The sequence below is a fragment of the Tubulanus polymorphus genome, chromosome 7, assembly GCF_964204645.1.
Source record: "Tubulanus polymorphus chromosome 7, tnTubPoly1.2, whole genome shotgun sequence".
Lineage (NCBI taxonomy): Eukaryota > Metazoa > Nemertea > Palaeonemertea > Tubulaniformes > Tubulanidae > Tubulanus > Tubulanus polymorphus.
In genome coordinates this window covers 14,104,042-14,176,130 of record NC_134031.1, presented here as the reverse complement: position 1 = coordinate 14,176,130, position 72,089 = coordinate 14,104,042, and the positions used below count along the sequence as shown (strand labels likewise).

At 37.7% G+C, this 72,089-nt stretch overlaps 5 protein-coding genes and 1 long non-coding RNA gene across 8 annotated transcripts; 2 read left to right on the top strand and 4 right to left on the bottom strand.

Moving 5' to 3' along the window:
• Window positions 1-17,823: 17,823 nt before the first annotated feature.
• On the bottom strand, window positions 17,824-21,663 carry LOC141909069 (uncharacterized). Of its 3 annotated transcripts, none has more exons than XR_012619670.1 (2): window positions 21,580-21,663; window positions 17,824-18,011 (listed from the first exon to the last, which is right to left on the bottom strand). XR_012619670.1 is itself a non-coding variant. In XM_074799409.1 (2 exons), the coding sequence occupies exons 1-2, from the start codon at window positions 21,319-21,321 to the stop codon at window positions 17,874-17,876; spliced, it is 480 nt and encodes a 159-aa protein (XP_074655510.1). In that variant the 5' UTR covers window positions 21,322-21,428; the 3' UTR covers window positions 17,824-17,873. The 3 variants fall into 3 exon arrangements, 1 of the variants encoding a protein (XP_074655510.1); XR_012619669.1 differs by lacking the exon at window positions 21,580-21,663 and adding an exon at window positions 21,079-21,428; XM_074799409.1 differs by lacking the exon at window positions 21,580-21,663 and adding an exon at window positions 20,980-21,428.
• A 5,757-nt stretch (window positions 21,664-27,420) lies between these two features.
• Window positions 27,421-28,697, top strand: LOC141908296 (P2X purinoceptor 7-like). The gene is made up of 2 exons (XM_074798280.1): window positions 27,421-27,781; window positions 28,039-28,697. Exons 1-2 carry the CDS (start codon window positions 27,516-27,518, stop codon window positions 28,463-28,465), a joined length of 693 nt encoding a protein of 230 aa, XP_074654381.1. The 5' UTR covers window positions 27,421-27,515; the 3' UTR covers window positions 28,466-28,697.
• Window positions 28,698-28,702: 5 nt separating this feature from the next.
• On the bottom strand, window positions 28,703-35,413 carry LOC141909174 (uncharacterized). The gene is made up of 14 exons (XM_074799560.1): window positions 35,113-35,413; window positions 34,386-34,702; window positions 34,160-34,285; window positions 33,841-34,039; window positions 33,478-33,765; window positions 33,153-33,393; window positions 32,890-33,067; window positions 32,574-32,696; window positions 32,320-32,491; window positions 32,082-32,227; window positions 31,245-31,543; window positions 29,138-29,311; window positions 28,932-29,026; window positions 28,703-28,844 (listed from the first exon to the last, which is right to left on the bottom strand). Exons 1-11 carry the CDS (start codon window positions 35,313-35,315, stop codon window positions 31,533-31,535), a joined length of 2,004 nt encoding a protein of 667 aa, XP_074655661.1. The 5' UTR covers window positions 35,316-35,413; the 3' UTR covers window positions 28,703-28,844; window positions 28,932-29,026; window positions 29,138-29,311; window positions 31,245-31,532.
• A 9,758-nt stretch (window positions 35,414-45,171) lies between these two features.
• Window positions 45,172-46,488, bottom strand: LOC141909335 (uncharacterized). Its single transcript, XR_012619691.1, has 4 exons — window positions 46,166-46,488; window positions 45,784-45,985; window positions 45,444-45,603; window positions 45,172-45,342 (listed from the first exon to the last, which is right to left on the bottom strand). It is a non-coding gene; the product is annotated as an uncharacterized LOC141909335 (long non-coding RNA).
• Window positions 46,489-53,015: 6,527 nt separating this feature from the next.
• On the top strand, window positions 53,016-54,247 carry LOC141908945 (uncharacterized). The gene is made up of 2 exons (XM_074799248.1): window positions 53,016-53,377; window positions 53,780-54,247. The coding sequence occupies exons 1-2, from the start codon at window positions 53,100-53,102 to the stop codon at window positions 54,198-54,200; spliced, it is 699 nt and encodes a 232-aa protein (XP_074655349.1). The 5' UTR covers window positions 53,016-53,099; the 3' UTR covers window positions 54,201-54,247.
• A 63-nt stretch (window positions 54,248-54,310) lies between these two features.
• On the bottom strand, window positions 54,311-57,705 carry LOC141909173 (uncharacterized). Its single transcript, XM_074799558.1, has 10 exons — window positions 57,560-57,705; window positions 56,935-57,227; window positions 56,511-56,772; window positions 56,367-56,435; window positions 55,814-55,985; window positions 55,553-55,730; window positions 55,188-55,415; window positions 55,070-55,088; window positions 54,655-54,800; window positions 54,311-54,534 (listed from the first exon to the last, which is right to left on the bottom strand). The coding sequence occupies exons 1-10, from the start codon at window positions 57,583-57,585 to the stop codon at window positions 54,311-54,313; spliced, it is 1,617 nt and encodes a 538-aa protein (XP_074655659.1). The 5' UTR covers window positions 57,586-57,705.
• Between the last annotated feature and the right edge of the window lie 14,384 nt (window positions 57,706-72,089).

Below are 72,089 nucleotides of genomic sequence, written 5' to 3'. Positions count from 1 at the left end.
CGTCATTCACTGGTATTGGAACTGCACGCTTCCTTTTTGCAGGTGGCGACTTCAGAGTTGCGAGTGATGGCCGTCCAACACGGGCGATTTTACCAGCTTTTATGAGGGCTGCAGCAACATCAGCTTGAAACACTTTCAGTGGAATAGTCTTTTTCACATTTAGTAGCCTGCAGTCTCTCCGATAGAGTAGCCATGAATTGACCATAGCCATTGTAAGGGTGTGGTAATATATGTAAAGATACCACCGTTTGCTTCGATTAAGCTATTTATACAATGTACATAACATATCAAGCAAGTCCAATCCGCCCATGTTTTCATTATAGACTTGGACAATGGCTGGATGTTTCACATCAATTTTGGTTTTTGTCGACTTGTCGTAACGATTCACAGTGTCTGTAGGTTCGACACCTACATATGTTGAGAGCAGTGTGACACATTTATTGTCCATCCACCTCACAAGCACAAGCTGTCAGTCTTTGTCATAAACTGAACTAACTGAACCGCAGGGAAGCTTCGCCATTTGCTTGTCAGTTTTTAATGGAGCTTTATGTGTTCTGTTTGCCTGGATGGTTCCTAGAAACTGTCCAATACGCCGCTCTCTGACTTGAACAGCAACTTCAAAATTTGTAAAATAATTATCGCTAAATATCTTGTACTGGTGACCTAGGGGTAGACCCGCGCACAACTGCAGGACTACACTGCCCCCTAAACCACAGCCAGGAGCTAGTTCATTATCAATGCCAGTGCCTTTTCCTTGGTAGACTTCAAAATCCTGACATATACCAGAGACACCACAGCGGCCCCACAGTTTAAATCGCCACTTTTTCGGTTTTTTCTGCATGTATTGTCGCAGAAGGTTATGGCCCTTAAATGCAACCATAATTTCATCAATGCTTTGATATTCTTCGCTAGAAATATCTCGAAAGTTAGAGCGTAACGCTTTTATCCAAGGTCTCTATTTCCAAACATGATCATCATTCTTTTCATCGTCGGTTATTTTATTGTTGTCGACAAAATGCAACCTCGATGCAATCTTTGTAAATCGATTTTCGCCCCATTTCATCAGAAATATTGGGATACTTGGTCCCACCTTCCCAATAGGATGTCACTGCTGGCATTTTCACCAATCCCATGTAGAAATAGATACCGATGTATGTCTCCAGTTCATGGACTGTTATTTTCATAGACTGTCCATCTTTCTCAACCGAGTATTTGTTGGTTTCTGAAACAATGTTTTGTAGCATTTCATCAGTAACTAAGGATTTGAAACGTTCATAGGGAGTCATCTCTATATCTGGTGGCGGAGTTATTGGAACTGGTTTGAACGCAGTATATATAGGAGGCACAAATGGTCTGCGTTCTTCAAAATTAAAATGTTCTTTTTGTTTACCGACAGTCATATATTTTGGCGAATATTAGAACTTGACGCATTTGAAGACAATAATTCATCGTCAGAAGAACTCCATGTTTCATCATCATCATCAGATTCTACAGAAACAGCGTCATGATCATCTGGCCAGGCATCATCTTCATCATTCTCTTCATCTGACAGGCCTTCAAATTCACTGTCTGAGGCCAGTACAGCTTCTAAGATATCATTCACCTGTAGTCTTTTCTTTCTTTCCATCTGTAAAAAAAAATTGCATAGTAGTCGCTGCAAAATTCGACAAGACTTGTGGGCGCCGACTTGTGTGTCACTGACACTCGACACACCTTTGATGCACTGGTGGATCAGTTAAATAATCCAAGTTATTAAAAAGTGACTTTTGCTTATATATAACTCTTAAGTCATTCTATATATACTATAGTAGTTATATTTTTATTATAACTTGGTTTCAGTGGCTTACTTACCTTTATGTAGGTATATTGGGGTCTGATTGAACAGCAATTTTCATGAAACAAAAGCTTCCATGGAGGCTGCCATCTTTGTTCGGTGAGAACTGAACAGTGTCGTATGGTGCTGCCATCTGTGCACAGCTAGAGGAACTACAAGTGATTCTCAGATGAATCAACGGTATGAAGAGGATATTTTAGTTACTCTCATGTGACCTATGAACCCCCAAATTTAGTGATGCACCGGTGCATCATATGTACGCACAGGGTTAGAGACATTTGCCAGTAAGCTGAAAATCTATATGCCGAGTCGATAATTTGCTACATAGTACTTTTTCACCATTACTTAAGCATCCTTCATAAGGTGGCAACATCCCATATGGTATATGGTTTTTCCTAAATCATCTTTTGAAGCTTCACCGGTTACTATTCGGTACGCTCTCTGCAGGTGATCTGCAACATCTTGAGAATTAATCATTTTCGACCAGGCTAACAAAAATGTTGCGCTTCTATCAGCTGAAATAATGCATGGCGATATCGTATTTTTGTACCCGTAAATTCGTTTTTCAGCGTGCTGGATGTTTGCCAACAATGATATAATTGTTGGTGCATTTTGGCTTCGGGTTATCATCTCAGCTATTGCTAAAGGAGTGCTTGGTTTGACGTTTGGATTATGAATAACTAATGCATGATAGTAGTAATCTGGTCCATCTTTTTGCTTCCTTTTAATTGACCCCGTTAAATCATAATATATGGGAAAGTTTGTTGCAAGGTCGTGATATGCTTTAATTCCTGCGTGGGAATAGAGATGTATGGTGGCCGGATCTATTACAATATGATGTATATATCCTGGTAAGTCCTCATCATCGAGTCCATCTTCAATTTTGAAGACTCTTCCACACATCATCATTCATTTGAAGTCCTCTTCTGCCTTCATGTTGTATACTTCTATAAACATCACTGGATACAGTTGCACCTGACCAATTGCCGGAAGCTAGCTGTGTTTTTGTAAGTTGACTGGTATGTCTATCTTGTAATTTACTGGGGTGCTTTTCATCCAGTAATTGTGCTTTCATCTCATCTCCTCATTTGCTCTGAAATATCTACGGCTATAGCAACCTTTCTCGTGTACCTGTGTATGTAACTATGTAATTTAATTGAACATTCATCACCAGTTTTATAGAACAAGGACACTCCCTCACATATTCTTCGTTCTTTCCAATGCTGCAATAACCCGTTGCTGTAAATAAGGGAGCATTTCTTTTTCTTGATTTTGCTGCTCGTACTCGGTGACCCTTGAATTGTATGGTACAATGTGGATTGCTTTCTTTTATATACTCATAAAAAATGTTTAACCAACTAGGTGGTAGATATCTTTGTCTTTGAGCTGGCTTTTTCTTTGATGTTATAACAGTTGCATTTTTTATGAGTTCATTCCATTCGTCAACCTTTAACTGAAATAGTGCCGGTTCGGGTCTCGGAGCTTCATATGCATCAATTTCTACTATTGTATTTGAAAGCGCCTCCAATGTCCTGTGACTCGGAATGTCATCGTCTGTCATCGTTACGCTACTTACCGTTTTATCTTCGAACGATGGACTTTTGTATTCATGAATCGTTTCAGGAGAATTTGGTGACCGGCACTTCCGTGGTGAAATAGATAGGTTTTCCATTTGTTTACCTTCTTTCAAATATTCGGCCTGTGTTTTTGGTATCCCGTCACAGTGGATGTTATCTATTGTATATATGAACATTTGTCCATTGATAGTGATATCCACATTCGCTAATTGTGGGTGAACAATTTTGACCGCGCTGTCACCGAATAAAGTTATGGTACCATCGCGGTTGAATCGATAGGTTACATAATGACCACTATCTGCTGCGAAACCTCGATGCACAATAACTGCGGACAACCAGTAACACCGAGGTGCATACTGCGGTGCGTCAGCACCCATGAATGATGTCATATCTAATATCGACGACGGCTTCATCGGGTCCATGTTCTTAAAAAGTGATCCGTCCTCATAGTTAATCCTGCAACGGGCCATACTTACGATCAGCGTTTTTGGCAGATTAATTATCTTTTGTACATATCTGACTTCTGTTTCACGCTGACTCAGTGGTTCACAATGTTGACATGGGCATCGACAGTCTCTGTGTTCTTCTTCAAAGTTTTTCCTTGCGATCGAACATCACAAGCAGTTTTGTCAATATTTGGCGTACAAAATCGTCACAATCAAACATGATAGCGTTAGTTACTCCAGGAAGGAGTTCATTAACACTTTCAATCAAGGTGTCCATAAATTCTCTTCCCACATACGGTTCATCAAACGTATCAGTACAAACCATTTGTATAATGCATGACAGTTGATCTTTTATCCGAAGGATTTTCCTTTGAACAACATCAGTTACCCGTTGCACAGGTTGCTCGACATCCATTGTCCGCAGAAATCCGGCATAACTTGTTGACAAAAATGCCTGTATTGCCGATATTAGCCAACATGTGTTTTTTATGTTCTCGATGCCCCGTTTGCTAGAACCACGAATGAAAGTAGAGGTGCATCTGGAACAGCAGAATACGGCTGTTTCATCTGTAAAATTTTGCGTGTCAATGTCTGAAAACAGACATCGATAGTGATACCATTTGCAACAATAATCGCACTCCACCATAGGATCCCCATCGTTCGGTTCCTGGCAGTAGCAGTATTTAATATTCCCACTGTCTAAGCGATGGAAGACCGTTGGACGATAAAAGTCGGTATAACGTTCACGTTTATGCCGTGGTGGATTCCGTTTAAATTCTATGTTTTTTGTATTGATTGGTTCAACGTCATGTTCGTCAATTGTTGTCATCCGATTAGGTCCGTTTATTTTTTCTTCATGGCGGACATACGCCTGTTGGTTTCGCATAACTTTGTCCTACGATGGGGGTTTTACAGTTCTTTGTTGCTCCGCATATTGAGGTGGTGTCCTTACTTCCGGTGCTACTGTTATTTCAGGTGTAGATTCCCGTTCGGATTCTTTTTTAGTCTCGCCGCTTGATTGTGGATTTGTTCTCAATATGTCGGAATGGCGATATGGCGAAAGTGATGAAATATCATTCAACGACTCTATATCGTTTCGCACTGCTGATTCATTTGAGCGTTCCATAGGCTCAATTTCCGATTCATCCAGCGAGCTATGTGTAGAAAAATCATTAGAGGGTGATTTCACTCGCTGGTTGTGTGCATTATTTCACTATTCCTTTGATCAACACATACAGGTAGTGTTTCACTACTGAATCGGCTTTATTCTTACTTTCTGGCACAGCTCTAGATTCCATTTCCGGTTGACTTTTAGACCCACTGCTTGATTGTGGTTTAGCCTTCAATATGTCAGCATACGTTGGGGACATCAATGAGGATTTTGACCATAACGATGTTGCTGCATTCGATGTCAGCCGAATATATTTGGCCTTATTTTTTTAAATGCATCTTTATCAATTTCCTTGTCAATGCTGCTACTGCTGCTGTTGTTTTTGATGGGTTTCGTCGTCAGACGAACCCATCTATGGCATCGTCGTCATGTCTGTCTGTCTGTCTGTCTGTCTGTCTGTCCGTCTGTGGATGTTTCTTTATGACACGATATAAGCTGTTTGTGTGGACCGACAATTCTGTAATTTCACACAGGTATTCTCTACTTGATGTAGATGGTGCAGCTTGGTTTATATTTGATTCCGATGGTTATAAGTGCTCTATTTTGGTTAAAAGATAATTAACGTTACTCGCTAGTTCAAGCCGCTGTATAGCGCGTTGCTACGACGACGCTCGATCAACATACTGGTACTCGCTGTGTAATACTGAACACGTATATACCTGTAGATATTGATCGTACTAGCACCGGTTTTAGATAGCGCGCGCGCTGATCGGTCTTAACACTTCTCGGAACTGCTGTGCTAAATGCTGAGAGGCCGAATCTATGCGCAATCATTTATTGGGCTCGTCACATTTGATAGTGAATGGATAAATAACCGGTGTCAATGACGGTCGCTACTCCCCATCAGTATAACTCATCAGTATAAGAATTAATTCTTTCGAGTTTTTTTTTTCAATCCCCGAAGTTGTTGTTACTATGTTGACCTCGCCGTTTTATAAGCTTACCGATGATTCTTCTAGTATTTTCAGGGTCACAAGACATGACGAAGTCGCAAAGTTTTGTACAAATTTCACGAACCAAACAATTATTTAGGCGGCACCTGATCTATTGATTAATTATGATAAATAATGTTTATTTCATTAAAAATTTGTTTTATTCAATCACTACTTTCATCGCACATAGCGTGATCGGTAGGCCCTACTATTCTATGGTAGGCCATGGACTCTGTCATGTGGTAGGCCTATTACATATGATGCAATCCGCGTGTCCGTGAATAAGTGACACGTGGTGGGGCGGGTTGTGAGGAGCATCGAAACTAATCCGTCACAAATAATAGATAGAAAACAATACCTCAAGAGGTTAACTTTTATTAACATCATTACCAAATCAAAACCTGCACATCCTATCATAAATAGAAATTCTAAGAATTTATTTCAAAGAATAATAGATTACGTCTTAATATTGGGATTCGAACTCGTAGCATCGATTCAGGTGCCTTTCCCAAAGCGGGTATCCCGCGGGGAAAACCCATTACTATTTATATCGAGAATCGCCTTTTTGACAGCGAGTTCGGTGAATGAAACAGAAACAATTACACAGAAACCCATCATGGAAAGTTTCTTTCTGGTCTTCAGAAGCGACTAACAAAGAGGTTTGCATGACTTTAACAATATCAGCATATGTTATCAGTGAGGATATGGTCGATTCTATGCAACTCGAATTCGATGAGCTAGTCAAATCAACTTCATTTTGAATGTTATTGCAGGATTCCTACAAATAAATATAACTATCAGTCACGGTGCAAAATTGCAGATCAGTTCGAAAAATACTTCTTTTTTGATAGATGGCGTATTGCTGCACATTACCGAACTGTGATTGTGTACGGGGACACTGGTAAAACAATTCGAAACCTTTCGAAACCTATATATAAGGCCAAAAATGATACCTTGTTTCTCATCTATAGAGAAAAACTGTATGCCCATAAGTGACCAGGCAGGCAGCATTTTATTTTTATCCATAAAAAAGTATGAAACTTGACATATTTCCATCAGGCCGGCCTTTTACAGTTTCCACTGAAATTTTTAAGATAAAAAAGATGTACAGGATATGGTTTTTAGAAGTTCTTACTGTTTGTCAAATACCATTATAGTATACCTGTAGGTCTAGTTTGATTTCCAGATGTTGGATCATTCCTATCTTCGAGGGTACGTTAACTAATCAACTATTTTTCTAAATAGCCAGAATGGAAACAATAAGCAAGAGACTCTGCCTAGTTTAGCAGCCAGACCATTCCCAACTACCGTGATTTTTTCTCCCGTGGCCACAAAGCGTTCTATAGAATAAGCTTTAGTAAATATCGAAGAAATGCAATTAGTATGGGAAGTTGCCGTGATTCAATCGGGCGAAAATACTAATCAAATGCTATGAATAAAAAATGAAATTATAAAAATCTCCAAATCCCAGACAAGAATCATTATCATTAGCATGAACCAAATATAAATTACCTTATATTTCCAATTTGAATCTGATTTTAAATTTCAACTTCAAAAACATTTTTATTAAATTTCTTTATGAAACTAGAGTTTCGAAAGTCAAAATGATTGAGTGACAAAGTCAAAATGATTGAGTGTATTTCTGGTAGCAAAGGTGTCAAGACTAATCCAGAAGTCTGGACACCAGTCGACGTTACGGGTTCTGGAACATCGGCGATACTAAACCAGGAGTGTTGTCATAGGTTCGAGTCCCGACCTCACACTATTCGGCATCTGATTTCAAACAAGTAAAATCGTTACATACAGTGATGCTAGTTTTCCGGAAAAATCCGGAATTCCGGAAATTTAGGATCGCCGATGTCAATTCCGGAAATTGGGTGAGAATTCTTCGCGGCGACCAGTAATGGCACGGACCGTAAAAGCGTTCGTTTGCTTGTACTCGTCGTCGCTTCTGTGTTATTTTATCTTGGTCTCTGTTTCCGAGGACGTTCTGCTACAATGTATATATGTGTGCTTGTTGTGGTATCTGTGCGTGCGTAGGCGGAGCGCCACTGTTGTGACGCCATTTCCAATTAAAAGTCAATTATCTTTACGCGCCGTTGTACATCGTCCCGCTGACAGCCAACAATGTGAAGATGCACGTGGTACTAATTAAGATGATATCTAATAAATATCATCTTAATTATTACCACGTGCGTGCTATGTCCTGAGGCACGCAGCTTTGAAACTTTCTTTTTGCCTGCAGCTGTCAAGCGGGACGGTCTGCAAAATGAGCCCGCATGGAAAGATTGTCAGTCGGGAGTCGGCCGATATAAAGGCAATTGACAGCGGTGTAAAAAATATATTTAACTGGCACTGGCTAGAGTGTAAGGACAGTAATGGGGACTACTTATCGAACTACATTCGTAAGTTAGACTTAGCTGGCGTGGCGTACTGCGTCGTTTGTAAAGACCAGGTCAAATTCGGTAGTGGCGGGAAAAAAGATATTCTTCGTCACCCGGATAGCGCGCGGCATAAGCAGCGAGGGATGTGAAGCACAACGAATGCCTGCCGTTGTATTTTCAGATCGCTCTAGAACGCATTTCCGGCGAAGGAAAAACGCAAAAAGACCCCCGTTCTAAATTCCGGAATTTTGGTACTTTGGCTCTAGACTCTCTGTACATACTACTTATATTGACCCACCCGGCCGGTTTTTATCTGCATCATAAAAATAAGAAGGTAATAGGCCCGGTCGGCAGCATTTATTTTTTGGATTTTTGCCGTTAATTTATGTGACTCGGTCGGAGAATGGGTAACAAGGTATCATTTTTTTGCCTAAAACTGAGAAACTGAAACAATCAATAAATGATAAAATGCGGAAACAACAGCAAAATACGCCAAGTTGAGTTTTATACCAAACATTATTTAATTTACGGGTGGACAATGGTAATAACTTGCTTTCTTCAAGCATCAGAGAGGGGGATTTAAAATCAGTGGTGATTTGAAGAGGGGATTATTTCTTAGCCTAAACACCAGTAGCAGAATTTTCAGCCCTCGCACAAGAGCGCATTTTGCTGTCATCACTTTTGGAGTAATTACGCATGGGCATTGACTACGAATGCTGCGCAAAGGCTTAATTAATTACTTGTCATCGGCTTCTGCTAATTTATTGCGTACACCTTGCTATGATCACCTACAGGCCCACAAGTACTTGCTGTTACCAGTAAGTGGTTCTAATGGAGATATCGTTTATTTTTGCACCAGGTATCTATGTGAACTGCTGGTGCAACGGCTATTCCGGTTAGCCCTAAAATATCACGGGACTATAACAATCAAAAATGTCCTGAACGTTATAGATGACACTTAAAATTTAAGTGTCATCTTGAGTAATAAACATGATGCCTCTCCTTGCATGTTTTAGTTTGTATAGCCACAACATAAACACAGACGGAGGGATACTCGATTATAGGAGTGGATCTAGGATTTTAAAATACTTAAACTTTCTTTACCGATATATCGCTATTTTATTTTACTTTCTATAACGTTGGACTGTCTCCTTTGACATTCTTTACACGACTGACGTAATTTTACATACTTTTTTAGCTATTCTAGTTCTGGCGACAGGATGTCAATGTTTTTTTCGAAGGGTCGAGCTTAATAAAAAATAAAAAATAAATTCTCGCATGCTCGAATTTATTTTTTATTTTTTTCTCACTCGCCCCTTCAACATTTGATATGAAACAACTCATTCCCTATTACTCTAATAATATTCAAATTTATGAATATTATATTAAATGAAATCAATTTAATGAAAAATATGTTATTAAAATGGAGAGTAAACAAATACACAGTGAATTCTTAAATAGAATCAAAGATACTACAAATGTCAAATCTGTAGATTATAAATTCAAAAAAATTTACAGAATTAACATTACATAAGAAATATTTAATTACAAATATTGAAACAATTACTAACAAATATGGAGTTAAATTAGTTATTCACTTAGAATATGAAGGATTAAAAGGAAATAAATATAAATTCAGAACATATTTACTGGATAGATTTCATAGATTATCTAGTGAAGATTTATGTTCTGGTGATTTCTATTTTATATATAAAGATAAGAATGAAAAAGGACACCATGATATAGATTTTGAATAATATTAAATCAATTTTAATAGAAAATTTGATATTAAAATTGAAGCAAATACGAAGTACTACTGTCCACCATGTAAAATCAATATAGATAAATCTCAAAAGCAAGACATAATAAAACTAAATCTCATTTAGAAGATTAATTGAAATTAGAATATGAAGATGACATATTAGAAACTAAATTAGATGAATTAAAGAATGAAAAAGAAATATATAAATGTGATACGTGTAATCAATCATTCATTAACAAAAGATATTATCAAGAACATTTAAAATCTAAAAATCATATTAGAAAAAGGAATTATGATAACTTATTTTCATCATTTAACATTAAAAGTTATATTTCAGCAACAAATTTAGTGTATGGAAGACAAATCGATAATACTACTATAATCAATCAATCAATCAAATGAAGCATATGTAATTATTGAACTAATAGATAATCGAATCAAAAATCCTAACATATTTAATACAGTTTTAAATCATAAAGGAACTTTAGATGAAAAGTATTCTTGAAACTCCTTTCAATGAAAGAAATGATGGTATCTTAATTGATTTGAATGTATAAGAAGTCTGTTTACATGGACATGCAACACACGAAATCACTATTTTTTTTAGCAAAACCTTATCTACAACGTCAACCCAACTATCAACTTTCGCACAACAATCATGGCAGCTAGCAATATTTATCACAATGTTTGTTAAAATTGATACATCAATGAACATAAAGCCTTCTTTAACTTGTTTTAAGTTGTTATCAGTAGGAAAGTTCACATAATTATCACTTACAGAACCAATTTTTTCTTCACAACTACTCAACTTATGGGTGCTACTCATATTATGGGCACAGCTCCTCATATTATGGGCACATTCTACACATTAAAATGTATCTAAATGAGCTATCTCGATTTTGAAAATTCTTTAAAAATTGCTGAATTTCTGGCATAGTACCACCTTAAATGCCTTTCTGTAATTTTCATGCTCATTCAATACACGAGACTGGCTAGTATTATGGACGATAACATCGTGACTTGGATTTACATTTTCATCGGTCATCACGAACACTCTTTGCTCCTTGAAATATTCACTTTGCCACCATCACTTATTGCAAAGGTCCACGGAAAACACATCCATATCAAGAAACTTTCTGGTGGCGAGGGCATGGCGACAAGGAAGACGCATACAAGTCATAAAACCACATTCACAATTAACGTCGCTAACAGTCAAGTTATCTGTCAATGACACAGAATCAATTTTGGCAACGTTATCCGCTATCTTTTCTAGCATTTTTACATTAGTCATTCGATCTAATTGCCGCTGAACATAACTGGACGCATATGGTGTCAGTAGTTTTGAATATCTATCTTACACAGAGCCTTGTGGAAATGCCGAGTTTTTCCGTTTAAAGGTTTAACACCAGACCATTTAATACTTTTGGTGTTCGGGTAATGACCTAGTCTTTAGAGCCTGTCTCACACACGCTCTCAGCTCGTATTAGATTTCATTATCATTTTATCGTAGACTGTGAGTAGTAATTTTTTGTAGAAGAAACTAAATACACTAAGTGGAATAACTCCAACTAAATATATGTTTGAATAAAATAACCTACTTTTGGTTCGGTCGCTTCGACGTTGACTTAGCCTGCCTCCCTCCATGAATTACATGCATATGTCACTTCAGAAAATACCAAGGCGTCAGAAAAGTGACGTTTTGGGGCACTCTTCCTTGCCGATTTTATGAAATAAACGTTTCTTTTGTGCCGTGGCTTGGGATTAACTACTCCGTGCGCTAGCATAATTCTCCAGGATTTGAACCTGCGGCGCTGAACCAGCGGGCGTTGTTTGTTATTTTGCTAAGGGGATTTCAGCTCTTTTCAACTCGTTCCATCAACGTGGTTCATTGTTAAACTATTCAACAACCCAATCTTGTTCTAACTATCACAAAATGAATAAATTCTGAAATCAACCTATCCAAAAGTTGCCAGATTTTAGTTATTTTGCTGCCGGATTTTGTGACGTAATTCTACTTCCAATATCCCCATGAGATTCAAACCGGAGGTCAAGTGACGTCATTTTTCTGACTTTGTCAGCTAGTCAGAATCGGTTAAGAAGACACTTCGTAGTATCTACATATACGGGTTTACTAAAGGGACATCCTCCGGGCGCCTGCGGCACCCCGCGTCCATCTTATAAATGAAATCTGAGTGGTGGACGCCACAGGCCAGCAAAAAAAAAAACAGACTATATATGTACCCTAAAACCTTAACCGAAGAAAAACCTTGATCTCAAAATAGAAGTTGAATTGGTATTAGAAATAGTGACATTGTGTTGTGTTATCACAAAATGAATAAATTCTGAAATCAACCTATCCAAAAGTTGCCAGATTTTAGTTATTTTGCTGCCGGATTTTAGGGTGACGTAATTCTACTTCCAATATCCCCATGAGATTCAAACCGGACGTCAAGTGACGTCATTTTTCTGACTTTGTCAGCTAGTCAGAATCGGTTAAGAAGACACTTCGTAGTATCTACATATACGGGTTTACTAAAGGGACATCCTCCGGGCGCCTGCGGCACCCCGCGTCCATCTTATAAATGAAATCTGAGTGGTGGACGCCACAGGCCAGCAAAAAAAAAAAACAGACTATATATGTACCCTAAAACCTTAACCGAAGAAAAACCTTGATCTCAAAATAGAAGTTGAATTGGTATTAGAAATAGTGACATTGTGTTGTGTTATTTACATGCCGATATAGCTGAGATCCTAATACATCCATTTTCCGGGGGTCTATTTAGATATTGGCATTGCTACTAAAACGACAGAATTGCTTTATGATGACAGCTATCGGGAGATAAAGCTAGTCAGCAGCCATAATATATCAAGTCAATTTAAATAGCGCGGGGCCTGACAAGTTCGCCAAGTCAGCCAATCACTGGTCGCTGTACTATTCAAAGCACAAATTTCATTAATAAGTTCATAGATTGACCATCACTGACCACCACTGACCAATTACATTTCTCGAATATGAGAACGATAAACCGTGTTAGTGTCATACTAAAAAGGATTCACCAGTGCAAATATATAAATTGACCATCACTGAACACCACTGGCCAATTCAAACTTCTCGAACATGAGAACGATATACCGCATTTAGTGTCAGACTAAAAAGGATTAACCATTGCAAATTTATAAATTGACCACCACTGACCAATTCAAACTTCTCGAATATGAGAAAGATTTGATTTCGGCTAAAAAGATTCATCATTGCAACTTCAAAAGTTGACCACCACTGATGACCACAAATGACCAATTCCCAAACCTTTTGTCAGACTAGTTTTCATTGTGCCTTCCATATTAGCATTAATCTTTAAAATAAAAAAGTCATGTATCTTTTTAATCTAAAAATGATTAACTATCAATTACCTGTAGACTCTCCATTGCATGTGATGCGAATATCCACCTTTTTCAAATTCAACAACTTTCCATACCCGTTTGCCATTAACGAATCTTTTTGGGTTGACGTTGGTGAATACCTTCAGGATATTATTGGCAAACAAACGATTTTCCATTTGACTGTCACAACTGCATTTATTATGATATTGATTATAATACAGTCAACTTTTGAATATCTGGGCCACCCTCAGAACATCATAAATACATCGGCTTTTTCTATACTTACAACTGATAGAAGTGGAAGGTTGCCTATCTACTACACTTCACTAAGATGGACGATAACTCCAAAGGCCCTCGAGCTGGAACTTTAATTCCTGTAGAAACAGGGTGTACAGAATAATCGCACCCCGCACTGTGCATGTCGCATTCGAGCCAGGTGCACTGACATTTTCCGTGTATTTTTTTAAAGTGCCTTGTCTTCTGGCGGCAAGTAAATGACTTCTCACACCACAGCGATTTTTCTTCGGGTTTTTGGGAATTTCGACAGTTTAATCAGTAAGGATTCTGCGTTTGCACGGTAAATTTATTATAGGCACATTCGTAGTCTTCCTTTTCATTTGTGCTGGTGTCGCAGTTTTCTTCGGTCTAGGGATGATGCTTTTCTTAATAGCTGTATTTCCCACATATCACTTAGTACAGCTTTGTCATCCATGTTAAGGGGGTACTCTGATATTATACTTCATCTGAAAGAACACCTGGAATTTCTCGGATCTTATTCTTAGCATTACCTAATAGATTATTGCTAGTTTTTCTGATGTTTTTTGGGCTAAGAAGAACCCGGAAGTAAAAACGACAGGTCTTCCTTACCGATCAATTAAATCTTTTTTCTTGCCCGAAACTTTTAATTTTTGGTTCCGCAGGATTACTTTCAATTCTGTCAGTGATTTATCACAGTATCTACTCTCAACATCTGCGTGATCCATTTCAACGATGTGAAAAAAGATACCACGCCGTATTATTCTTAGCGAACGATGTTGTACTTAACAGCAGTGCCATCTGGACGTGGGTTCCCCATTGTCTATATCAGGGCCATACGTTTCTCCCTCCTTTTTGTAATTTTTATCACTATCTTTCACTTAACTGATTTTGCGGACCTTTCGCTGTCTCTTTATTTCCGGTCGAGCTTTTGTAGCAGACTGACGAAGACGAAAGTCATCCCGGCGTTGAAGGGAAACTGCAGTTGACATACTATGAGGCAGCCCTAGAAGAAACATTTGTTCGACAACTGCTGTTCCACCTCTACAAAACTCAGATACAGCTAATATTGCTCCGATATTTATTTGTACAGCCGATACAAACTTTGCTTTCGGAACTTTCTTCCAAAGCACTGCTTGTAGGCTTTCATTTGGGTTGGGATGTTTTGCCACTCAAGTATCGACGCAGAAGCTCTTTATCCGAAAGCCTCCTCCAAACAACCAAAATTTTCTCTGCGACATCTCTCGGGAGTGCATTACTATGTCACTTGGCGATTGAAGAAGCACCAGGATTCTTCACCAGTTCGACAATGTTTGTGATGTGGATCATCATCGGTGGACATTGAATGAAAGAATGTTGCCCACACCCGGAATGCATTGCTTCTAAATTTCCAGGATTATTCTTTATGGCATTACCATAAATTCTGAAGTTTTTTTGTACGAGCTTGGATGAGTCGTGACCGTCCACCCAAGCGTTTGCCTCGAGCATTGTAGTCTTTTACTAAATTCATCAGGGCTGTGTACATTCGTTTTGACACATGGTTGACACAATCTTCTTTTACTATCTCCATACCATTATAAAGATTATGGTCATTTAGGCATTTGTGAGTCTTTGTGTCACCATCACAGATCAAATTTCGATAACGGAAGTTAGGAAGTCGAAGTGACCGAGACCAAATTGTTTTTCCTATTTCCTGTTCCATCGCATTGGAACTCCCCTTGTATTTTTGAAGGCAAACTGGTTGGTGCTTCAATAACCATGCCCTGTATTCTTCAGGTTTTTCTTTAGATGGAGAATATTCACAGCCCTTACAATATTTAGAAACTATATGGTAGTCTAGAATGAGTCCAGTGTTCACTTCAATGATAAAACCACAACCATAATTTGAACAGTGCCCACAACGGTGCCAGGTTACGTCGAGTGATACAGTGAGATCAATTGGATCAGCAGCGTTGTGGTCCTCATTCTCTGGGAAATATAGTTCTCGTACTATTCTCGTATTTTCTTCTAATACAGCGTCCTTTAGTTGATTGAGATTTGCCATGAGATCCTTCAGTGTATTTTCGTATGATGTATGATGCATTGGCGATGGCATGTTCAAATAAAATATGTGCATGACAGATCTGCATAATCGCATCCAATTGATCTCATGGCTTACGTCATTCTGTGGTTGATATCAAATGGTAATTTGGAGCTGTCATTATATATACTTTCGCCATCTTCACGGTGTTCAATTACCTTCTGTGACGAAAACATATTCTTCGAATAATCACATTGTGAACGCACATGAGCCTCATGTTGACTGCCATGCCCCGAGATTGATCCACATTGCAATCTTCAATTTGTATTGTACAGATGTATTTTGACACAGTGGACGCAATAAATCTGAAATAAGCATATTTATCTGTTTTGTGTCTATGATGCTGTATTTCGGTACTGGAATGTTTTCCCCAAGACCTCCTACTCCCGATGCTTCATCTGTCACACGATTCAAAAAATTCAATTTGGTTGCAGAGGCGTGCTTTAACTGGAGGTTTATATCTATTTCAGCTAAATTGATCATTTCTGGCGATTCAGTATCCTGTGCGTTACCTGTGACACATTAACTTTCGATTTCATTCTGAGAGCTTTCTCCACCAGAACCGGCATCATTGTCGCCGTCAGGCAACTCGCGACATTTTGCGTACCCAACCTTGACTCTTTTCCTAGTGGCTTTTGTATTTCTTTTCGCAATTGGCATGCTGATCAAATAATATTTCGCTTCTCAACTAAAGAATTGTTGCTTTTGTGATGTAAATTTACCTTTATCGCAACGATTTTAAACCCGGAAGCGAAGACCGGATATAGCGTGAATACGGGATATCGACAAATTCAAGTTCATGAATTACTTGTTTGATGGCGCTAGTCAGAACCGGAAATTGGAACCTAAATCCGCCATGTTCTAGTTCATTTGCGACAAAAGTATCTCGCTTCAAGCTTTTAGTCAGCGATATTTTACTTACTATACATAGGCACGCATAATCCTTTAAGTATGATACCCTGACAATGTGTTGAATTCGATAAAACCTCACTTTGAACGCTAAAGATCACTAGAAATGTAAAAAACTACCAAAAATCACAAATTTAGCGATGACGCTCGAAGCAGCTAACGGAAGTAATGACTGGTGCCGGGTGGCATTACTTTGTTGTTGAGTTCATGACTCTAAGGTGAATTTATTGCAGGCTACACTGATGAATATGAAATAATATTGCAAAATAAAATTGATTTTAGAAGGACTACACTCGTACGTTCATAATAGAAATATGAAAAGTACCAGGACTCGAACCAACAATCGAAATTGGGCTGTCAAGTGCTGCCACCATGTGATACCTGGCAACAAGTCTTTACATCTTCAGCCGTTACAAAATGTTTTTTGATATTTTAGGACACTAATAGTGATTTCTAGCTGTTGCAGTGAGGTTTTATCATATCCAACATAGCGGTAGGATATCATATTTAAAGGATTACACGTGACGATATATAGTAAGTAAAATATCGCTCATTGAAAACTTGAAGCGAGAGATTTTCATCGCAAGTGAACTAGAGCATGGAGGATTTAGGTTCCAATTTCCAGTTCTGACTAGCGCCATCAAACGAGTACCTCAAGAACTTGAATTTGTTGATATCCTGTATTGTCGGAGAGCCAATCAGCGGCGATGACGGCGAGTCACGAACATCTACGGAGATGCTTCGGGAGTCTGTAGTTTCTGGTTAGCCAATCAGTGGCCGACTTCACTCATTTATTATTCATGGATCCATAAAAGGAAATTTCCGGAGGGATATTGACAGGATTTATCCACGAATTTCATGTAAATGACGCATAGTGACATGCGCACATGCGTGCTAGCGAACTTTCAATTCAAGGATTACACCGATACCCGCCATGTCGGATATTATTTTCGCGATAATCGTGTATGATTGATCAAAAATGTGGTAACAATAGACTCATTTAGTGAAAACAAAAGAATCTGAATTCGAGTGAGTTGACAAAGATTAATTTTATTTGATAAAAGAAGGTTTTATGAGACAAATGGTGTCAAATCGTGTTAGTAAACTTACAAATCTCAAAATCAATGAAATTCATGTTTCAGTCAAATTTTCGACCCGAGTACCCCCTTTAACGACTTATATTCTCTGAATTTATTCTCGTTGGGTTTCTTTGGTGTGTTCTTTGTGTATTCCATTTTCACGGAGACTTTTGCACCAGTTAGGTCGTGCACCTCTTTAGCCTGAAAAAACAATATAAATGCCACTCAATATATATGATATCAAAAATTCGTAGTCTTCATATATTCATATAACAATGATACCAATACATTTCTCATTTGATTTCTTCGAAGATAGGAAAGTCGGAAAATTAATTTCCAATATGACGAGACAAGAGACATTGGCACACATGATGTCACCTAGCTACGAAGTTACTTCTGTCAAGATGTTATTCAGAAATAAGTATTATTTGGATAACAAGCGTGTTGATGATCATATGGATGTTCTCTAAAGTTAGTGATGATCTACATTGGTTCACGGAATTATCAAGCAAAGCTCAAAAGTTTTATTATCAGAATTGTTTAGTTCATGACATAAGTCTACGGAACAATATATAATTTGTGAAGACTCAAAGTGAAGAGGCTGCGGGGCAAAATATAAAAAAATGTTATTAAGGCGCAAATCAAGCAGAGAATTTGTGAATTGACAAAATTGATACTAAGGGAATCTATGCTGAACACTTCGGTAAAAATGTTTCAAAAAAGAAGGCCAAATACATTTTATTTTACCATGAATTATTGGATAGGTTGTTGAGATAAGTTACAGTGGTTTATCAGTACTCTGAATGTTTGCAGAATGGTATGCCATGGTTGCATTTTGTGATTTCTTCTGGGCTGCACTAAGCGTGCCCATGACCTGCTCGGCGTCTATATTGTGCGATCTTGAAGAGGCAACCTGTTCTTTGAGCAGTTCAGAGATTTCAAGATTTAAGTATGTACTGACATCCAAGAACTGTTACAACTGTCATCAAACATCTAGTCATAATTTGACTAAACATCTCAACATTCGACGGAATTTGGCATAAAGATGATAGAATACGATCATCAGGGTTGATATCTAACAGATTCCCAAAGAAATCACTTTTACCGCTCCAGATGGTCAGAATTTGAGCTATCTATACTTTGACTACATCTATTATATTGCGCACAACATCAATTCCATCATAGTGGTTGATCTCTGTTTGATATGATGAATAAAAGTTTCATCCATGGTCCGGTTAAAAGTTTTCCAAGTTATCCATTATAAAAATCGTCACGGAGACTATACCGGAGTCCACCACTGGTAGTTCTAGATTTAAGGTAGTGAAAAATTTGGTATGGTACGCATACAACTTTCTGCATTTATTAAAAGATATATGAAGGCGATTGCCATGGTAACAAGGGATAAATCCTAATGGCAGTTGACTTTTTTTCAAGAATACCTTGAAGCCTTGAGGGTCACCTTTTCCTTCATTATAACGCATTTAATCTGGAGAACTATAGTGTCTATGTAACAGTCATTACCCCATAACTTCTTTTTCGCATTTTAATTTTCATTGTCTTATAGAGTTGAACAAACTTGTGTAGCAATGGTGTCTAATAGATGTAAATGGCAGTTTAAGTCAGTGAGGATCTGATAACTGATGAACTCAGGGGGCTGGTTGCATAGTCATGGCATAGACCTAAGATAATTCTAAGACCAAATTAGTTCAATAGCCAATCTAACAACTTAAGACCAGTCTTATCATTTAAGACCACTTTTGGACTGAAGTCACGACTGTGCAACTGGCCTCTAGTGCTGATTCTTAAGGTTGCTTTATACTAATTAAATTTATTTTAAGGATTGGGTTTTGATTACTGAAACATACTTTAACATATCGCCCATGGTTAAAAAATAAGAATTAAAAATTTTTTTGCATAAACTAATTATAATTATGCTAATTAGGTCAAAATTAGGTTAAATATACAAATTCAGCGTTACAGCTGTAGCTCACCAAATGCAACCAAGTTCTCCAAATAAGTTTCTTTGTAATCACAATAGCTATAGCTATGGCCTGAACCTAAAATATTATTAGATATCACACCCAAAAATTTTTTTGAAGATCCTAAGCCCAGGCGTCTGAAATTTTGTGCCCAAATTATAATTTCATTGGACATGGCATTAAACGTACATCAGATAATGTGTATTTCATAGGTTCATTCCATTCTACTACATCTTGAGAGCCTACATACAAAATTTCAAGTCATTTCAATAAATATTCTGCGAACTAGAGCCGTAACCGCGGCAAAAAAAACATGACAATCAGTTAACGAGTAATTAGCATTTAAAACAAAAGATTTAGACCATCATCTTAATTACTTGCCATAAAATTAGTCCTTATGACCACCAGGTTCATAGGTGTTTCCTTCCACCTCTGCTCTATTGTCCAGAAAGCCTTTTCTGACTGCTCTGATCTGTTTTCTACGTTTTACAGCTTTTTTTGACCCCTTACAAATGGATTCACGAATACGTCTATTATTGCGGAGTTCGCAAATCTACGCGTAAATTTACCAGGTTCAATGTTAACTGACTCTAAAAAGCTTATAATAGATGTATTACCATCATTAAACTGACAGACAGCCATGGAAGCTGCCAAGGAGAATGATGTTCTATTAGTATATATATTTTTAGGGTAATAATCCCACACAACCATTCACAAAAAACATTCATTCACATTTTGGGTGCGCCATGCGTACACTTCTCGAGCAATTCTGTTCGGCTGAGATCCTGATAGATGGGAAGAAGTAGTTTTATAATACAGTCAGGCAAGCCATCTTTGTGTTTGAAGTTGGGATTCTTAGTTTTATAACCGCACCAACTATTTTCTCCATCTGGGCACTTATCATGCTGTGGCTTGGCGTCAGTAGATGCAACATGATAGAGACCGGCCATAATTGATTTTTTCATATTTTCAATATTATCACTATTTTCTCTTATGGCTAGTCCATAGTAGTTTTGCAGCTTGCCCTAGACTTTTTGAGTCAATCTGCCTCTCCCAGATATCCCCTTTCCATCACTTAACTTCCCTTTTGTAGTTCAAAAAGTAAGTTTCTCATACGAGTTTTCAGACGTTTTTGAACATGGCCGACGCATTCCAATTTCAACATCATATTTATCAGCCATCATACCTACTATTTTGTCATATGCTTTTGGCTGCATAGGTGGTGGCATATTCATTAGTGTACAGAACATAGACCGATGACCTTGACCAAAATTACGGAACGCGCTTACCATCCTGACGTTGACTTCCATGTGTTTCCTCCCTTGTCCTGTTATCTTGGGAGCTCCAATGTCAACACTTTTACTTGTCTGGAAAGTTTCAGACCAAGAACACTTTTTGCCAGAACACTTAATAACTAAACTGTGGGAGAATCCAGACTTCTTTGAGATGTCGGAAAAGCAAGTATTGGAGCGGCCGCATTCCAAACAAACAACAATTTTCTCCATAACAGATGACAAAACTGACAAATCCATAATTATGTTGCCTTCTTTAAGTTCATAGGTATCAGTAGGATCAATTTCATCGTAACGATTGTTCAACAAATGTCCAAACTTTGATCCAGAAGCAGAAGTTTCTAAATCTTCGCCGCCATCTTTGATTTTTTGGGGTTGGGTAAATTGATTGCCTTTAAACTTTCGTTTTGGAGTCCTGGGCTTTTTCTTTCCCATTATAAATGATTTAAAACACGCACACTTCACAAATAACCACAATAAATATTGTCCTTCTCTTACTTTTGTTTAAAAATGCTGTAAATACGCTGAATTTGACAGAAAATAAAATTTTTTCATGACTTTTGTGAACAATTGTGTGACTCCACAAGTGGCTCAACGACCTTGAAATGTCATTGGCTTAGGTTAAAACAACACCTTACATGTCCTGTAGATGTTGCCACCTCATGGGGAAGTTTTGAGCAATAATAACTCAATTGGTGAGGGATTTTTGCAGGATAGAGGGGTGATTTTCAGATCCAGAGGGGACATAGATAAAATTTTAAAATCAATTTTTTTCACCTAAATACTATTTCCATGGAGAAATTATCATTTGTATGTTAAAATGAACATAATAAACTAATGAAAAATGTAGTTTTCCCAATTTTGGTGGAAAATAAAAATATTTGATTTAATTAGTATAAAGCTACTTAAGTCAGCTCTAATTTTAATCATTTTCATTCACAGTCAAATTCATTATCCTAGTGCAACACTCAAATTTTATCAAATATCGCTTTTACTATTTTATTTTTCACTTTGAGTTTGACACCAGTCTTATGTAGCAAATGCCTTTTTACATTTTCTTTGAGATACTGGTGACACAGAATTTGGTTTGCTGAGTGTATACAAGTTTCACTGCCTTAAGCATCGCTTTCTCTTCATCCAATCCAAAAAGTCAGGTCTTCACTGTAGGCTGTTTCCATCGTTGTAATTTCCGCATCAAGCCTCCCTTCGATATGCGTGAAGAAACACTGATAAGTTTCGGTCTCCCCATCTCGATGCAGAAACTTAGGGTCGACAGTGGTAACTGTCAAAATCACGCACCAATGATAAAAGTCCTGTCAACACCGAGCGGAACTGGAATCTATACAGAACGTACAAATGTCATTACTTTGCGGATATACAAGATTGTCTTAAAATTAACACAGAATTACCTTCTAGAATGCATTACTTCATCCCTAAATCAGGACAGAATCAATAGTAAATTTTATTCAAATATGACCCCAGAGCTTTTCACCTGATTTAGCCCTTTAGCCTCATTGCTTAGAAAAATTTGAAGTCAGACTCAAGTTCAAATTTTCAAATAGTCACAGAAACTACAATGTGTTGGTATTGTTAACTTAGACATTAGCTCCTGTACTGTGAGATGTATTAGAAGATGGTTGCTGCATGTCAATTTTAACCATCAGCATTTCTGTATTATCCTCCTGAAATGTACTTGAAGCACTGTTTTCCTCGTCTATCTCTCCCACTTGAGGTGTCAGGGTTCGTAGCGGGCCTTAAAATTCTTGAATACCCTTGAATTGTCAAAAGGAAATTTAAGGCATTGAAAAGCCTTGAATTCAGCACTTAATTTTAACAATGTAGTGAATCTGTAGATTTATGATTGTTTTTCTGTAGGGTTGTAAATTTTGGTAACAGCCTGACGATGTTTAATGCACTGTGTATAAATCATTTTGATTTTTGATTTCATGATCTGAGTCTTTGGACAAAACCCACTACTGGGTATGATGAATCATCATGCAGTTAGTTGTATGCGGTTACTACATGTTACTACATGTTACATGCTACATGCGGTTACTACATGTTACTACATGAACTGCGCTTCAGGGAGATTGTGTCTGTTACAAATTTCTTGGTTCAAAGGGGCAAATGTAGGGCTTTTTGGAATTGCTTACAGCAATGGATCCCCCTCTGAAATTCTGCCAAAAACGTCATGTCGAATTTTTTTTCTTGATACTTTCGTCCTAATTATCCCTTCCGTTTATGTCTGTGGTCGTAATGATTGATATTTTATTTTTCCCAAACACCCTTTCATTTTTGCTGGTAAAATCCAAAGTCCATTAAATTAAAAAGGCATTAGTGTGGCCATATAGTCACTGGCACACAATTTGCAAGTTTTTCAAAAAATTGCTGAAGTTGGCAGTGAATTTGGCATAACATGGGGGAGTGAATTTGGGTCAGCTGTAGCACAATGAACCCTGTTAAAGCTGCTTTGATTGTTTTTGAATGGATGAAGCGAGGATATATTGTCGTAAACAGGTTTTAGATTTGGGTAATAGCCTCGGAAGGTCTATTTTAATGGCCTGGAATGGCCTTGAATTTTGGTTGGTCTTGAGGCTATCAACCCTGTGGTGTGTCTTCCCTCACTGGCCTAGAAGGCCTAGCCTCAGATCTGGATACACAAACATATAGGGCCCTTATTGTTAGCGAGCATTTCGATGAATGTGCAGTATTTTCTTTGGTAGTGTTTTTTAGTTATGAATGTGCCTTCTGGATTTCATGTTATGTTTATTTTTTGGAAATAAAGCATAATTAGAATTTGGATAAAAGGTCTCCAATCTAGTCATAATGCAATGAATTACAATACTCAAATTCAAAACTTAGGCTTTTTTACGTACCAATTAGCCTAGTTTAGTAACAAAATTATTAATAACTGATGATATGTCAACGGCCCTTCACTTGATTTTTGCATTTGTATAGTTTCCCTAATCTGTTCGTCTTTAACACTTGCAAACATTTCTTTAAGCCCATGAATGAATTATTCTAATGGGACTCCATGAGAGTCAATAGGCCTACAAGTATATTATAGTTCGGAGTCTTCTTTCTGTAGTGAAAAATCAAGATGGTGCTGTCTATGGAATGAAATGTCTGATTTGACAAAGACATCTTCTCTTTCTCTGCCTTGGTAAATCCCTCCCTGTTACTAACTAAAGTCTTCCATAGATCAAGGTATTCCAGGTAGGATTCAAGGAACTGGAAAATATAGATTATCATCTCAATTTTTAAAGCAGGTACCACAATTCAGGAATTTTTGTTCAAATTTGTCTCACTTGGAAACGCTCATCATCAAGTCTTCGATATGGGGCCAAGTCTGGTTTTCTTTTGTGATATGTTCATTGAAAGATCTCACATTTAAGCAGTCAAAGAACCGGTCGGACATCACAATAAACTTCGAGAGTTCAATAACATCAGGACCACCATACTGTTGGAGAACTAGTCCAACTGAACGACTAAGGACCTAAAATTGGAGAGATATCATTTAATGGTGACTTTAAGGGTCCTGGTGTCAATTTCATGAAAAAGTTTGAATTAAAATCTTTCGTGGAACTACGTAGATCCTAAATATTATTCTACATCTACGTTTACTAAATCTAGCGTGGCAACAATTAACCACCTGCACTGCAAGTCTAACTGACATTCTGGCTACTGGTGTAAGCCGTACGTGCTCATCTCTCAATTTTGTCATTCTGAGCTGATTAGTACTGTCTTCTCGATACACGTTGTAAATACTACTCCACCAAAGATGTTGACCATTGTTCTGTAAAAAAAAGAATCATAATCTGTACTTTCTTTCATAGAAATGCCCTTGAAGGGAGGTCTGGAGGTCCTCCCCCAGAAAATTTTAGTGCATATTACAGCTTGAAGAAGTACTGTGGACTCTTGTCATAGATAAATGTTGGGTGGAATTTTTCACATGTGATTTTCAAAAGGGCACTTGGTCAGAAGAGGGGAGGGGGGTCCGGACCCCTCAAACCCCCCTCTGGATCAGTGCCAGAGCAAGGTCATTAAAAAACTCAATTGGTAATATATTTACCCAAAGACATCTGGTACCACCTGGCTTTGATTTCTCTAAGTTGTTTCTGATGGTTTTCATCAAATGAGGAGGATCAGAAATGAAATACAACGGGCGTTTTTGTACTGACATCCAGTTGACAGTCTCACTAACAAGGTTACTTCCATCCGCATGTATACGGTACAAGCGTTGATTTGGGGATGCCTAGTCTGAAGTACTTGATATAACCTATGACAAACTTAACTTCATGTATTACTCATGATAAATTATCGCAAAGTATAATACCATTCCATGGTTGGATTATTTACCTTTAAGCCCTGTTGTTCCAGATAGAAAATAGCTTCCCATAGAAAGGGATACAAAACATCAGATGTTGCTGTCTTCGTAGCAAAGTATCCAAGAGACTTTTTAATATTGTTGTTGTTACCAACTACCATGATTGAAAGTCGATTCTTTGTGGCAATTATTTCTTAATGAGTGACAGCAATGAATTTTCACAGCGGGTAAAATAAGGTTCGCTCTCGATTGAGATTTTCCAGATCAGCGCCAGACATCCCTTTGAATAACTACGTGAAGTCCTTATCATATAGTTGTTTTAATTAAAACTATTCAACGTCTGAAATGAAATAGATACCAAACTGATAATATGGGCTGCCAAGTTTTCATTTATAGGCCGACAATGGATAATCGACAAGTCTGGCCATCATTACCGGTACTAAACTCGCACTCTTAGAAGTAGATTTTCCCCTACATATCAAAATGTTTTACACCAAACATGTCTAAGAGTTCGCAATAAACTAGTTGGGATGGTTCGAATCCACCCTTATTAAAATGTTACACGTGTGCTATGAATAATGATCACACGTATATTTCATCAAGTACACATGTAAAATTGGCCTACATATACACGTGTATACAGTGCAATAAACGTGTATTACATAACCATGGTTCCTACAGCCCCTCAAATCCCTCAAAAACCCCTCAAATTCCAAAATCCATTTTTGAGGGTACAAAATCCCTCAAATTCTGAGTTATGGCCTTTGGTCCCTCAAAATCCCCTCTGAAAATTGTGTCTCTCAGAGAATTTTATATTACCTATTATATTCGATTTTAAAGGGATGCATGTTATACCGTACCAGCTGACAGTGTTAGAGCTACCATTTATTAGATTGATATTAAATCACCCAGGGCAATTGATAACTTAAAAATCCAAGATAAAACATGATATTAATACGATTTTGAATAAGGTACATTCTAACTATTACATTTAACTTTAGGGGGAGTATGTCATACCGTACCAGAGTTAATAGTGTTAGAGCTATCACATTATAGAATGATAGATAAAATGATATCAAAACATAAAGGACATTTTTTAAGTTCATACTGTACCAGACCTGACGATAGTATAGCTCAAAATGATATCACAATTAATAATTGGAATTCATAACTGCTAAATGGAATATCCACTATGATAATATTTAGATTCTTACGAAGATAGAATTTCATAAAATGACAAACCATTAATACATTGGTTTTAAGCCCTTTTGCAAAATTTCAATACATTCTTCATCAGATATAACAAGATCTGAAGGCATAAAGATATTTCCATCAAATTCAGGGTATTTTCTCAAGATACCAGTGGCGTCAGGGTGGAAATAACCAACTAACCATTTAAGATCTGTAGGGCAGCTTTGGCATCGCTTTACCCTCGTCGATCTTTCCTCCATGAAAAATGGCGTCTAAAAATAGTAGATTATTAATATGTTAAAGCGCTAAAATGAGACGTGTTACAGCTTTCATGTCGTTAATTTCAAATTACCTATATCTTTTCCTTGTTAACTAGTTCTTTGCTTTTTCAGTAACTCCATCTTTCCTCCTAGAAAAGTCAATGTAATCGTCAAAACATAACCTATATAGATGTAATAACTAAATTCAAATATGTGAAAAGTATTAATTATGTTCGTGAGCACAAATACGCTACATCAAATTAGTAATCTGATTGAATAGAATTAAGAAATAGAAACAGACCTGCAGCTTTGTTGTTACATGCTGTGGTATTCTATTTCATAGTACTAGCTTTCTACTACAGTAGGCCTGTCACAATGATTCCTTGGTGAATGTTTTTCTCCGTCTCTTATCCGTATGTATCTTGCATTAAAGGGTAACTGACACTTTTTCAAGAATTTTCTACTTTTGGAATAAAATGATTCATTATAGTATACTATTGAGATTGACAATTTGAAAGATCGGAAAAAATTTCAATTTATAATGATATTTGATGATTTTGATTTTCGCGCGCCTCGTTTTGTTTACATCGTTCCGGAAAAACACGTGTACTGCGGGCTATTTATAGAACTACGTCATTAAAGGCAGCGACTCAATAATGGCGTCTATAGAAATGAATAGAGAATCGGACAATGGGAGCGATTCATCTGAATTTAATGCCACTTCGGCATCAAATTCAGATGAATCGCTTAGTGATTTTGAATGGCAGGAAACAAGTGACGAAGAGGAATTAATGATCGGGCCGTATTTATACGAACCAGAGGCAGAACCGAAGCGAAACGGCGATGGACCCAGACCGGAGGCAGAGGGAGACGACGACGAAGGCCGAATAAACCGTTTGGAGCTGGATAATCTGAATCAGTGGTATGTTCATATAACAATTAACTTAAAAATATATATTTTAAGATTCATTAAGCCGTAGATTTAATTATAGGTTTTTGAGCTTTGTTGGCGAAGTTGAGAGAATCTTATCATGTTCGTTTCAAAAGCTCAGTGCGATTCAACGTCGTTGTGCTGGCACTGCTGGACTATTCTTGCACTGCATTGCATCAGCATAGGCTTACAACAAGTAGATACCTATATCCATACCTTAAAAATATTTTTATGGATAATGTTTTTAGGTGCCAATGTGGACACTGTCAGATCTTAGAGACGGAGCAAGAGTGTGTGTGCTGTATGGAGATTGATGTCGTGAAAAGAAGACTGGAATGGGTTTGGGAGGAGTCCGGACAAAATGAAGAGACCTGCATGACGGACACAGCAGCTTTCGCTTCGATCTGTTTGAACCCTTGGGTCCTGCAGCTGATGTGGACCGAATTTCAACGGCAGTACGGACGGAAAAGTTTTGAAGGGCCAGCAAATGCGAAATTAAGACATGTAGCATACAGATCATTTGTTCGGTGGTGTTGGGGATATTTGGGCAAGGAGAATAGGAGAATTTTGCCTGCTTGTGTCGTTTCGTGCATCCGCGCACATTTCCCTGAGGACGGTTATGAGGAGGACCATTTATATAAAGGATTTCGTAATGTGTCGATTGATGGACCATAATGAATTAAAATAGAAGAATTCAACTTAAAAATTCTAACGATGTTTATATATTCTTCTTAACTTGTGCTTTTCTTACAGATATTTTAATAAAACAATGACATCGCTTAGATATAAAATATAAATTTTATTGCATATTTATAATGTATAAAACGTTTTGCTTTCAATCCATTGAGTTCTAATTTAAACATCTGATCGCAATTAATTGTTCAAGTAAGGAGCAGTTTTGTTATGCTTAAGCAGATCAATAATTTTATTTTCAGTTTCCTATCAATTTTCTACAGATCATTTATTGAGTGAACTGGTGTCTACAACTTTCACTTAGACTTGTAGTTTCACCATTAATCTTCCCATGCAAATGTAGATATTTTGTCTTTATCACCTGAAAAAGACATGAAAAATATTTTAGGTTGAATTATAAAACGAATACAAGATATATCATGATTCCTGATGTTGAAATAAAACGTACTCGGTATCTTTGAACTGCCAAATTTCAAATATATTTCTTCGTACATTATTTTTCGAATTAAATCATCACTTCGGGTCATCATTTTTTCCGCAGACCTAAAAAGAATGTATTTTTTAAGAAAATCAATATAATTGTCATGTTTTCATGTGCATGTATTACAATTTTAAATGAAATTATACCTTCAATACAAATGTCAAGAGACTTACCATTCAATCATCTATTAGTTTTTTTGAATCTTGTCCTGTGCATTGCGATGGCTTCCTCTTTGGTGATTTTTTCTTTGTTTGATGTGAGATTTGGTGGTACTGTGATTATTTTCCTCGGCCTATCTGCTTCTTCCACGTCCTCGAGTATCTTGTTCCAGCAAATGTCGACATATTCTGAAATAAAAAACACTGTTAGCCAACAATGTGTTTGGTAATGAATTATTTACATAAGTTTAGTTAATGACTTTAACCCTGGGATGCCCAAAGTACCAAAAAATTTGCTGAAAATTATATACCTTTGGGACTAGCCTAAATATGGTGCAAATAGTTTATCCCTATCAAAAATTTTGGTAACCAAGGGTGATGACCTACTTTTCTGAGCTGTCCCATATATGGAACACCGGGCATTTATGACTTGTACTAATACTTAACTTGATTCAACAAAGAACACTAATTAGGCCACTAATGTATGCTATAATATCAATCAACTTTTATTCTTATTCCACTATTGTATAATAACTACAAATGGCTATAAATGAACTCCTCGGCTAACCTCGGACATCGCTCAATTTACAGTTATTTTATATGATATGCTCTATAACAGTTACGGTTTTCAGTAAAACAAAGGAGAACTTCACATTTCTCACATCTGGTGTCCGTTTTAGAACTACAAACTACGCAACGGGCCCTTTTATCTGCCTTCACAGGCCAATGAGCAACCTGATCATATCGGCTGTCAACGTCTGGCAAAACGCGTATCATTTTTGGAGGAACATATTGTGATGGTGAACCTGCTGCATCCGATGGCCGTCCCCTTCTCTTTGCCATGCCACATGTAACTAATGCTTTTGCTACCTGAGTTTGAAATACGCGGAGTTTTATTTTACTGGGCGTACCAAGGAGATTTGCATCGCGCTTATAAAGTAGCCATGCATTGATACAAGCTATACTAACATAATTCCAAAACAATATGGTATACCATCGTTTCGTTCTCATACGAAATTTACATTTAGCCAAATATGCGTCTAGCATATCTTCACCACCCATGTGGTTATTATACTCTTTTACCATGAATGGCCGACTGATCTCCTTATAGGCTTTGGCAGTCTTATCCCATCGTTTACATTTGTCTAACGGTTCAGGTCCAACGGTTCAGGTCCTACATACGTTGACATCAAAGTTACCGCCTTTGTGTCCTTCCAGCGACAGCATACTACATTTTCTTTGTTCTCTACATAATAATCATATTCACCTCTGGTTTTCAGCTGATTATCGGTTTTGAGTGGACAACCACTAACACGATTTGCCCTAACTGTACCAACATAATAAATTCCGCGTTGTACCAACTTCAACAAAAGTTGTAATGAGGTGAACAGGTTATCAGCAAAAACTATATAACCACAGTTATCGGCAAGGGATTGGCATAGTTTGAAGACAATATGAGTTCCAAGAGAATCAACCCGTTGTTCGGCACTATTTTTTCCTTGATACATCTCGAAATCATGTAAAAAGCCATCGCTACCGCACCTGGCCCACATTTTGAACCCCCACGGATGAGGTTTTCCTCGGATATATTGACGAATTCCACTAAACTTCCCTTTATAGCTGATCATTTGCTCGTCAACGCACTGGTACTGTTCTGGAGTCACGAGAAGACATTGTTGTCGAAATTTATCAATAAATGGCTGCAACTTCCACACTTTATTTTTCTTCATATCATCCGTTACAGCTTCATTATTGACAAAGTGTAAATACCGCTGCAAGGTCTCGAACCTATTTCGCGGCATCACATCTGCGATAAACGGGATGCGAAGATTCACTTCCCAATACATGCGAACAGATCTCAACTGTATTAGACCCATTCTCAAATAAATTCCTAGGAATAGTTCAATCTCTTTGTAGTTTGTATTTACCGATTTATCTGGGCCTAATACTTGTGCACTATATAAATTTGTATTTTCCACAATCAAATCTAACATGTCCCTTGTTATGAACTGGCTAAAATACCACAACGGCGTCTCAAGTTCAACCCCACGGCATATAGGTTCAACGGCTGGGCCAGTAAAGTTTATAACTGGAGGTGTGAATTTTTTTTTCACCCACTTACAATCAGTTTTTGTACGGCTCACTACCTGACTCACACCAGCTAATTGAGCAAGCGGAACATCGTCATCGCTTTCGCCATCGGCATCCTCATCACCATCGTCGCTATCAATATCAGATTCCCCTGCATTTCCGTCATAATCATCATCGCTGCCCCAGCCATCATCATCATCAGATTTAGGGTCATTGCCAAAATCACTATCGTCGTCATCAATTACATCCAGAACTTGAACCAAACTGAATGCTTTTTTATTTTGTCTAGACATGGTTTTTCATGATGAGACTCAAGTATTCACCAAATCACTAAAAATACAGAAAAGAATCAAAACATTAGCCATGAGGGCATAAAAAGGCTAAATCATAGTGCTGCAGTCCATACAAACCCAAAAAGTTCCATACAAAAAATCTTATCAATCATGCTGACACCAAACATTTCTGCCCGGTGTTCCACGGGTGGGACACCACTAAAACATCGGCTTTACACACTTCACTTTATCAGCTACACGCGATAACAATGACTCTAATTATTCTTTATTATTTGTTTTAGTAAAATAACATTACAAAAGTGGTCTAATTACCTGATTCCATGCGAAATTTTCACGATAATTTTGATTCGAATTTGCGTCATCCCAATTTCATGGGCGCGGCCATGTTGAATGCACTGCACAGACGGAAGATGTCGCAACCAGCTTCTGTTCGTGTGCCGCGGGTGGGACACCGGGCAGAAGTGGTAGCAAAATATTATAATTCGATCAAATCTTCACACAATTTTTTTTAAAGGGGGGTTGAAGGGGGTGTTCCATATATGGGACGGTGGGCGTCCCAGGGTTTTAATATTCACCATAAGTGGCATCAGTGAGTAGTTTTCGTAATGTGTGGGTGTCCTTGTATTTTGGATAGACAATGCTATATTTTTTTGTCCCATCAATCTTTGTGCCTTGTATTCTGTCACTATTCTCATTGAAATGTAGGGCAGCTATTTGTAACCTAAGAGAAGACATAAGACATTGATATAAGTCTTAGCAGGGACATATGTATGAAAAAATAGAAATCACTCAATTGTTATATACTTTGCTTACCTGCTTGTCATTCCATTGTAAGAAAACTGAATCATCTTCGGGGCAAAATGATTGAATAAACTGTGAAGACACTCCAGTTTACTGGTCTGGCCGTATGGTGACATCATCTTCACTTTATTTATAACCCGTGTATTCGTCAGATATTTTTGCATAGAATCACCAACCAAAGATCCTGTAAATAGTACATCAAATGTTTCATCACATGAAATTAGATATAATTTCTGATTCAGTAGTTGCAATAGATAATATCTTACCTGGATAAAGCCATTTCTTTTCTGATGTTATGGGTTCATGGCTGCAGTCTTCATGATTGTCTTGGATGTGTTTGACTGCTGATGACCATTTTTTACTGATGCCTTCTTTATCCCCGGGTGATGATGATGCATGCAGCGCACCAGTACAAATGACATTTTATTGACTTTATCCAATCCTTGATTTCTTCACATTCCTTTTTCCTCGACATTATTTCTAGTTTCTTAGTTATACCTTGAAATGAAAAATTAGTATTTCGTCTCATTTTTGATTCCGTGAGTGATATGTAAATTCTACACAAAGAATTTTTGAACTTACTTTTAACAACGTGCCAGCAGTCATAATAGTGAGCTACATTCCAAACTTCCCTTGTCCATTTAGTAATTTGAATGTGCATATCCGAAATAAATGCCATCACTTTCAGGTTTCCTATCTGTATTCGGCAACGCTTTAAGCCTTCCAATTCCATTGCATTTGAATTCTTTACCTCATTCGACTAAAAAAATCAATAACAAAGATAGACGTAAACCTTTCACTGTTTTAAATTCAGGAAAAAGCAAGATTTTATGGTTCTGACATACCTGAACAAGTTGAAACGCGATCACTTTGTTAGTTATTAAATCCATCAGAGTGTAACTTCCAAATTTAGCAGAATGACCCATAGAATCGCAACGTCCATCACCAGCAAGCAATCGTGGCCCTGGTAATTTGTTGACAAGTGCCGATCTACTTGCTTCCCACACAGATGAAACAGCATCGTGAAGATAGTTTTTCTGGTACCGGAAATATGTCCTCGTACTCTGAGCCTTTATATTCATGAAACTGAAATTGGATTGACCATTACATTTATAACTTTAAAAAATTATGTTTGATTAGACTGAAAGTATTGTTTTTACTGCAACTTACTTGAACAGTCGAAAAACTTTTGTGGGCAAACTTCCTGTTAAAAGAACCATGGCACTTAATAAAACATCCAATATAGGAATTCCTCGAGCAACTGTTGGTTGGCTGGACCATTCAGTAGTTTCACCACAATTCAAACAATTTGTTCTGACAGTCAACATTGTTCCTCTGTGCCTCTTCCAAACTTGGTTCTCTCTTCCACAGCGCCGGCAGTATTGTAACAGCTGCAGAATTGCTGACTGGAACACAATAATCTTGGTTTGGTCTTTATACGACTTATCCGATTCATCACTGCAATGATAAATGAAGTTTTATACAAAAGAAAGGAAAATATCATTCATGATTAAAATATTATACTTTACTAACCTCATTTCTTCAAACATAACTCTGCCTTCAGAATCATCCTCAGAGCCACTGTCCATCTCTGACTCTTCTGCCGAATCTGGATGATAGTCATCATCTTCACTGTCACTCCCTAAATCTGATTCTTCTCCAATACAAATGGCTTTTGAGGTATTTGTAAGTTCTTCAGCAGGTCGCTTACATTGAATACCAATGTTTCGGGCTAAAACAGACCAATCACAGTAGTAGGATTAAATAGATAGGGAGAATAGATGATATCATAAAAAACCCCATAATACAAGCCGTACCATAATACGATATAGACTGAATAAAGAATACTCACTCAATGCATTTTCCTGGATTCCAACTGAACGCTGAGCCTTAAATGGCGTTCTGTAGATAATCTTAGGTTTGATGCGGTACACAATTTTGGTCTTCACCTGTGCAGTTTCTTTCAGCGTTTGCATCCCTAGAAAAAATTATCATTAAATAACATGAAATTCAATGATTACAGTGATATATTCAAAACTGAATGACAATGATACACCATACCATCATGAAAATCCTACCTCGAGATTTACAATCCGGTTCAGCCTGCACAGCAAATTCTCTTGTCGCCTCGAACTCTGATTTGATACCGGGTTCCGCATACACTTCCCCGCCGTCATCTTCACCAGGTTTTGCATAATCTTCAACCAAATTTGGTTGAAGATTATGCAAAACCTGGCTCTCAGTCTCAGCAATGACTCGCCGTCTCTCCCTCTTCTCAAACACTTTTCGTCCAGGCTTTCGTGGTGGCGAGAAGAAATCCTCTGGTTGAGATGTAGATTCAGGGGTTTCTATCACAGTGTGGATCGATGGCACGGCTCCTTGTTTCAGCAACAATCTATTTCAAGCAAAAGGCAACCGTTAATTCACAAGGCTCGTGAAATATTCATTTTGTTATTGTAGTTAGTGAGTGAAGTAAGGCACTCACAATGACAATAAAAGCCTATTGTACGATGGCCAATGCACTGTGGCCTATAGTAGTAGTTCAATGAAAAGATGTTTCTATTGTCACACGATGTAAGCTGACCTAGAAGGCATGGTTTTACAATCACGCTTAGCAAACAAAAGTTAAACGGCATTTTGACATAAAAAATTATGAATTGGATACCGCGCGTGGAAAAAATAAATTTTATTGATTTGAATTGGACTTGAAAATGCGACCCTTTTAACAGTGATTTTCAAGCCCATACAATAATTATTCTCAAACCATGTCTCGAATAAATGTTAAGATGACTGAATGAAACTTACCTCTTTGCAAATTGTGCATCATACTGCATTTTATTAACGAAATCATCGTTGGTAAAATGCCGGTAACACACGACGCTATTCGACGTTGGGCCGCTCCAATTCAATCGCTTTAAACCTACAAAAGAAGCCCATTTTTCTCGAAGAACAGGATATATACCCCTATCCGAATAATCGCACCCAAAGCAAACACAACGATTTGGCATTTGAGAAAAAGCAGTGAAAACACGCCGAGTAGTAAAAACGCAACGTTATCTCATAGAAGAGAATTTTCAGTGCTCACTTTATTGACGTCACAGCGCCGGAGATCGACGGAAATTGCCGATGATTTCTAACGCGATGTATACAACGAAATGAGGTCAAAAATTGTCTTACAAAATCACGATTTTCGCGGAAACTACACATTTTTGAACAGAACTATTTCAAAGTCTTCCTTAGTTCGATAGAACTTATCGAATTTTGAAATAAAAAAAAAAGTGTCAGTTACCCTTTAAATTATGTCGTTCCCGGTATTCTGACATATTGAACTTACTACTTACGAACTCTGCATCATGAAGCTCATTTTCATTTTGGGGGGACACATCACAATCAATAATCAATATCACAATTAATAATTGGAATTCATAACTGCAAAATGGAAAATCCACTATGATAATATTTAGATTCTTACGAAGATAGAATTTCATAAAATGACAAACCATTAATACATTGGTTTTAAGCCCTTTTGCAAAATTTCAATACATTCTTCATCAGATATAACAAGATCTGAAGGCATAAATATATTTCCATCAAATTCAGGGTATTTTCTCAAAATACCAGTGGCGTCAGGGTGGAAATAACCAACTAACCATTTAAGATCTGTAGGGCAGCCTTGGCATCGCTTTACCCTCGTCGATCTTTCCTCCATGAAAAATGGCGTCTAAAAATAGTAGATTATTAATATGTTAAAGCGCTAAAATGAGACGTGTTACAGCTTTCATGTCGTTATTTTCAAATTACCTATATCTTTTCCTTGTGAACTAGTTCTTTGCTTTTTCAGTAACTCCATCTTTCCTCCTAGAAAAGTCAATGTAATCGTCAAAACATAACCTATATAGATGTAATAACTAAATTCAAATATGTGAAAAGTATTAATTATGTTCGTGATCACAAATACGCTACATCAAATTAGTAATCTGATTGAATAGAATTAAGAAATAGAAACAGACCTGCAGCTTTGTTGTTACATGCTGTGGTATTCTATTTCATAGTACTAGCTTTCTACTACAGTAGGCCTGTCACAATGATTCCTTGGTGAATGTTTTTCTCCGTCTCTTATCCATATGTATCTTGCAATAAATTATGTCGTTCCCGGTATTCTGACATATTGAACTTACTAGTTACGAACTCTGCATCATGAAGCTCATTTTCATTTTGGAGGGACACATCAGGGAGGTTACGTGACGAAAAATTTCTATTAAATTTATCCTCATTCCCTGTTGGTCTTTTACTCCTTAGAAAATTAGGATTGTGCACGCGACATGTGTAGTGAGTGGATACCTCAAAGCTAGAACTGTGGAATGATGAAAAAATTGTCATTAGATTGATTTTCTTTTGTAAGATTTTTCATAAAATTATCTAAAGACTTATTAACCCCATTAACCCTTTGATATCCGGATTAATTATTACACATGCTATCCCAGTCCCAGATTAATTTAAGGTAATTGCAAGGCGAAAACGTCCTATATTCAAATGCTTGTAGCTCCCAGCCTATTAGAGATACAGCTTTGGTGTATGAGAAACTTTTGCACAGTTCTTTATAAGCTTTTTAATGATACCAAATTTGTCATATTTAAAAAAAATTCTGACGAAAATTGTCGTTTTTGTCTCAAAATCATTAGCTGTTCAAGAAATAAAGCATAAAAGTATTTTAGAGACTGAAATAAACATGATTTGTCTCACCTTACTGATTATTCATGTGATTCTGCCTCCAATACAGCTTATAATCCACAAAACGATGATAAATCTCAAAGCATGGTACGTCACACAAAGGTACAGGAGGTACACATGTTTTACACTGCCTTTGTGTCTGATGCCAGCGAACATACTTTTTGTTCTCTCTAAGTGTGCACACAACACAATCAGGCCTGCCATTAGTTTTTCCATAAAATGTGCTCCTCCATTCTAATGCTGTGGTGCATCGTTATGCCAAATCTGACGACCGGGTTGATGAGGTGCACGTTGGTAGTCAGCAATAAGTTCATGGCATAACTCCAAACGAAACTGTCTACTGGTCAATGCATCAGCAGCATTGGACACCTTGTGCATTATGTATGCATTTGTTACTGCTGTGATAAGCAGGTGGCAAAAAACCTTTTTCCACCATTTCACTGAACGATGTAGTATGCTGAAATAGGAGTTGTATTGATCATTCAGATCAACTCCACCCATATATGTGTTGTAGTCCTCAATTGCATTGGGTTTTTCAATTTGTCTGTAACCGTCCTTTCCTTCACGTGAACGAATATGCTTCACAGTAACACCTGCATTGCTAACAGTAGACAATACACAAACTGGGCGTTTGTCATACCAACTAATTGCTAACATGTCTGACGCGTTATGCCATAACATCAAAGGCGACATGTCCTGCAATTGTCGTTTGTTGGTGCGGGCCGTGAATTGCTGCTTCAGTTTTAGTGGATTTCCTGCACGATTCGCCCTAACTGTGCCACAGGCACCAATGTTTCGATCTTTTAGGTCCACAAATGGTTTCACACTAGTGAAGAAATTGTCACATGTTATGACCTGGCCAGCCCGAACATTCTGAGATGCGTCCATAACAACTCGATACCCAAGGTCAACTTGACCACCGTCCGCTCCTTTGTACAGCGTCCAACCAGTTGGGCGTAACCAGTTTTCGACCCAGCCAGTATCCATGCTTTCATGCCCCACTTGACAGGCTTACTCTTGATGTATTGCAACATAGAAGTTCGACCCTTAAAGGCTATCATGCCTTCATCCACGGACAGAAACATTTCCATATGGAAGGCGTCATTCCATGCGCGAACTAGCTGTTCAATCAAAGACTTGACCTTGAATGTCCTGTCATAACCAGGCTGCCCTCTTTGAATTTGTGTTTTGTTATTCACAGGGTGCAAGAATCGTAATAGCATCAAAAACCGATTGCGGCTCATTACGGCTCGGAATCCTGGTTTATCAGTAGACCAATGTGCACGAAAAGATCCCCGATCTCCATATCCCGTCAGTAACAACAATGCCAGGAATGCTTTCATTTCGTCACTAGTGACATTATACCAGGTTTCTAGAACACTATCAGTAGTATTTCCACTGTTTTGATATTGTTGAAAATAACGATTTGTTTCAGTCACTAGCATGTCTATAATAGTGTCCGGAAAAGCTTTTGTGAAAAAGTCAATTGGCGTGTAGTCCGTAGTAACGAACTTTGGCTCACCTGGATTCGGACAGTTGTACTGCGGCAACCAGTTAGGAGGGGGGTGGTTTCTATCTTCAGCCCAATCAGGATCCTGATCAATGTTGGCACCTTGTGCACGTCCTCCACGTCCACCACGTCCACCACGTCCACTACGACCACTGGGGCATGACCTCTCCCAGTTCCACGACCCTGCCTGCCTCTAACAGCAGCAGTAGCTCGACCACGTCCGCGTCCCCGACCACGGACGACAGGTGCTGGTGGGGGTTGGGGATTGTCATTATCAGTACTGTCACTATCAGCAGACTGATTATCATCACTATCAGGAGTATTATCGTCACTTACAGGACTATTTTCACCATTATTGTCACTTACTTCCGCATCTAAATCACTTCCGGGTTCACTTTCGGTTTCTTTCCGGGTTTAAAATCGCTTTCTGAACCACTTTTAGCGTTTGAGTCACTGTCATTAGAGTCCAAGTCTAAAACATTATCATTGCGCTTGACATTAAAAAGAAAACATGCATAAAATAGAGACACATTTGAACAAATTTACATATTAAGTGGAATACTTGACTAGAAGTTATGACAAATATGTTCGATTAAAAAGAAAAGTTTTGAGACTATTTTTTTAAAAGATTGAACTGTAGGACTAGTTTTAACGTGACTAGGAAGCCCATTCCATAATGCTGGCGCCGCACACCTAAAAGCCCTCTCACCAAATTTCCGATTTGACTTAGATATGACTAGATTATTGGTTACTGAATTGGATCTAAGTTGTCGTGATTGAGTGTAAACAGTTAAAAGAGATTTTAAATACTGAGGGGCAGTATCATTAAGACATTTATAGACAGTTAAAAGAATTTTGAACTCTGATCGAACAGCATTTGGCAGCCAATGTAGATCCATTAGAATAGGTGTAATATGTTCAAACTTTCTAGTTCTTGTTATAAGCCTTGCAGCATTATTTTGAATTAGTTGCAGGCGATTAACAAGTGTGTTATTGGATCCAACAAATAATGAGTTTGCGTAGTCCAAACGAGATGTGACCAGAGAATTTACAGCAGTTTTACATGATTTATCATCAAGTAGGTTACGTATCTTACCAATAGTATATAATAAGTGAAAATTCGCAGCTTTACATACATTACTAACATGGTCAACGAGTGACAAAGAATCGTCAAATAAAACACGTAAATTACGAATACATTGAGATGGATAGATCTTTGCACCATCTATAGTAAGAAAAACCTACCACCCCTCATTATTGATTCAAAGCCAAACGTTCCACACTGACTACAAATAGTAATATAATTTTAGAAATGGCCATTTTCACTTTAGTTGTATGTCATTATAATCTTTCAATGGTTATTGCTATAATGTTTTTGTAAACGGTGATTAAGGCCTCATGTTTCATCTGCAATTCACGGCAAATAGTTATGTAACTACGCAAATTTATATGTTTTTGGCAGCTGTACACTCAATCAGGACAGTTCGTGACTAGCTTCCACCAATTGACGGATTAACAGGGACTCTCATAATACTAATTGTACTGATCATGCAGATCGACGCCAGACATATGGTGGTTGTAATCAAGAACGACCCGTGGTTTCACTAATTGGCTCCTGCTGCCACGCACATTCACTTCCTCGCTTTCATCATCGTTGCTATGGGTGGAGATGACCAAAATAAGATGTTTATCTTGCCTATTCAAGGCCAAGACATTGTCTTTTTGATACGCAACGATGTCGCCACGATTCAAACGCACGCAGTTTTTATCGCTGCCGGAAAGCCTCACCTATTCAACGTGATCGTGCTGGTGCGGTGACGCCCATTTTTGTAGAGTTTCTCCACAAATTCAATACTGAGACAATCGCAGTAGTATGATGGCCACATTCAAAAAACGGTCTAGCGATTTCCAACACGATCCGTCATGTTTTTGAGAGCCACGCTCAACTACGAGATTGTCGTTGCGACCGAGGTACATGACAATATTCAGCAGATAACCTGCAACGTGTCGATTGTAATGCGCCTGTATCCATGATCCTAGCTATGACTATCATAGCCTGTTGTACTTAGGTTCCCGAAATCGTGATGAATTATGGAAAGTTTAAAGGCACATATAGGGCCTACTTGTCCGTGAATTATCTATATCAGTTTTACCCGGCAATGAAGTGTTATCCTCATCACTATCCTCACACGTGCTTGAGCACTGATACATTTTTGTAGGTAGTTCATAGAAACTGCGCAGTTCGTGGTTTACACTGGGTAGGAGAGGATCAGTAGATTGTTACTGCACAGTTTGTCGGATTCATTGGGCTAGGTGCTTACGCTCGCGAATTGCAAATTTTATTTGAAATTTGATGTTTGGCAGATGTCGATGTTGAGAATAATGTCTACAATAGGCTTTTTAAGACCTGAGAGACGATCCACATAAATGACATCTGTATTTCATCTGACCTTGATGATTCCAGTCCTCCCCCTAAAAAATCAAAACCTCTCTGATAAACTGGGACTAAAGTGTTTTGACATTGCTGGAGGAATTAATGGTCGTGCAGGTATCCATGTCATCTGAAATCACCCAAGAAACTGGGACATATTTTGACTTGATCGGCCACTGAAATGCCCTAGGATCTTTCAGTACTGTTAATTCATTACGTACCACATTTCCCTGGTGTTCCTTTTAGCTGAATTGTTGGTGTTCCACATTGACTTCGACTTTGAGTTTTAATTTCCTTCGCGTAAATGGACCCCAGCAGATTAAAATAATTCAGCTCTTCCACTGGTGGTGCATGCACGATGTATGACAACGCACGGTAACGGCGAAGGTACTTTTTTTCAAGCCGAGTGACATTCCAATACAACAGGCCTATGTTTCCGATTCAATGAATAAATGTTTGGATATTTTAATCCGTTCATGTAGTACTGCATGAAATGCTGCTTTGAATTACATTCGGTGCGAATTATAAAATGTTTGATCGACACTTGTATGGCTGCAATTGAATCGAGCGGCATCAAGTCTTCTGCACCTTGTGCATGATGACACAAATTATTCTTTTTATGTGAGTAAATGGCTATATCTTGTTTCATACCAGAGGTTGTATATTTTTTCAAAACTCGACCAATCAACCTCTGATATGAAACAAGATATATCCATTTACTTTTAATATATTAAAAGAAAAGCTTAAAAGGACATCATGATATAGATTTTGAATGAATTTTAGTTGTTAGAATTAGATTTCTTATCTAAAAACATAGTAAATCGATCAAATTTTTAAATATAAAAAAGTAACGAGTAATTAACAAGTTGTTAGAATTAGATTTTGTAACTGAAATCATAGTAAATAATAACAAATATATATATATATAGTTACAAAAAATAAATGAAAAAATGAACTTTAAACTATCCGAACTCTTAAAATGATGCAACAGGACGAGGACTACTTGTTTTTGTCTGAGGTTCATATTACGCATCAATCTTAAATATTCAGCATCCGCCATTTTTACCTTCATTATGTAGTCATGAAGGTTATAAGATGGTTGTGAGTCAATGACGTCATTTTAGAGTCACCACTAATAACTTGTTGGTGGGAGTTCAGATGAAGATTTTTGAAATGAATAAATACTTAGACCTTATCAATGCAGAGTGGGAAATTTTGCTTTTTTAATTATTTCGCTAAATTATTAGAAAATGTCGATAGTAAGACAGTGGGAAAGTTTCTATGGTTGAATGGGCGAATCATGGCGGCTGAATGCACCTGAGATAAGGTGGGAATATATGAGGTGGGAATATATGTTCCATATGAGGGCATAGCCTTTAAATGATTAGATAGTCGGATGCGGTTTATCAACCCTTTTGAACTATAGTGCTGATATTTTCCAAATCAAATTGCTAGATTGCCATCGTTTCTCGTGGCCCCCGTGTGTATGAAATTGAATTGAATTCGACAGCAATTCGCCTGAAATGCATCTTTTTGAAAATTAGCATGAGGTTTGGGTAAGGCGAGATATCCACCCCTATTGAAAAAAGGTCATTGGTGATCAAATATGGCTGCCAGTAGGGTGGCCATCTTGAATTTCTTGTTTGCGTGATGCAGTCCGCAATTCTTGATGGATTTCCGAAAATTCCAAAATTTTGTGTGAGGATCAGGGTAGGTAAGATGTCCATGCCTATTGTATATTTAGATCATTGGCTTTCAAATATGGCCGCCAGGGCAGCCATCTTGAATTTCTAGCAGGAAACGGCTCGCAATACTTGATGCATTTTCATCAGTGTAAGAATTTTGGTAGGTTGAAAAGTATGGCGGCCAAAGCTACCTTCCATCTTAGATTTACAATTTTTTATGCATTTTTTCATGTAGGGTGATGTTTGGGGCAGCTAAAATGGGCTAGTCTTTTCATGCTAAGATATATTAAGAGAAAATGAACATTATCTCCACTACCATCGTAACTGCTTTAAAACTTGTTACATCGTTACAATGTTAATGATTCTGTAAAACTTTGAATACTGAATCATTTTCTTCTACTGCGTCATGAAGGTATAAGGCCCGTGGGCCTCTTGTTTAAATGATAAAATTTTCCTGTGTATTTGATGATTTAAGACCAAGGTTTGGGCCAATATCTGCACGTATGTCTTACTTGGATGATAAGACATATAAGGTGGGCTCGGGAATGTGCCTTGATCTTCAACCTCTATGCCAATTTCATTGGACTGGAGCTTGATCAATTCTTTTTGGGCAGCCTCCATAGATAGATCCAGTTTGTTGTACACATTTTCTTGTATATAATTTCTAGGTTTCCTGGAATTATAATGTTGTTCATAAGAGGAAGAAGATTTCAGTAAGTCTTCTTCTTGTCTCCATGGATTGAAAAGCATTATTTTCTCACGATAATACTTTTCTCCGTCAACATCTTTGTGGAAGCGCACATAATGTAGAATTTTAGGTTTTTTCCCTTTTTATCAATCTAATAGATCCATCAATGAAGACATATATTTCAAAGAGATTCTTATCAATAGGATTGTTTATCAATATCAGAATTGTGGCTGTAATATTCTTCTTGTAATAGTCCATCACTGTCGTGCTTGAATTTATTTTTAGATTTGGTTTTAACATATCACGGCACGGCTGAATGAGTTGGATAATGAATTCAGAATAGTTTATGATATCGTTAGAAGATGACAGCATTGCCTGTCGATCCGCGGCAAGATTTTATCTAAAAAATGTTTGTAATGTTGATTTCCTGTATGCGTTGGTGGTTATGGGTATGGTATATGATGTAGTAGGCAGGTTGTGTTTGATGCTTTAATCTATCAGCGGTGACCATAAATCAGCCTGGTGTAAAAGTAATTCTTCTCGGTTCTTCTGCTGCAATATCTGGCAAACATTCAGAATCTTTTTATAAAATCTTAAGAACAAACGGAACCGTATTTGGTTGGGTCCGAACAATGGTGTATTAATAATGTGGCTGGTGAAGGGATCCCAGTTAACATTTTTGGTCGTGCCTACATCGGCTTTGAGTCGGCCATGAAGTCGGCCCGGAGTCGTACACGACAATGGGTCCGACGGACTTTTTGCTCATCCAATTTACGGTGGCCCGACGGTGATTTCCGACCCCCTGCCACCAATTACCCGACTTAATCCCACCTTTACATCGAAATTCCGCTGTAAATCCGACCACATCCCGAATTACTAAGTACCACAAATACTTTTGCCGACCTCCAACCTCCTTTGATCCGTATGTGTTACGACTGCATTCCGACGTAAATCCAACCTTCAGATGTCCATGCAAAAAAAACGAGAAATTACTATGTCAATGCGACCTAATTTTGTGTTTATTTTTCTAAATACGTAGAACTTATTTAATATATATACATTAAAATCTTCAAAAAATATCAAACATTTTCAGAATATTTGTATAAAACATTACATCCCAAAATCCCCTTTACAATTGTGACCATTAAACAATATTATATGCTTTAAAATACATGTGTATGTACACGGCAAATGCAACTGGTATATGATTATTATAAAAGAACCTTAAAAAATTGACAATAATTTCAAACTACAGATTAATACAGACCAGATATCATTAGCAACTCTGACTCTTACACTATGCACCCCTACTTTAAGATAAAAAACACTATGAATGGCCAAATTAACACTTCTGAAACACATTTTTAAATGATTCAAAACACCATTGGTTTGTTAGTTCGTTTACGGATCCGCCAAACTTCTCTGATTTCTAGGTGTAAAAAAATTAATTTTGACGAAGGCTCTAAGTTTTGATGCGAGGTCAGCACTCATTTGGTTTCAATATTTAGTACATTGATCAGAAAACATCAAAACACTGAATAAAAAATTTTACAATAAGACAATTTGCAGTCGCACGACTCTGGTGCAGAGTAACAAATAGATCAACCAGTTTTAGATTCTTAGGGACAATTTATTTCATTACTAAAATTGCGGACCTTTTCTTTCGTGGGGATGCATTCACATCCTTCTGGGTACGGGCCTGTAGTATAGGCAATAAATGGAAAATATTCAGGTATCATTATCCAAATACACTGGAAATGACCCACAGAAATTAATGAAAAGTAAACACAACAGCCCAGTAGGACTATGCCCCCCACCAGTTGTCTCGTATAAAATTGACTCTACAGATTTTCATTTTGTTCTTCTTCTCGTCTTCGTCTTCGTTCCCGGCCACCATTCCTGTCCTTCGTATGTTTAAACCATCCCTGAACAACCTTCTCAATTTCATCATTAGCAACTTTTCGAGTCGGTGGATTTTTCCTCACTGCTTCTGTAACGATATGGATAATGAAATTAAATATCAAGAATGACAGAAACTTTTCCACCTTTTCCACCTTTTCAATCCTAGTTAATTAATCATTTCATTCTCACCATTTAATGCCCTCACCAATTTGAGCCCAGAAAAACAATGCTTCTGGTTTTTTCCAGTCCAGTTAAATTTGAGGGCAAGTTGGGGGGTAAAAAGGTTTCCCATGATCCTCCGTACAACTTCCTTCACATCCGCTCCACCATATGTACGTATGTATGCTGCCTGCAATTATAAAAATTGGACACAATATCAGCAATTTTGAACAAAGGTAAAAGGACGGTTGACCAGGTATAATTTTTTTTTTTGAGGGATAGTATTTAACCTGCTTTTCATCCCATTTATGCATTGATCTAACTGCAGTTGAAAGTAAATCAACAAAATACATGCGCAGGCAAAACCTACCAGATCTGTAATGTTCTTCTCATCACTGAGAATTCTCTCATTGGTGAGTACATCTTCGATATCTGCAGCTGGCAGGATGAATCCCTCGGGAAGAATATTATCTCGCTCTTCTAAGTTGAGATGAGGAGGACACGACACATAACTCTTCCCAAAAATTTTATATCTACTTTCAGCTCCTCCAATAATTCAAGCCGCTTCTTAGCTGAAGGATTGAAGAAAATTAAGTTTAATACATTAAAGACATAATTACTTATTAACTGTATAGATATTTGGATACCACTTCTGGAAACAGAATGTTCAAATCATGAATCACATCAAATAAAGGGTCAAATCCAATGGAATAATGCCAGTTTAAGTATTCGAAATTTATTACAATACTTACTGGCTGCATCTGATGATGAATGTCTTATCGGAGTACACTGTTGCATTGTTGGTACGGCTGTGGAGTAGACGTAGTTACACGTTGTAGCGGTGGAGATGAAAAGGACGATATGGATAGCTGTGGTATTCTAACAGATGGTGTGGCTGTAGATGAGATTCTTTCAGCAGATGATGAAGATGCCTGTGGTGAAATTTGCGATTGGAACATGGATTTTGGCCAACGGGAATGATGGTATGGTTGTTGGAATTCGTATTCGCTTTGACGGCGGAGGGATATCATCAGAATGATCATCCGAATCGTCACTACTACTACTAATAGTGGCAATCCTGTTATACTTTGGGTTCGGTCTGAAATAAATAGTTAATAGAAAATTTACACCTCCATCAAGTTATACAAGAAACGGAGAAACTTCTAACCAATTACAATCACTTCATGGGCCGTTTTGATGTTTTGCGTAACTGATCATCCGTGCTGTTTAAATCAGACCTCTCCAATGCCCTCTGAAGCTTTTTGCTAGCGTCCTGATACGTGTCTGCAAGTGTAGAGATATTTTGGTGAAAAATATATTTTACAATTCACTAAAAGATAATAACAATTTGATGCAGATACTACATATCGCAACGGCCCAGCATCCAGAATGCAATTGAGTCCGTCCACGATTATCGGGGAGTATCTGCTGCCGTATTGCATTATTAGATTTTTTGAACCCTTTATACGGGGGCCAGTAGCAAAATCTTTCTTTCTCACTCCCTGCATAATCCCGAAGGCACTAGCATTCAGGAATAATTTAACTTTCGAGACCATCAGGACCATCAAATTCGACAACTAAGAAACTCATGACCTGAAAATGTTTTTAATCAAAACCGCGAATTAATGTGTCTTTCATGTGTTTAGGATGATAATCATTCCTAATTTCCGGCTACTAGGTAACAATTTCAATGTAGACTATTTTCATAAATTTTCTATGAAGTCAACAATCACATCAAAATAACTTTTTCTCAGGGTCCAGTTTAACCGCGGAATATTCTGATGCATTTTTTAGCCTATAGATTTGGGGTATTCTAGACCCCATATCTCCTATTCTTTATTACAGGGACTTGGTTATGGTATAAATAAACATAAACTGTGTAGAACATTTGTTTGTAATGCAATGAAAAAATATCCTAACTTACAATCGTTTGTTGTATTTTACATATCGAGTTCCGGGGCGCCCACTGCCTAGCTGCTGAGTGGTGGTGGGTACAAAATCAGGATCATTTGACCTGTAATAAGGGACTTCATGAACTGAATCTGTTTTTCTTTCGTTACCTAGAGGGCCAGCAATCATTACTGTCCGACTTCAGATCCGCCGCCCGAGTCAGCCTAAATAAAGCCTAATATTTCGTTGATATTGTATTGACGTTTGGCCGCCATTGTTCATTCACAAAAGTTCCACTTCAAACCGGTATTTTATCGATATTTTGTGAAGTAATATCTGGTTTTCTTTACCCGGAAATGTTTACTCATTAACCAACTAACTGCTATATCAGAAACGACTGGCATCGCTAAAATCAGACTAGGTTCGAGTCCCGTGTTATTTCGTTAAACAGCGACAATCGCGGTTAAAGGAAGAATTAAGGAAGAATTAATTTTCTGTAGTTATCCACGGAAATCATGACCATCTAAGGTTCAGAAGGTCCCGATACCCTATGGTGGCTGATTCGGTCTCCACCAATTTGTTCTAATTCTACATTTTTCGTTTTAACGCATCGTTAAAACAAGTTTTTCAACTGGTTTTAACGCGGCGTTAAAACGAACAATTCTGGTTTAACGCGGTGTTGAAACGAAAAATTCTGGTTTAACATAAACGAAAAACTGGTTTTAACGTAGCGTTAAAACCAAATGTTATTAAAAAATTGGTGGAGATCGAGGGTCATCTATTTTTTTTATATGTGACCCGAATCAGCCACCATACATACCCATACCCACCTGACAATATGCAGCCAATGGGACGTTTTAGCACCTAGTTAATAATTAATTTAGATTACTGAAAAAGAGCAGGCCATGGAGATCACACAAAAATTTAAAATAATTTATAAGAGCCATTCAAATACAATATACTATAATGTCTTTACTACTGAAAAATGTCATTAATACTGGAAGCCTGCTTTAAATAATATAGTACTACACTAACTAAACATATGTAACCAGGTTGCAAATCTGCCACTATCGGGACCTCCACAATTTTGATAGATATTCGAGGGTGGCGGAAAAATGAATTTAAAAATTAACTCAAAACTTATTTATCATATTATTTAGCTGTTTCTATAGATACACGAACTGTTATAAATTGAAATGTATAACAAAAAATGCAGCGAGAAGTTTGTTTTATCATTTAAAATAGTCATCAATTGTACTCGAAAGTTTAATACTGGTAGTCCCTGTTTGAGAGCGATTGCGTTTTAACTAACAGGATATAAATAGTTTTTCCTGCACTACGTATTTATCAATCATACTACAAGAAGTTATTTCTGATTTAACAAGGGAAAGGCTATAAATCTGTCCATTTAGGGAAGAAGTACAAACTTCGATGTTATATCTGTCATAGGTATACTAGATAGTCGACCACTTGGTCTGCAAACCATTCTTATTCCTAACAGTATCGAGTCCATTGGATAAGTAAAAAAACTTTCTTATGAGCTAAATTTTTCGATCAAAATCTTGACTTCTTGACCCTCACTGTATGTGAATATATTTCTCACCAAAGCAACTTCATCATTTAGTAGTACACAGTTGTCAGGTTGAGTTACTTTGACCATGGTTCTATTATTAAGTCTAAGCTTTTTATATTGTTTGATATTGGATGCCAGGCAGCGCAATGACAATGGACCATTGAAATGTTGCCCGAAAGGTAGAGATCTCCTTACTGAGTTTTCTCTTTCGCTCATACGGCGAATAAGCTGCTGCAACGGGAGACGAGCATTTTTTATTTGCTGTTTTAACTTGCCTAAATAATTCTCAAAAGGAAATCCAGAGAAGTTATCAAGAGGTCCATATGTTGAAACATCTGCTGCCAAATGAATCAAATTATGAACATTGTATGCTATCACATCGGGAGCATACAGCTCTGAATAATGCTCCACAAACGTCACCAAAAGATCATGTGCATATTTAATAAAATCATGATTCATACATAATCTTGGGCAGCACAAAATGTTTATACTAGTTGACAGCAAGAGAACATTTTTGTAAAATTCCTCGGTATTAGTTGATGTAGAGCAACTACTCTGGTATACAATAAAAAAGACGATACTCAGAGGCTTTCCAATAAGCTAGTTCATTCATAGACCTTCCCTTACGATTGAAATCATAAGGGATAAAACTTAAAAATGAGAGTAATCTATCAGATATATCAATGATAGTATTACGACCGATACGAATTTCTAAGGGTCCTTTAACCCATGTAGAAATGAGCTGTTTCATTACTCCTAAGCACACAAGATGCATGTAGTCTAAAGGAAATTCAGACACCATTCCAAGGTCAAGTTCAGTAAGGGGTGATATAGAAGTATGATGATTTATATCTTTCATTTGAATGAAATCGAAGTCATTTCGCAATGGATCATTCAAACTTGGAAATGTCATCCGATGACTGGAATACTTTCCCTTGGTTGTGCATTTTTTCACAACCATAATACCCAGTGTGTGATTTAATACATTTAACAAATGCCCTTGCTGGGGCATCACATATGAAAGCCTGTATCATATGTAACTTGAGTTTCCAGTAATGTCCTGGGGTCTTTGGGTAAATTTGGATGCTTTTGTCAATGCAATCATCGATATATTGTGATTCAATGCCCATTGTTTTAAGTGGTTCATTCAAATCGTTTAGTGCTTCATCATTATTGGTTCCTGGCTTAATGCTATCAGTTTCAGACTCCGCATCAGATGAAAATCGCTCAAAAAAAGCTGATTCTAGTCTAAAGCTATCATTCAATGGATTCATGGGATCATTATTCATCTCATAGTCATTCTCTGCCATCATTACAGCCCAGTCTAGGAGCAGATGATTCGTTTGCATGACTCGAACAAGGCCTGCCAACACTTTCATTGTCATTAATAGTAATACAATCATTCACGTGCCCATGCCTCAAATTTACAGATTCATCATCTGCTGTATGTAGCCTTTTCTGAAAATCAATATCTCTCAAATGATTTCCGACTGATCGTTTAATGTGTCGCCATTTAGTCCAATATGACTTGGCCTTCAAGAAAGGAAAAGCCATCACCGGCAAGGGATTCTATTGAATATTGCAGATAAAATAGAAATAAACCAGAAATACTGCGAATTATTGGCCAACGTGCAACACAATTACGTTAAAACAGTAAATGGTATTTTGATCTTACCTGTCGTGATGTAAATAACTTCGACAAATAATAGATAATAGCGACGAATGGAAGTTTTCAAATTGGCAACAAAGGCAGCAAAATGGCGATTCTTGTGATCGATGCCGGCGTGGAGTGCAGATGGCGCTACCAGACGGTGAAGCAAGTTCTCGACTACGCAGATGGACCGACGTACTTAAAGCGTTTGCATATATTCATTTACATTGAACCAATATTTCATTCTAAATTATTGGAATTTGAATCATTGCCGAATATTGGTTTTTTTAGTGCGAGAAAACATAATTGAGACTTTTAAAATGTATTTGGTAAGTTGGCACTGCTTCCCGGGTCGACCCACAGCCGACTTTGTCGTTATCCTGACTCATCAACACGCCCGACATCACATGTTAACTGGGATCTCGCTGTATCTTTTTTGATACTCCCGGCTACTTCCTATAAAAGGAGGAAACGGAATTATAGGGAGACATTTTTATTTTGCATTATTCTGTATCATCATAGAATTGGTTGGATTATAGATGAAAAATTAAAAAAAAGTTATATAATGCAGAGATGAGAATTCCCCGCGGATCCGCGGTTTCCCGCGGATTTCAGTATTGAAAAATATCAATTTTCCAAATAGTCCAAAAATGATGTAAAAGTATGGGGGGGGGGGGGGTGATGATCTCACTCAATTGGTCCGGCGCGATCGGTAATCAGGTGAACCGTAAAAGCGTTCAGTGCCTGTTTTACTTATCGTCACGTAAAAGTATCGCATTTCAATGCATATTCATTGCAACACAGTGATTTTGTATGTACATTTGTACTACGATGAGTTTGTATGTATTTTATCGATCGGTTGCAGACACGCACGCACAGCAACAGTAGTAACGTATATAGGTCTACTTACTGTTGCTGCGTGTGTGTGGCGAACGCTTTCGGATATTATACACTACTTGGTGATGATTTTTAGTGAGCATTCATCGGCGCATTTTTACTGCAATAATTCAGGGCTCGACCCGTAATGCATGAGATGCTGAATGTCATCAAATGAGGATGTACCACATTGGAACTAGCCATTACCTTCCAAAATATAATAGTCGTTCATGGGTTCGAGATCGCTCTAAGTGCTCGGAAAACGTATTTAATTTCTAAAATTTTCCAAACCCCCAAACCCCCCAATCCCAAACCCCCCCGAAATAGCTTCGCGCCTTCGGCGCTCGCTAGTGCTGACGGCTACGCCGTCAGCTGGTTCGCGTATGTCACTCAAAAAAAATAACCCGCGGATTTTACAGGTCGGCGTTCTCATCCCTGATAATGATTTTAGGGTTGATCATTAATCACAAAGTATTTCCGAATAAGTAATATTAATAAGTCGAAAAAGAAACAATGAGTTTGTACCTTAATTTGGATGAAAACAAAGTTTTGAAAATATATACAATTTGAGTAGTCTGGATGTTATTTAACAACAAAATGTTAATAATCGCTAAAGTTTAAGTTTGTGCTAAATTAATTTGTGCTAAATGTTAACACTAGCTCTCTAAAGTTTCTCATGTTGTATACGTCTGTTGGTAACTCGCAGAGAATGGCTGTTCTTTCAACGATGATAAGCAAGGAGTGAGTAAATCATTTCGCGTCGTGACAGCAGGGTTGGCAAAAGAAAAGTTAGTTTAGCAAATCAGTTTTAGAAATATTTTTAGATCAGCGAATCATTAGGACTAAATTCTATACGACAAAAACAGTCACGACAGTTAGGTTGCTGCTCCTTTGCAAAAGTTGAGTGGGAGACTCGGAATTTCAAGAATGCCGACTCTTTCTATAAAAGGGGCCCGCAGTCTTGGGAGATCAGACACTCAAGAGACATACAATAGAAACTAAAGGGACATTTGAGCAAAGGACAAGAGCATAGGGAGCCATTGTGGGATTTGAACCCACTGCCGACCTTGGCCGTCCCTGATGTGCCTTTGCGTGATTCTAACCCAACTGCTACACAGCATGAGGCCTCAGTTTCAATCACTTCAAGGGATTCGAACACTTTTGAACGCCGGTAAAGGGTAAAGCCAGTGAGAGTGCCAGAAAAATTCGACTAATTTTGGGCACATTTCTTTCGCGATTTTGCGAACCCCGGCCAAGTTGTTCTTTGGTGATAAGGGCGCAGACGGTTACTTTCTTAGACCAGGGAACTTATAGGAACCATTAGTTGATATCATTACGATTGTCTGTTTTTGTTGTTGATACATGTTGGTTGGGTTGAAGTGTGGTCACTGCGGGGCAACGGTTTTTAATACGCACACGCTTGCCTCAGTTCCCAAGTCTAGTTGGGAGGTAACAGCTCACTTAAAGGATTTGTGACACATAAGTCAGGTTTTGCATTCTTAATGATTAATTTGGTAGATGAATCATCGTAGATTGGACTGATATCAATAAAACATTTCTACGGTTTAGCTAACTGGTCTAAATACGACTTTTAATAGAAATTCCGATGATTTGTTTACATTTGACTACATTGCCACGTGCGTTGGCAATGACGTCATCGAATGACGTATAACCGAGAACAACAAACAGAAACAAAATGGCCGACAATAGAGAATGCAGTGATTATTCCTCCGACAATTCATCCTCATCTAGCGAAGTGAGCGAAAATATAAGCGAAAGAGAATTCTCAGATGAAAGTGCACTATCATCTGAAATTGAGGTGGGCGAAATGGGGCCCGATATGGACGTTTTTAATGCTGCAGAGCCGCCGTATTTGTACGAGCCTGATGCATCAGACGATGACGAAGACGGCGCTAGACCGGACAATAGACCGGATAGAATCTCTAGATTAGATGTTCATCGGTTCAATGAATGGTAAGGGATTTCTATTGTTGTTAACAAAGTATGGGGCGACACAATCTAAGGATAATGGTGGATTCGGTTATTAAATTCATCCGTCAACCAATAGTAAAACAGAAGGCTTTCTATAGTCTTTTGTAGTTTTTTTTTGTACAGCCGGTATCTAAGGAATTCAGTATAAACTAACTAAGCCATCTAAAACGGCAATCAGAGACTGCTAGAAAGCCTACCCGATATCTCATTCCAGACCAGGGAGTGACTGCAGTTTAGGTGTCCCTAATGGTTATGTACCTAACCTTACGTTAACAACTAGCGTCACACAGTGGAAAGGTGACCCAAACTGCAGTTAGACCCAGACGAGAAATAATTAGATCCACCTTTCATGTCTTGATGGAATGTTTTAATTTATTTTCACAGGTGTACATGCACCCATTGTCAAATTCTAACAACAGAACCGGAATGTGTGTGTTGCAGTGAGATAGATGTTGTTGCCGGGAAAATTCGAGAACTCGAAGGATACGATTCCGGGGAATACAACTGCATCACTGACACCGATGGATTTAAGGGGGTGTGCCTACATGTCTGGGTTCTTCAAACAGCCTGGAGTGGTTATAGAAACCAATACGGCAGAAGAGCATTTGAAGGCCAGACCAATGATAAATACAGACATATTGCGTATCGCCAGTTTGTTCGTTGGTGCTGGGGATTCTGTGGACCTAAGATAAGGGTTATTTTGCCATCTTGTGTTGTTTCGTGCATCCGGGCACACTTTCCGAAAGACGGTGATGAAGAATTCGCCATTTATATAGGATTCAGGCTGCCAAAACTGGACGACTAAGTGAATTATGTGTGTAAATAATAATATAAGTATCTTTATTAAATAAAACGGACAAATTATTTCAGGAATTAGTTTTTCATTAATCGTTATCTTGATTACAGTTTATTGTTTTATCTTTTTCTCTTCTGTTGCTGTGTTGGTCCTGAGGATTGAGGCTTCGATTGCACGATTTCTGTAACTTTCTTGAAGCGAGACAAATGCTGGTTTATGGCTTCTTCCTTGGTTACTTTCACTTTTTGAGAACTCAAATGAGGTGGAGGAGTACAGTAATCACTCACTTCGACTTCCTTGTTTGCAATCTTTATTGCTGCAACAACGCATTCATCGACATAACCTAAAAAGATATTTGATGAAGCAAATGAGGATCCGCTTTCAATTATAGACAGGCTTCAATGATATGTTTATAAACTATCGATGATCAAAGGGTTCTAATATGCATCCAATTGTGACCTACCATATGTTGCTTTGGTCAATATTCTACGAAGCGTGTGACCATCTTTGTGTTTTGGATAAAATACAGTGAAACGCTCATTCCCATCTTTAGTTTTAGCTTGAAGTCTGCCGCTATTTTCGTTGTAATGCAAGATTGCTGTGCACATCCTAAAAATGAAATCATTTTTCATATTTTATGTGACAATATTATCTGAATATTTTATTTATTCCATATCGCCTGGTTTGAAATCATACAGATGTAGTAAGTTAAAATAAAAACCAAAAGATGGCAACACTAGCGAGTTGGAACCAAAACAAAGCCACGAAGGATTTATAAGTCTCAGGTTCATGTCCCACGCACTTTAGGTTTATGGAAATTAAAGAAATATCACAGATCCAATTTGTAAAGACACTAATTTATTAGACGAATGTTGAGCTCACTTGCGGCATATGTATCTAGAAAAATGACGAAATATAATATGTACATGTAAAATGCAACTAATCACCCATGTATCAAGTCAATAGCTTATGAAGACTTTTGGTTATCATAGATACCTGGTAATATCCATTTTTTTTTCTTTTCATAATCTCCATGCATACAGTTTTCATGATTGTTTGAAATATGTTCCAAACAGGTTTCCCACTTTCGTTTTATATCCTCATGGTCCCCAGGTTTCGACGACATAGCGCACCAATACAGGTGAACTCGGATACTTTGTATCCAAGCTTGGATATCTTCGAGACCTTTCTTTTTACTGAGTTTCTCGAGTTTCTTAATCACTGCTGCAAAACATAATATTACACAGAAAATAAATGTCTGTTGCTCTCATACCAGAATGAGTTAACACCAAGTGAAATTGATATTGATTCAAAGTAGAGCGGGATGTTATAACAGGATTCTGATTTGATAATTGACTTACCCTTCACACAATGCCAGGTATCAAAGTAATGAGATACTTTCCAGGTGTCTCGAGCCCACTTATGCACTGAAGGGTGCATATCGCTAATGAAAGCTGTGATTTCGTATGTCTTCAATCGTTCTGCAGCACGTTTCAGACCTTCTATTTCCATAGCGTTTGATGACGTTACCTCATTTGACTAAATGAATAATAAGATTATATTCTTATAAGTAAGAACTAATATTATTATAAAGGACTAAAATTTCAAATGATATACCACACCTGTATCAGTTCTGATGAAATTATCTTATTACTTTTCAGGTCCATTATCGAATATGTACAATATTTTGCAGAGTGTCCTGGGCTGTCACACCTAGCATCCCCCCAATGAGAAGTGCTGATCCTTTGAGGCTGTCGAGTAAAGACTGACGACTTGATTTCCAAACAGAGTACACTGCCTTATGTACAAACTGTGCTTGGTGCCGAAACGCAGTTCTTGTACTCATGCACTGGATACCTGCCAACCTATAAGCAGATAATCCAATAATGATAATTATCCATATTATAAAGCGATCAAGATGTAAACCTTTTACTGAATGCTTGATTTTCTTTTTCTTACCTGAGCAGTCGTATAACTTTTGAGGTGAGATTTCCAGTCAGCACTATCAGTGAACTTAATAACAGACCGGTTATTGGGATACGCTTTACACATGGTTCACTTTGCCATTTGGTTTCATGGTGACACTGCTGACACTTCGTCTTCACGGTGAGCTGGGTAGAAATTACTCTGCGAAGGACAGTGTTTTTCCCACGACACAAAATGCAAAACACAAACAGTTCCAGCAATGCAGATTGGTCAACAATGAATTTTGACCTCTTTTGTAATGGCACTTCTGCGTCATCCCTGAAAAAAATTATACTTATCATAGTTATGATATAAGTGTTGTAAAAAAACACTGTAGGAAAATTAAAATCCTACCTCATTTCATCGAATACTGAAGAGCTACATTCATCGTCAAATTCAGTTGAAGATGATCCATTAGGATCTTCACCTGGATCATAATCGGGATCATCGTCGAAGTATTCGTCATCGCTGGATACGTCGGTATCGGTGCTATCATACGAAGGCTTAAACTTTTTAGGGGTCATTTGTGTGCCAGTTGTTTTCTTCCTTGTTAATTTACCCTGACTCGGATAGTGTCGTCGATTACATTTCGGTCTCCATGCAAGCGTTTGATTACCTTTAATGACACAAATAAAACATCGATTAACAATACGCCAATTATTCTCAGATAACCTACAGACTTTTTCACAACATAATTTCTAAAAATCAGGTTGAAAATATAAATGGAATGCCAGAAAATTATTGTAGCATGAATTTTTTATGATATAGTGAAATTTACCTTTGGTTTCTGCTTCAATATCTTTCTGTGACGATTTTTCGACAAACTTGGGAGGCCTATCTGGTGATGATGTTGGACTGGTTGATGTATCAGCTGTCGGACTGTATGACGTTTCAGCGGTTGATGTAGAAGGCTGTAACTCTTCGTTAGATACTGTATCAGCTACTAAAGTTTCCACCAACTCTTTTCTTTTTCGTTTTGCGTACGTTGGTCTTTTAGTGGTATCTGATTGACTGTTATCATCGTCGTCATTTATGTGAATGGTAGGGATGGCATCTGGCTTCAAATGTAATCTAAATGGAATTCAAAATATGATAGTTATACTTGCATACTAGATTAGGCTTCAAGGTTTTAAGTGTAGACCTAACATCGAGTCAGGAGGTCCATTTAGTCCTCAGGCAATCAATATGAGCAGCTTGTAAAACCAGCCATGATACATCAATTAATGAGTCGGGAAGGCAGTTACTAGACCAGTTAGTCAGAAAACATGTCTAAACGAAGCAATGAACAAAGAAAGGACCTGACCCAGTTTCCGTGTACTGAAACACTTTTTAACCTGACCTGATGAAAAGAATGAGATAGCAATACTGCTTTTATTTTAAATATTGAATGTTAAAAGACTTACTTAGTCGCGAATCCTGAAGTAAACATTGAATAGTTCGTAAATGAATCGTTGGTGAAGTGCCTCCCACACAATACACTCGTGGATGAGGGCTTCCATTGTGCTCTCTTTCTGCTCACAAATGCGGTCCATTTACGCGCAATAACCGTATCCCGTGGCCACCAGAACAAAGAGCGATTACTTTAACTACAATTGTAGTAAATACAACGACGAGGCATGATCGAAAAACTTAGAAAAAACAGAATAATCGAATAATATATCGTCCGCGCTAGTCAATCCTTCGTTGTACAATGAGCCACTTCCGCGTTCGTCTTCTCGGTTATACGTCATCATCACCGATGTTTGACGGAAATGCCCGAAGATGCGCGCTTCAACTGTTGTGCGAGATTTTCCATCAAAATCGCTCTCAAAACCATATAAACGTTCATTGCACGTTCATTGCTTCTAATTTTCGTAAATATTGTCGGTAATAATTTTATTCATACTAACTAAAACCGCAGAAATAATTTAGGTGTCACAAATCCTTTAAGGGAGCCACTGTGGGATTCGAAACCACTCAGCACCAAGGGTACTACCACCGACGGAACTGTTGAACAGCAACCGAGGGATTCCAACCCTCAACCCAGCAGGTTGCCTTATACGTCTACCTGGGATTAAGGGGATTTTAGTTTATGCGCTATCCCTGATCACGACGTATCGTTAGGTGACAGGTCAACGTGTTTACAGTTACTTTCAGTGATCTGGAATTTAACAGTGCTATTTATAATACCGTTTCACATATTACGTATTTCTTTTGATATTCATCTATTGTGTGTTAATGACGGGGCTGATACCAGTTCGGTGTACAAATAAACTTCAGAGCACTGGCTATTAGGGTGCCCCACCCCGGAAAAGGTGTCTCGTTACTGTTCGCTTGTCACCTGCAGCTCCTGCTGCACAGTCACCCTTTGGGGCCAGTACTAGGATGAATTGTCGGTCGTCCGACTTTGATTTTTCGGATGGCTGTTTGTATTGTGCGTGTCCAACGTCAGCTCTTTTTCAGGACCAAATTAAGTGCACGTGCCCACTTTCAGCGTTCCCTTTCCCGACCTTAAGTCCTTCAGGTACGGATTCGAACGGGTATAGCTCGATACAGACAAGTGAGCCATACACACGGCCGCTTTCATCGGCTGGTTCGACCTGTTCCAGCGGCTCAAGTTTTTCGTGCTGTTGTTCGGTGACACCTGGTTCACCTATAGGTAATTACAGTCCATTCGACATAGAGCTACCCATAGACCTCTCCGTAACTCCATTTTTGTGGGCAAACCATCAGCGGTTGATATGTCTGCAGCGGCCGATTGTTGGGTGGGTCTTTGGGCACACCTGTCTTAAATTTTCCATTGGAACCTGTCCTTAGGTGCTCATTTTGGAGAAGCAGCCTGTCCCTAGCCCCTGCTTTTCGTGGACTACTGAGAAAATTTACGACATTATTTTGTCATTGTCAAACGAAGAGTTGACTGTAGAAAATGTCGACCGCATTTGGGAGAACCTGCTTTGTTGGGCTGATCGTCAGGATCAAGTTTTGAGTTAAGAAAATAAGGTAACAACTACTCACCCGCTAATTCAATATCTGCTGTTAGGCGCCCTACTCCGCTGCTTCGCAGTCGGTTCGATATAGTTTTCGGTTTTATTTGGCGATGATTAAAGCTGCTTTCTGCTTATAAAGAGCGCGCCCCCATTTCGTCGCCAATCACCTCCTTTACGTGATCGGTGGACGATTTGACGCGCGCAAGAATATACCTGTGGCTCGATCGTGCAGGCATTTCTAATGATGCGCTTGCCAACAAGGATTATAACACATCGTTCGTTCTGAAAAATGAATCTGTAACGCCACGCCACGCCGATCGTCGAAGCCCGCGTGCAACTTGAGAAAAATATGAACACTTTTTACTACCCCGAGGCGAGGACGGAAGAAGGCATTCGCGCGTACGTCGATTCTGCTGTATAAATGGTCGTTTTTTGCAGCGAGAACACTCGTGTTTGGGTAACAATTACGATTTCACGCCCTTTGACGCGGTTACCGAGTATTTCAAGTGCTCGCTGGGTGACCAAAGGACGCTCGCCAGCTTTATTTTCCTGTGTAATGAGTGTATCGAAACAGAAAATTATTCTACCGACAAAGTCACGATGTGCAGCTACGACATCTGTACGAGCTATTAACGAGTTGCGAAGAACTGATGGAAAGAATGCGGGGCGTATCGACGGATTTAGAACATGTATGCATAAACTCATGGCTGCAAAGAAATACGTTTTCAGCGGCTCTAATCGAGTTAAATCTTTCGTGATAGATTAACACAGAGAGGCGGCACCCAATCGCTGCTTATTGACATTAGGCAGAAGCCACTGTTATGTTCATTAGTAAAACTAATATAGAAGGAATAAGTGAGGAGGGAAAATGTATAAATTAAATTTATAAATGAATTTATAAGAATTTAGCATGCATCGGAGTGCACTTAAATTGGATTATTACAAAATAACTCACTTCAGAATTTATGATATTGTTTCATTGATACTTATTACTTTAAAGCAATTCACTTTAAGAACTTTGGACAACAATAAGTCTGACCTGCAAATCAAATCATCGGGAGACAAAATACTGTTTCAAAAGATTATATTGCTAATACATTCCTAATCTTAACCTTTCGCCATAAACCTACTGGATTTAGGGCCTGGGGCATTTTAGATGGTTGTAGGTAGAAATCCCCTAGGTAAAATATATATTTACTCCAGTGACAATATTTTGATTCAAAGATTTAATTCAATCATCTAGTCTGAGTCTTTATGGTAAAACTTCTGGCTAACCAAGAGCTAACCGAATACCGACAATAGAAGTTGGTCGCTTGAAAATTAGTTAATTTACGCAACAGGAATCTATCTTGATTTCAAGGGCACTTCAATTAATCGTTTCAATAGTGACCACTGTAAATTAGCCAGTAGTTTAAATGACCGAATTCAATCAACCGATTCGTATCCTAAGAATGAGAATTGTATCGAAACTTTTTTTCGCGGAATAATTCAATCTGAATCAAACGATGACATTGATCCTGATCTTTTGCTTAATGAAAATGATACGGAAGCTATTAATATGCCTCACGATCTAGACATCCCCATAACTAGAGATGAAGTTATAAGAGCGATAAGAAATCTAAAAAAGGCAAATCACCGGGTCTTGATAATATCCTACCAGAAATGCTTATAACTGCCTCTGAAACCCTAACACCTGTGCTGACCATTTTTTTCAATGTCATCCTTCAATCAGGTATTTACCCACAAAATTGGAGCAGTGGCTGCATTGCACCCATTCATAAGAAAGGGATGACTTCCGACCCAAACAATTATAGAGGTATCACCGTCTTGAGCTGCTTCGGAAAAATATTTTCAATTATTCTGAATACACGCATTATACAATGGTTAGAGGCACACCAAGTATTAAATAATGCACAGGCCGGTTTTAGGCCAAATAATGGTACTATAAATCAATCCTTTGTATTGTCTTCAATCATCGATCACTGTATAACGAAGAAAATGAAAAATGCGTGTATGGCATTCGTAGATTTTTCTAAGGCCTTCGATTATTTGAACCACGACATTCTCTGGAAAAAGATCCTGGAAGCTGGTATCACTGGCAAAGTTTATGACATAATTAAATCTATGTATGCTAACAGTGAATCATGTGTCAAAAACAATGGGTTCATATCTAGCTTTTTTGACTGCACCGTCGGCGTAAGGCAAGGCGACTGTATCTCGCCTGTACTTTTCAATATCTATATTAATGACATGAAGAATTTTTTATAAACAATGGCCATTCAGGCATTGACTTTAATTTATTCAAACTATATGTCTTGCTTTACGCCGATGATACCGTCATTCTAGCCCAATCGCCCGGAGAATTGCAGGGTGCGCTTGATATTCTGCATGATTATTGTAAAAAGATGAAACTATCTGTGAATTCTGATAAGACAAAGACAATGAAAATTGGGTACCGTAGAAATAACCGTAACCCCCTTTTATGTTTTTATAACAATGTCCTACTGGAAGAGGTGTCAACCTTTCAGTACCTTGGCATTACTATGTCAAATAACGGCAAAATGTCTGCTGCAATCAAGTCGCAGGCCGATCAAGGTACAAGAGCTTGCTTTGGACTCAAGAAGTATTTGCTAAACGCGAGACTCATTTCACCTAAAACCAAGCTTGATATCTTTGATTCATTAGTGAAATCAGTATTAATGTATGGTAGCCCAATCTGGGCATTGGAAAATGTTAGAAATATAGAATCCGTTCATGTCAAATTCTGTAAATACATACTCAATGTGCGCGCCACGACACCGAATGTAATGGTCTACGGTGAACTAGGCTGTTTCCCTCTGTCTATAGATATACAAATCTCTGTAGCAAAGTTTTGGTTAAAAATTCTGCGGTCAGAGGAGAACACACTTTTACGCCAAACTTACAATCTGCTTTATGGTGATATTCAGAACAGCCCGCGCACCTGTAACTGGGCCTCAAAAATGCGTGACTTCCTTAACGGCCTAGGTGTCGGCAATTATTGGCTAGCGCAAGAAGTTCAAAATGATCGATTCTTTTTAAAACTCGTCGAACAAAGGTTGAAAGACCATTACATTCAGTCGTGGAGGGCGGCTTTAGAACGTAGCCCTAAGTGCAATCTTTATAGATATTTCAACGGAAGTTTCGTATACGAACGATACCTTGACATTAATGACACAAAAATAGTTAACCTTATCTCTAAATTTAGATGCGGCAGTCACGATCTTAGGATTGAAACAGGTAGATGGACCAGGCCCTTAACGCCGAGAGAAAACCGCACTTGTACAACTTGCTCCACTGACGAAATTGAGGACGAATATCACGTTCTCATGTCCTGCCCCTCATACAACTCGCTTCGAAGTAATCTCTTACCTCGTTATTTTAGAACACATCCTAGCATGGCAAATTTTATTCAACTTCTAACTACTAATTCAATCGGAAAACTTAGATCTGTTGGAAGATATTTGATTTCAATGTTCAGTAGACAGAAAATGCTTCGAGGCGACCAAACCGAGTAAATATAGCTACCCCATCAACTAAATATTTCTGTTTTTTCAAGATGTAATTTTGACTAAATTATTTTGTTAAGATTTGTAATTTTGATTATCTGTCATACAAGTGTAGTATACACTTTGATTAAGAATAAACTATCTATCTAACCACAGTAAAGGGTGTATGCGACAAATAAGGAAAATACAGTTAATTTCCCTGTTTTCGGCTTAAATTTGAAGTAGGTGAAAACCTGTTTTCTTTGAATTGAAGCCGCGGGAACCACTTAACCTCATTTTCAAGCCGGCTTAGAATTGGCGATGTCGTGTTATTATGTCATTGATTTGCACAAAACGGACACCAGAATAATCAAATTCCCATCCTCGATGGCAAGCGTTTCCAAAAACCCAGCAACAGTGAGTTCCGGGAACTCATTTTGACATGGAATGTCGGAATCGAAGCCTTCGATAATTTCCCGTCTTTCTAATGGCCCAATATGGTCAAATACCGTGATTTACGGATCTGAGAGTTAACGCAGCATTAAAAATTCTAAACCTGCCAGGCAATCGAATTTAAATCAAGTAGAAAATAAAGAAAAACTCAAAAAACTATTCTAGGCCTAAATTGAAACCTCCAGTGGGTTGCACTATACATCTTTTTATAATATATTATAACGATCGAAATCTTAAGTTCCAAAACCTGGTACAAAGTTCCCGTAATTATAAAAGTCACAATTAATATAGGGAAGTTACTTTATCAAATTCTGATGCTTGATAGAGTGTAAAACATATTTGTAGAGTGTAAGCGCATTTATTTTCCAACCTCCAATAAAAACCACAAGAATTAGTATTATACACTACAATGACGTCACTGCATGCGCAATAGCCAAAACAAACCGTTGTTTATTTTGTTAGCAGCTGAGTGTGTGCAAAACAAAGCATTCAGGGTCCAAGTTCAAATTCTGTCAAAGAAACGATTTTATTTCTTTAGTTTTGTTTGCTTCTTTATTAATGAAATTAATTGAATATCCGTTTGGTTGAATGACAGGACTTCATTTCATCTGATCTCCATTCTTGTGTAGGCCTATAGGCCACAATGAGCATCAGGAAATAAACAGTCAATCTTTACTACAATGCTGCATGAGTGCTCTGAATTTTATTATAAATCTCCAGCAATAATCTATCGCACAAATACCCGTGCCTAAATCAGTGTTATCGGGGTATTAAAATGGTCTGATCGCTTTTGTTTTATATGGCGAATTTATCGCTTTTTAACACTTTGAAGGGATTACTGTCGATCATCTAGTGCTCAGTAGAAATAGTCAAATCATTATATGTTTTTCTTAATCAAGATGAGAATCATCGATTAACATGTTATGAAATTCAATTTGGAAGGGCGAGATTTTCATGTGGCGGATTATTACCCGTTACCCGGATAGACTCACGCTTATCAATCAACAACCGTATGAATGCGTCACAAATACACATTCAAAATATATCAGAAAATTTCGTAGACCTGCAATGGGCCCGATAACTAAATTATGTGTATCAATGTATATCATATTTTGTATCATTAATCTATATATACAATGTTTGAATTTGAAGGTCAGTATTTGCCTAAAGATGTTCATTGCACATTTTAGACATCATCGTTATTGATAGTGTGGTTTTCCTTTTTTCTTGCAAGATCTGAAACGAACTGCAGAGATGTATTCGAATTTTCGTAAGTCCATTTTAATTTTAAAGCAGAGTAGCGAATATTGGATCCCGTTGACTATTGACCTCCTCAGTTGTTTTTGTTATAGCGTGCCCATGGTGCAACTATGGTGATATGCTCTTGTTTTTGTATAATGCAACGGGCTTCAATAGAAATGGCCCAATTTATTTAGGGATGGATTAAAACTAAGAATTCTTGATAGCTCTTGAGAGCGGCTGAACGATCGTCATCAATAGGTGAACATTAGCAACCCTATAGTTTATACAGTGAGACCATCACCTAAAGTGTCTCCTATGCGATCTGTATGTAGGTTCATTAGCATAGATTCATCAAATACTGATTGGACACATGAAAAAATAATTTCTTTACTAGAATTTAGGGTGTAGGAGTCAGCACTTCAGACCCTATTTTCCATACACTAGTTTTCATTACCAATTATTTTAATCTGTGTCGCAATAGACTTATCGTTTTCACTATTATGTTAACCATAGCGTGCCTTTATAGTCTATGTGTTAATATTAACTTTCGGACTATTTATTCGTTGAAATCGAGAGCAGAAAATACAGTCAATATGGCTCAGTTATTTCAGAATTTCAAAGTAGGCCTATATAATGACGACGCTAAAAGCCCCAGATCGTTGCTTGCTGTTCAGGTTGAATGGAATTGTTTACTGAACTGGAATTTCCTAACGGGATTTTTTATATAAACTGAAGTCTTTTTTTCAAATCCTATAAGTTAATTCTTCAACTGGATGTAATTATATTTCGTCAGTAATAGAATTCCAGAGCAGACATCAAACCAATACGTCGACCTACCAATAAAAGATGAAACTTGCTTTAACTAGTAATTACTAATTATTATCTTACCTACCTAAATTATAGATATTATTGAAGTTTTCAGTAAAAAAGCCATAACAGAATTCACATTACATGAACCACTACCACAAAATAAGCTTTTCGTCTTATTCCCAAAGGCACTGGTTCAACACAAATCAGTTATCTATTTTTTACTAGCATGCAAGGCAAAACATTCAAATGTTCTTTGATATATTCTAAATGTATTCTTGATTGCTTTTATTTCTATTAACGGAATTAATGGAAAGTTGTTTAGCTGAATCACAGTATCGTCTCGCAACTGGATCTTTTATGGCACAGTGTATTATACCTCTTTCCACTTTCGGGTTATTTTCAAAGTGATTCACAATACACGAGCGGATCTATTGATGTATGATAGTGATGGTGATCGAATTCTAATTTAAGATAATCATGATAGCCATATAATAGCTAGGAGTTTTGTGGTCTAACTGCGTAGTGTGTATTAACTCGTTGTGTAACACTTATTCGGCTGCTTGACGTGCGACTACAAAATGGAACGAAACAACCGATGCTCTGGTGATATACCAGAATCAGACTTAGTATCAGATTTTGAATCTTTTATGAAAAGCTCAGTCGCTGACATCATGAAGCGCTTGAATGATATTCAACTTGAGCAGAAACAAATGACCGATAGTTTCGATTCTTTGAAAACCACAGTTCGTGTCCATGATACTGACATAAGTAGTATTAATGAAAAACTACAAAACCAATCAAAAACTATCGACGAGCTCGCTGACTCGGTTCAATACACCAGCAAATCCTACGACGACCTTCAAAATGAAAATCAAAAGTTGATCTCAGACTTGAACTTCACATCAGGGAAAGTAAACAGCCTCACCACAAGCCTTAAAGCCGCAAGGGCAGATATAAATAAATTAGAAAGCCTCTGCATAGAGCTGCAGTGCCAAGTGAACTCAGGCCTCACTGCAAACTGCCCCGACCCACTAGACTGTGCAGAACTCTGCATTATCTTGAGCGACTTGAAGAAAGAATTCCAATCTGATCTCCAAAAAACATGCGAAGAAATGTTTGACTATCTTGGCCATAAACAAGCAATCACAGCTCACAAGCAATTGCCGATTAGAAATGGTCAGAGAAATCCGCTTGTAAAGGTCGCGTTGAAAACAAAAGCCATTAAAATCGATGTCTTGCGAAAGAAACATAATCTTAGAAAAAATCCTAAGTTCACTGATGTCTGGTTGAGATCAAGCCAATCACATGCGGAACGTCTCAATGACATAAACTTCCGAAGAGTTCTAGATTTTATACCAGAAGCCAAGAAAGAACTTAAAATAGCGAGTAATGGGCGATTGATAAGTCGCTCCGTGCCACATAGGCAACCGATAAACCGCAACGCGCCGGCTCAAAGAAACCGAACCCCAGCGACAGAGCCCGATGTAACCCCTTCCCGTGATGAAAGTACTTTTTCTGGTTTTACGTTTCGAGCTTCACCTACCCTGCCACTTCAAGTTGCTGTTAATAATGATGCAACATCTGGTGCGAACGAAACAACCAGCCGCAAGGAATACGCCACACTGACCAACTCTACGAAATCGCGCACCCGTAAAACCGCGCCTGCTGGAAATCGTAAACGGGATACCGTTAGACCTCCGGAAAAAAGAGCCAGAGTAGCGTCTGAACCTGAACAATCATCAGTAAACGAAGCGCTCCGAGACGCCAGGTTCGTCTTGGATATGGACAGTGGATTACATCTATCCCAACCGCTAGCAACAGCTCCAGAATAGGATTGCGCCGAGCCAGGAGAAATTAGTATCCTGTGTCTGAATATTTGTGGTTTGAAATCTAGATCATATACTCTAGAGTTTGATAGTTTATGCAAGTCAGCTGATATTTTAGTTTTTTCTGAAACCAAACTTGATGATTCCGATGAATTGTGGGTAAAAGAGTATTTTAAAAGTGTCGGTTACGAAGTAGTCATGAATAACAGATCAAATCTAGCTATAAGGAAATCTGGGGGAATCCTGGTTGCTTTTAAGCAAAGTCTAAACAGATATATTAAAACTATTCATAAATCAACCAATATCATTCAATGGATTGAAATTGATAAGAGATTCCTAGGGTGGAAAAAACATTTGTTAATTGGAGGAGTATATATTCCCCCAGAAACTAGTAGATATGGAAATATTAACTTATTCGATGAACTCGACACTGACGTTATAAACCGAATGAGTTCTACCGATGCTTATTTTTGTCTATGTGGCGATTTCAATGCCTACACAAAGCAGTTATTAGACTATTTACCCCATGACGAAATACTCATGGAATTCCTAGGCCTAGACGAAGTTTTTGTGGAAGATCGTCATAACCTTGATGCACTAAAAATACAAGGTCTACTCAATAGGAAAAACAAAGACTCCTCTATCAATAATTGGGGTTATCGTTTGTTAGACTTTTGTAAAAATCACAACATGTTCATTGCAAATGGCAGATTAGGTAGGGATAAAGGAATCGGTGAGTACACGTGCATCAAAGGGGAAAATAACCATGTTATTGATTACTTTATTATGTCTCCCTATTTGTTGTCAAAATGCGTGAACTTCAATGTAAACGACTATGACCAAATGATTTCAGACGTACACTGTGCTGTTACGTGTTCCTTCTCTATTTCACACACGAGAAGTCCATATACAAATGTACAAAACATGCCTAACATACCAGGTAAAATTAAATGGAACAGTGGTCGAAGCGATGTTTTTAGAGAGGCAATCAACCAAACCGAATTGAATAAAATAAATATCGAACTTCAAAATGATATAATAGACAGCGCCTGTGCGAATAAGCGTATATGCGACATTTTAAATAAGGCGGCAGGGGCCACAATGGGCCGAAGCCGGGTTAACTTTGACAAACCAAAAACTTTGTTACATGACTATAAAGTGAAACGAGACCGTAGAATTTATAGGAAAGCGAAAAGAAATTATAAAAGATATCGATCCGTCCAAAATAGAACTAATCTGAATTCGGCGTATAAGAGGTATAAAACATCGATAAAGATACCAAAACAAAAGAAAGTTAAATTGCACAATGACCAAATAGGAAAGTTAGCAAAAGACGATCCAAAAGCTTTTTGGAAATATTTCCGAAAGGAAAAACCAAATGAATGTAAAGCGTCGCTAGATGATTTATTTGACCACTTTTCCGTCATTAACCAAAACCGTAGTGCAGAAAATGATAATCGTAATTTTTTCAATGTGAATGACTTCCTTCATGACCACAATGATGATGCACTTAATAGGCTAATCACTGAGGGAGAAATATCTAAATGTATAAAATGCCTCAAAAATAATAAAGCCACTGGAAACGACGAAATTTTAAACGAATTCCTCAAAACTGCAGAAAATGAAATCATGCCTACCCTCGTTTTGTTGTTTAACAATATTTTGAAAACTGGCTGCATTCCGGAAGAGTGGGCTGTAGGTATTATCACTCCAATCTTTAAGAATAAGGGAGACCCTTCCAATCCGGATAACTACAGAGGAATTACTCTATTAAGCTGTATGAGCAAATTGTTTACGAGCCTGATTAATAAACGTTTAGAGGAGTTTTTGATGGATAACCAATTACTGAATGAAAATCAAGCTGGATTTCGAAAAAATCGTAGTGTCATGGACCATATTTTCACATTGCATTCCCTTATAGATATTCTGACTAGTAATAAGCGGAAGCTTTACTGTATATTTATTGATTACCAAAAAGCATTCGATACAATATGGAGAAAAGCACTGTGGCATAAATTAATTTTAACGGGAATTACAGGAAATATCCTCCGAGTGATTCATAACATGTATCAACATCATTTCTGGCGAAAATACTGATATTCAAGGCGTATGATATAACGATTTATTGTGTGCGATGTGTCTAATTTCGATATCCTGTGCATAAGGTAACGTTGCATCAAGATATCTGACGAAAATGTGGTTTCAAAATGCGGAAATTTACTTCCGTGTTCACCGCACGGCTGATTCACTGATAGCAGCGAATTTTAGAGATGAGTCTGATATTAACACGGCTGGAATACTTGTTTTATCATCATTAATTGAAGTCATTTTATCAATTTTCGCATTAGCGATCCATTTTGGAGACTGATTATTTGTATTAGTTTGTTAACTGGGGCACAGTGGAGCGTTCGCATTGAAAACAGTTGTGTGTTGTCGCGTAGGCTATATAGCCTTATACTCTCGTGTTCACTGCGTGTATGTATCAGTTATAGAGTACACGCGCCACGGTGTAGGTCGCGCGGAACAACAATTTGTCTGAGTGAAGATGTAAGCAACTTAAAGCGATCCTATCGTGAAATTATTATTAATCATGTCAGTCGATGAACTTTGTGTCGTCAGTAACCGGCACTGACTGGCCTGAAATTTGAAGAACTTGGGGGCTTCTGTCCTGATTGGTCCGTATGATAAAAATGAAAAAACCTCCGATGAAACCCAGGCTCACACCAAGTTTGTACCGTATCTTATCGGGTCACTCATAGTTTTAGTTGTTTTACATCATTCAAGGGATATTACAATTATGAACATTTGTTCAGACAAAAGGCCCATAATCAATTTTTCGAAGATTTCATTCTCGTTAAAAGTCAGTTATCATTAAAGTTCACACTTATCAAAATTGAGTTCTTTTTTATATATATTTTTTCTTGTTTGATTTTCAATGAAATAATATTTTGCATACCGGTACCCTACGTGACAGATTTTTACTTCACACCAGTTTAACCAGCCACTGGATATGTATGTTATAAGTACAAACAGTAATTCTTTTTTTAGGAGTCCCTATTTTCACTTACTTGATCCTGCTTTGCACACGAATCAGTATTATCATCGTAACTAAGGTTCCCAAAAAGTGCAGACAAATACTCTGAGCCATCTACAGCACAAAATTAAATTCATGGAAATAGAACTCACACTACTATGCAACACTTCTATCAAACATACTATTTTGTATCGTATAGGTAAAAACAGTCTTGTTCTTTGTTCAGACAGAGTCCAACTTAACACTTCCTGCATTTGATCCTGCTTTGGGCCCGAGAAAAGTTTCAACATCGCAATCCTGTTTCAGAATGTTCTGGCCAATTGTCAAACCCATCGAACCTCACATCTCTTAACCGGTGCCACAATTGTCAATTAAGAATTAAGTAGAACTGCAACAGGGAATAATTCGTATAGCTGATGAATATAACTGATTTTCTATGTGGTGTAGGTTATATACAAAACATTTTGACTGGAAATTAGAATTGGGTTAACTTTGAAAACAATTTTCTATGTATCATCACAATATCTAAAAATTGGTGACCGTGTGCGACAAGGATGCATTTTTTAAATTAATGAACCTTCATTTTAATTCGTCCTTTAAGATTTAAAAAGTCGTATGTTTAAAATGTGTGTTGAACGCCTTTAATGCGTGATAATTATATGTAGAGACTGAATAACTTGATTTGCTAGTCTGAGACATCGACTGATAATAATATGTAGAGACTGAATAACTTGATTTGCTAGTCTGAGACATCAACTAGGTTTTATGGAGAGACGGCAGAGAATAGAACAATGCTTTTTAATGCTTTAAAAAAACAATTAAACTCTTCTAAACTCTAGGCGTTTCTGAATGGACTGTGCAGTTTAAAAAGAACTAGTAAATTCAAAGTTCTAATGCAACTCAAAAATGAGAATTGTGTGTATTTTCGGCTCAATTTCTATCAAAACATTCAGTCGAAGTCATTGTACATTTTTTGTTGAATAAAAACATAGAGTATAGTGGAAATTCAAAGTAACGTAATGCTTTGGGCCTAATAAGTATCATGCTATTGTAGTTCGTGTCTATAGGGCCATGTGTACATGATCAGGCAATTATTCCTTTGTTCATGCAACTAACTGTTGTATAATTATCTGCCACCACGACTCATACAAACTACGCCCAGTGCATAGTGCATATAGTATATCGACTCGTTCTTTTCGTTGTTTTGTAAGATGAATATCTGGAGCTTGGAAATGTGAATTAATTCTGGTAAGTAGTATTCAATGAAAGTATATAACATTTGTGATATTTGAAATATATGAAATATAGGCCATAAAGCCGGAGTGACTCGGAATCGGATCAGCCATAATTATTATTTAAAACTTTCCCATTACTTTTGTATTATAGAAATTGTTCCATGGAAGTTGACCATATTGTGAGACCGCGGTGCAAAAGATGTTTTTCCAATCTCGGACCTATGGCGGAAAGAATTAAAGTAATGTACGAAGTCTGTACATTTGGCAATCGTGTCGCTTCCTTCCTTCGAAGTAGCGAAATTGCAGAAATAGGTTAGTAAATCTTGACTCAATGAGCCTTTACTGTGTGACTGTATTTTGATAGAAGATAATCATTTTCAATCTACATATTCACTGGTTTTCAGATATGATGAGAACAGCAGAGCTTCACGTATTACCAGGGATTTTGAGAGAGGATGCGAAAGACCTGAAACCCATTAAAAAGGTTCGTATTTTTCTGAATCTAATCCCACTGTTAACTTTAACCGTTTGTCTTTTCTATTGGTAAATGTATTTGGAACTTATGCATGTAATACAAGAAAGTGTTTAGATTTACTTGCAGAGTGTGCATTATTGCAAAACATAATCGATTTTATTACACCATTAATTGTTCTCAATATTATTTATATTTCAGGAAATATACGACTATAATCCGGACGCTGCGGTTGAAAGGTTGCGAGGGTGGCAGTGCGTTTTAGACTTAGTGTGGAAAAAATCCCAACCGATTTAAGATACCAAGCGATTAGCGCACTGAAAAAAATTCTCCATCTTTCAATCTTATTGTACATGTAACCAATTAGTGGAACTATTTTTGTATCATTT

What these genes read in the sequence shown, in the direction of transcription:
- LOC141909069 (XM_074799409.1), bottom strand. Translation starts at nt 21,321, where the DNA reads ATGGATTTGTCAGTTTTGTCATCTGTTATGGAGAAAATTGTTGTTTGT. An exon ending in CAAAAGCATATGACAAAATA is followed by an intron (nt 18,012 to 20,979) that starts GTAGGTATGATG and finishes TTGTTTTTTCAG; the next exon opens with GCTAAAGAGGTGCACGACCT.
- LOC141908296 (XM_074798280.1), top strand. Translation starts at nt 27,516, where the DNA reads ATGGCGTCTATAGAAATGAATAGAGAATCGGACAATGGGAGCGATTCA. An exon ending in CTGGATAATCTGAATCAGTG is followed by an intron (nt 27,782 to 28,038) that starts GTATGTTCATAT and finishes TAATGTTTTTAG; the next exon opens with GTGCCAATGTGGACACTGTC.
- LOC141909174 (XM_074799560.1), bottom strand. Translation starts at nt 35,315, where the DNA reads ATGCCAAATCGTTGTGTTTGCTTTGGGTGCGATTATTCGGATAGGGGT. An exon ending in GTTATGTTTGAAGAAATGAG is followed by an intron (nt 33,766 to 33,840) that starts GTTAGTAAAGTA and finishes TTATCATTGCAG; the next exon opens with TGATGAATCGGATAAGTCGT. An exon ending in CTGCTGGCACGTTGTTAAAA is followed by an intron (nt 32,697 to 32,889) that starts GTAAGTTCAAAA and finishes TGCATGCATCAT; the next exon opens with CATCACCCGGGGATAAAGAA.
- LOC141908945 (XM_074799248.1), top strand. Translation starts at nt 53,100, where the DNA reads ATGGCCGACAATAGAGAATGCAGTGATTATTCCTCCGACAATTCATCC. An exon ending in GTTCATCGGTTCAATGAATG is followed by an intron (nt 53,378 to 53,779) that starts GTAAGGGATTTC and finishes TTATTTTCACAG; the next exon opens with GTGTACATGCACCCATTGTC.
- LOC141909173 (XM_074799558.1), bottom strand. Translation starts at nt 57,585, where the DNA reads ATGTTTACTTCAGGATTCGCGACTAA. An exon ending in TCAGTATTCGATGAAATGAG is followed by an intron (nt 56,436 to 56,510) that starts GTAGGATTTTAA and finishes AATTTTTTTCAG; the next exon opens with GGATGACGCAGAAGTGCCAT. An exon ending in TACCTGGCATTGTGTGAAGG is followed by an intron (nt 55,416 to 55,552) that starts GTAAGTCAATTA and finishes TATGTTTTGCAG; the next exon opens with CAGTGATTAAGAAACTCGAG.